Here is a 72,089-nt window from a genome sequence, read left to right as displayed (position 1 = left end):
CTCAGGGATATATATATATATATATATATATATATATATATATATATATATATATATATGGTTAACATTTGTACAATCAGCAAATTATTTACAGATATTCCTTTAAAGCACTGAGCAGGTTGCTTTGTATAGAACAGATGCCCTGGCATTCTTTGGCTGATCCCTACTGAAATGATTTCTTCCAACTCTAAACTATGGCAGGACTTATCTTCTTTTCACCTAGTCCTCTATATTAACTGTACCTATGCAAACATGAGATTGAGTTTTTCATGACCTGTAAATTGAGTCTAAAAGTATCTCCAGCTGAATGGTTTGAAATATTTTTTAAATAGTATTGTCAGAATAAGTATTACATCTTGAAGTGATTCTTTAAAGGAAATCACTCATGGATGTGTGCATTCTATGAACATTCATATAACTAGCTGCTTAATTTTAAAGGAATTCCCTTAAAGCACGGGGCAGTGTGTTGGGCATAGAGCAGATGCCCTTTCTCTTAATATTCGCCTAATGACTAATAAACTGAGTTAGGTTAAGTGCTGAATTGAAAGATAAAAAGCCACTTGTGACTTATCATCATAAAAGGGATTTGGGTTAATAGTGATTAATGTAATAGTAACTAATGTAAATAGTATTATAACAAAGACGTTCTTTGGACCCCTAGAACTTCTGTGACTCTCACACCTCAAAGTAAGGGTTATGTCCAGTACATGTCAAGTTTTCTGGTTGGTTTTCCTTGAAGGAAGTTGAGAAATAACAGAGCTTTCTCTTAGGAATGGCAAGAAGTAGCCAAGGTTGATATCTGGAGACCTTCCAGTCTTTCTTACAGTCAGAAATTTAAAGTGGCCTAAGCGATTCACAGGAGTTATAAAAGTACAAGAAGGAGCCTAATGCCAGATGACTCCATCAGGACACTCAGGAGATTTGAGGGGTGTTTAGGGCTTAGGCTGAATAAGGGTTATTTCTTATTTCTGAGAGCACAGGGCACAGAACGTTCCCTCAGCAAAGTGATGGAGAATGGGGAAAAAATGGATCATGTCCAAAGAAAGATGGGTCATTACCTGCCAGGAGAGAACTAAGAGATTATTCTTGTTGGTAAGATAGCTTTTCTCTTTGTTTGCTTTGTCTTGTCTTACTTCAGCTGTTCCCTGAGTGTACTAGTGGCCGCCGCAGCAGCAACAGCAGTAGGAGTAGTTCCAAAGGACAACACCGAGTGGCTGGCACTCTTGAGTCTCACTCATATGCGATCATTAACTATCACACCATAAGCACAACCCAAGTTTGTTGATATACAGTGACGAAGAGGTGGTTTTATGCAGACATAGACACACACACTCATATATATGGTAATAACTTAGTAACTCAGTGCACGGTCATACTCTTACTCAGATTTATCTTGGATTTTGACAGCGTGGCGTTCAAAAGCATAGACTTAATATAAAGTAATAACTTTGAAAGTTGATTGTAACCATTATTTTACCTCCCCAACACATGTTTCTCTATGCCTGTATATTTTCACTGCTGTTTTTTTCAAATCCTAAAGTCCTTGAATAAAGAAATAATACTACCTGAGCAATATTAAATTTGAACAATTTTAGCTAAAACAAATTTTTTTTGAGCCTCAAATCCCTGCATGGTTTTGCCTCTGCCCACCTCTTCAGCTTTATCTCGTGCCACTATCCCAATTTGTATCTCTACTGAAGTTCCACTAGATATTTTGTAACACTTTGAGCCATGATCTCTTCTAGTTTGAAACCTCTGAACATCATTTTACTTCTGTTTGGAATACTCTTTGAATTTATCCCAAAAAAGTTCTTGAAATGAACTACAATTTTTTATTAGCTTACATCTGTCCATAATATGCTTCCATGTATCACATTCTTCAAAATCTTGCTATCCTGGCTCTAAGATCTAAGAACGTGGGAATTATGTCTAATGCTTTTGCTTAATTTAGTTACCAGGTGAAAAAAGTGATTAAAATGCTCAGTAAATATCTGTTAATTGATAAATCAATTTTGATTCTTCAGTCACTGTACTAACTCAAATTATGTGCATTTTATAAGCTGATTTTACAGGAGGGCATAAGACTTTTTCTTTTGTTAATTGTTCCAGTGGCCATAGGTCAAGACTATTTTCTATGTTAATTTCTTGAGGTAGCAGTTTCCTGGATTACAAATAGTGTAAAAATGCAAATCTAAATTAATTTAACTGACAACAGAATGGCCCAGGGATTGCATATGGTCAGGGGAAACATTTTATTAGAGTCCAGGCCAGAAATAGTGAATTCCCCCTGTCATGCAACCAAACTGTTCAAGAATACCAAGTTTCTGGAAAGATTTTTGTTCCGATTTCCCTCCTCCTCTCTCATCTGTGAGAGCTATTAAAATCCAAGGCAATTGTCATTTATTTGAGCTGTTGGTACCCACTGTTAGAGTTTTAAGGCAATAAATGTGAAAGTTTGACACAAGGACAGAATTCCCAGAAAAATCAAACGTATCAAAATTTATAGAGAAAGAAAATTATGAATTTTTAAATTTCAAATGAATTTCATCCATTACTAAAAACATTATTATTAACATTTCCAGACAGAAAATTCCAGGTAGAAAATAAACCACTTCTCTTTCTGTCACAAATTCCAATTAAAGCAGATTTAATAATATAATGAGATACAGCTTTTCCTTACCAAAAATGTTTGTGAAATCTCAGAACTGTATCTGATATCAGAAATTTTTATTATCACATAAATGCTACTTGTTTTACCTCTTTTAAGAAAATTTATTTCTGTAATTTATGAGAAACAGTGAGGTGAAGGGAATAAATAAGAAGATATTATCAATCTTAAATCCCACATCACGGTTAATTTTAAACCTATCCCTTATGAAGGTGAGGAAATAGTTTTATAATCCTAAATTCCCCAACTAATCATTCCTTTCCAGATTCAAATTTTAAAATCACTATTTTATAAACTGTTACTTCTCATTTTAAAGAAGTTAAGTTCTGCTTCTCTATAATGTATATATCTGAAAATCAAAAGTAAATGAAAAGTTTGCTTGTTATACACACATAAATTGAAATGAATTGACTATTAAAATATTTTTCCTAGACACAAGCTATTTTTGCAGCTACTGAAGGTGTCTATATTAGAGATAAGTGGAAAGAAAAATACCTAATGTATTGAGATTCCCTGCAGCACATATGTTCTTTCTCTTTCTATCGTGTCGTTGCTAACAATCTGGCAACTGATGTGGATCCCTGGTTCAATCACCAAGGGGACAGTCAGCATTTTGCTTACGGTCCCATCCATATACCAACATTTCCCAGGGTCCTGGACAATTCTGTTTAATACTTAGGAGGATAACATTACGCACTTTGCTTAATTTAAAACCTTTCACAATGTAATTTCTGTCGTTTTTCTGTGTAAGATAAAAATTACGAGGTAGGGATGCCTGGGTGGCTCAGTCAGTTGAGCCCCAGACTCATAATTTCGACTTGGGTCATGATTCCAGAATCCTAAGACTGAGCCTGTATGTTGGGCTTGGCGGTGAGCATGGAGTCTGCTTGATACTCTCTTTTCCTCTCCCTTTGCTCTTCCCCCATTCGTGCTCGCGTCCTCGCGCACGCGCGCGCGCGCACACACACACACACACACACACACACACACAGACACACACGCTCTCGCTCTGTCTCTCTCTCAAATAAAATAAAACTAAAAATAATTTAAAAAGACATAAATTACAGTGTAGTAATTACAATGTAGAGAACAATTCTCCACTAAATCAAAGGAATTTCTCTTTGACCATATTAGAATAGACAAATGTGCGTATAGTAAACCTATTGTTTACTTTTATCAACTTTAATCTGTGTTGTTAATCATTTTAGGACGTATTTTCTTGAGGAGCAAAGGACCATCTAAATATATCAATAGAATTATTGACATAGAATAATTAATTTTAATAGGATAATACTCAGAAATTCTAAATAATATATTCCACGTGGTATGTTGAAAATAAGGTTCTGGCCTCGGTACTTCATTTACAATCAGACTTTAGCTAATCATAACTCTTCAGGGCTAATCCTAATTACTCAAAGATCAGTTAGAGTTTTGCTAATCCTGATTTTAGCTACTTTTATTTTCCATCACACAAAGCTGTTGTTTTATTCAAATTGCTGTTTCATCCAGCCCCTAAAATAGTCTCATGTGATAGTTATGCTAGTGATAATAACAATTAACATTTGGATAGCTTTTATTGATGTTTAGGATTTTTACATAGGCCACTTCCTTTGAGCCTAGCATCAATGGCATGAGGCAGAAAAAGCAAGTATGTTGAGTATTCTCATTTTAAGGATAAAGACATTACGAATTAGAACATTTAACAGACTTGTTCAAGGTCATACAGCTAATACATGAGAGACTAACCCCGTGTACTTTTCACTACACTACATTGTCTGTGTTCTCCTAGGCTCATATTTTCTCCTGGACTCCCAGAACTTACACTGATATTAACAGAACTTTTGAAAGGCAATATGTTCAGAAGTAAAAAATGAATGACACCTGCAAACCTATTTGTTTTCACATTTTATGCCAGAGTTTCAAAACTTTAAGGAGCAGTACTTAAGTTTTCTCAGCCTATCAAAGGTCACTAATTGAATGTGGAGCGACTCTTGAAAGTGAACTTTTGGCCGCTGAGAAGAGGCACTATTCCATCCTTTTTGTTTTATCCATACCCAACTCCACACCACACATGCTTTTGGGAAAGAGAAAATCAGACCACAAGCACAAACCAGCAAGGTTAATAGTAAAAAAGTCAGTTTGGACATCTTTGTAAACATATTGTCTTTGACTTACAAGTAATGCTGCATTATCTTCAAATGATAAAGACTCAATTGCTAGCATTTTTTTTTTGAAATAACTGGAAATTTTGGAAAATCTAGCTAGCTGTCACACCATACCCTAATATTGACCTAAAATTGTTTTGTAGAGATCCATTCCGATTAGATGGTTGTGTTATGTAAGCCTAATTATAAACATGGTTATAACTGGGAGGTCACAGAAATGCTGTGTTAATAGGTAGTGTGTGCTGCTTTTTATTTAGATCTCTACTTCAACAAAATGCGTCTTTTCTCACTAATTTCTCCTAAAATCTACAGTTATTAATCCACAAGAGGCTGAATTGGCTACACATCTATTACCTAGCTGTTGGGCCACAGAAATTCAACCAAAGCTAAGTACAAAGGGCAATTGAGCTAACTTACTTCACTGGTGTTACAAGAATGCAAGCTTGGGGAAAAAATTCAGGTTACTTGTGGAAGGCTTTTCAGGGGATGGTTAATTTGAAGAACAGGTTAGGCTATGTAGAAACAGAATAAGGCAGTTTATTGTCCTCTTTCCTTCAGATACTCAACCTGGTTTCATTCTTCTTCCTGTTTTTATTTGGGACCTTTTTAATCTCATTTGGTCATGAGGTTGGAAATAGGAAATTATTGCCATTGGTGCATTAGTACCAACCTGAAATTCTGGAAGAGTCCATAGTCCTTTGAAAAAGAGTGTTTGTATTTGCATAGATAATACAAGCACAAGTGACAAAATTCAGAATGTACAAATAGAAAAATAGAACTTTTCTCTCTTTTCCAACGCTAGGTTACCAAGTTTGCCTTTATGGTAATAATCACGATGAACAGTGTTTGAAGCTTCGTCCTAAATTACCTTTTGCCATTTCAAGCATGTGTATTCAAAATCCATTAGAATATAGAATATTTGTTTCTAATAATTCCGAACTACTTAAAACTTCCTCTTACAAAAATTCTGATGTACTCATACTTGTGCACATATTTTTGGTGCAATTTAAAGGGCAGTCAACTTCAAGTCTGTCCTGTTAGTAATTATCAGGAGCAGAGGCCTGGAAATGGAGTTAGAAAAGATAAGGAAAAAATAGTGGGGAAGAAGTAAGTAGCTTAGAATGGAGATTTAGGAGAAAAAAAATCAAAGGAGGAATTAATACACCTAGAGTCTAAAACTGTCCTGATGCACCTGGAAGGAAAAGAGCTGAAATACATAGGTTTTGGCATAGTCTCTACCTTGAACTTGGCCACTCCCATTAAGAATTATACCCATTTGTCCTAGAGGCAGGTGATAGGTGGGACTGTTGGTCCCAGGAACCATTTGTGGCCACAGGAAGTGCTCTCTCCCCACATTGCTAGTATGGGCCTGAAGAAAGTTCTAGCTCTCTTCTGAATCACTGCGACCTGCTCAGCAATGTAATGACCTGTTGTCCTCTAAGCTATACTCTTGTTCCTTCTTCTCTGGCATTTAGCCATCTACCAACAGCAGCTAGAACCTATGACTCTCTGCCTTGAGCTTCCCTTCATTTCTTCTCTGCGATTTGGTAGGAAAGGAGAAGGTATGAAATCTGTCTTTGTTTCCGTCATACTCTGTGAGCCTAAGCATCCCTATAAAGGTGAACTGAACTAAAGAAATAATTAGCATTTAATACAACCAGTACAGATGGCAAGTACAGGATACCACTATTACATATTTAGAGAATTGTAACTGTGCAGTTTTTGAAAACATAGAAAACACTTCCCAAAGTTTCATATGTTTACTGGAAATCTCTCATCATAATTTGTTAAAGTTTGCCTTATTGCCTTTTCTTGTCAAAGAGTTTTCAGAAACCTCACTGTCCTCATTGGGGTGGGATTTCTGCTGTAAGTTTTTACTGGTAGGATCAGGCCTAGTGTACAAATGCTTTATACGGTACTTACTCTGGCAATCAATACAGTTGTGTATTAAAGGAACTTCGGTTCATAGTTTAATACACTTACATTAGGTCCTTAATGCACACCAAGCATTGTTGTATCATTTAGAAGCAAAACAATAACTATGACACAGCCTTATTTTAAAAGGACTTAGAGTCCATGAGGGATATAAATGCAAGAAAAAAAATAGTGTTGGCATTATGGATGCAGAGCAGGGGTATCTGATAAAGACAGAAGGAAATGGTTGTTGGAGAGCTTTTCATGAAAGTGCTATGTGCATTCAGCCTTCACATCCAAGTGACTGTAGTTAGCAAGAGGAAGGGGGTGCACATGCAGGGCATGATATGCACAGGAAGTAGCATGAATGAGCTATTTATTTGTATGTATTTAGTATTCCGAAAAGAATTTGCTGCTGCTTGATCAAACAAATGAGGTGGGGTCTGCTGTTGGACAAACTTGAAAGATGAACCAGGGTCAGTTCACAGAGAACTTCACATGCCAAACCAAGGTATTTGGCTTTATTATTTATGTAGCCCCCTGAAAGAAATGAAATAATTTTATTCAGACCAGTTTCAGAGACTGTTTTTTTTTTTTAACCAAAGCAATGTTTTTGAAAACTATTTAAACAGCCCTCAAGGCACCGTTTTAGAATATAAAATATTAGTTTGAGTGTCAATATGCAATTTCAATGAAATGCCTGTTAAATGAAAAGAAAAATAAGCCATTGTTGGTTAAGTGGAATACCGATTGCTACCCTAAGCTCAATTTATGGAAAAGTTTGCAAAATAAAATAATGGAGTAGATTACCTAGGGAGACCATACAATTTCTAACACGAGATATGCCTGAATATAAGACAGGCAGACACTTGTTTAAACTGATTCATGTATATATCTGCCTAATATAGTAAACTGGAAAAAAATCGCCATTTCTGCTTTCTTCCCTCCCTAGGGCCCCTCCTTCTTTTTTTTTTTTTTTTTAACAGTAAGCTCATTTACTATACTGAAGACCTTTAAATACGAACTTCAAAGAAGAGCTAATACGCTTGGAAGGCAGGCTTCTGAATAACACTGAAACTTTTCTAGGCATAATTCTCTTTTTTTAATGTCACTATATGTAGGACAAATACCTTAATGATGTGTTTCTGTGGGAAAGAAATATTTATATAAAAATGCATATACAAGAGATTGCAGTATTTCTTCACTATTCAAAATTGCAGCATGCAGTAGTTTCATATAAAAATAAAATACATATTATTTAATTCTAAAATGCTACTTGGGCATTCTGATAATAGGTTTCTGGCTTGGAATAGGAGCTGAGGAAATAAATAGAAATACTGAGTAATTCTAATTTAAATAGTACCAGGCAGTTTGCAGTTATCATCAAAAGCACAGTGGGATTAGTGTTGGTGAACCCAGTGCAGTGGGGGAGGGACTGCACAGAAGCAGAGGCCTGGGTTGTGAGAAGAAGTATATACATGGGTCTGGAGCCTATCCAGGGCACTTCAAATCTATAATAAAATCATAGAAGCAATATCAGATCACGGGGAAGATAATTAGATATTGCAAACCTAAGGATATATTCATTTGCAAACAGAGAAATTCTGCCTAAGTGTTACATCTATTGAGTTGTTGCCTTTTTAAGATAGAACTGGGTATCTTAAAAGTGCTATTTGGTTTCTGGTAATTATTTTCGAAAGTACAAATATTCCATTTCTACATTTAAAAGTCCAGGTTTTGGGTGCACCTGGATGGCTAGGTCAGTTAAGTGTCTGACACTTGATTTTGGCTCAGGTCATGATTTTGCAGTTCATGAGATTGAGCCCCGCTTCAAGCTCTGCACTGGAAGAGGTTGCTTGGGGTTCTCTCTCTTTTCCTCTCTCTTTCTGCCTCTCCAAATAAATAAATACATAAATAAATAAATATATTTAAAATAAAATAAAAGTCCAGGTTTTGGCATGATTTAATTGTCATTCAATTCCATTTCTTACATTATTACAATAGCAATATGTAGAACCATGGAGAACATACTATCAACCAAGTGGTTTCCAGGCACTGCTGAATTTGTTGTCATGATAACACTTGCAGGGAGCTACTATAAGGAAAAAGACGTTATTTCTCCATGGTCACGAACCTCATGAGTGATAGAATCAGGAAGAAAATCAGGTCTAGCAGAATTTGAGCACAATGTAACTACCAAGATTTTGGTATGCTGCTAAATAAACATCATCCTTTATAAAATAATATCCTGAACTGATTTCAAGTTTTTCCACTAGTTGGAGGATTGAGAATACTAAATAGGGAATAGCAAAAAGCCTCAAGGAAACAAGCAACCCAATTTTAATAAGATAAATTCCCTTCTTTTTCGTTCGTAATCATATTGCCTACAAGATAGTAAACATAAATTAATATTCAAAATTTGTTGTTGTAACTGCATGGCAACGGGCAGACTTCTGGTGCACAATGGTAACCTGATGGTTACATTTGCTACCTTTGATTCTTTAAATCACATTGAAATGCAATAGATACAGAAACAAAACTGTAGCAGTGCCACAAAATAGAGAAGAGAGAGATCTATAGAAAATAATATATGTTAAGGTGTGTGTGTGTGTGTGTGTGTGTGTGTGCATGCGTCGTTTATAATAGTTATTATGGGAGTGACCTGAAGACGAAGGCAGAAAACCCTCATGTAGGAGCAGGCTGCCACAGAGGTGAGTATCAGAGGTCAACCCAAATGAATATGAGGAGGAAAAAAAAAAAGTCCAACCTCAGAGTCAGCAAGAGCTGGAAGGAAGAGCAGGCCTTAGGGCAAGTCACTGGATAATTAATTGAAAGATCTCTAGATCTGGGCCAGCACAGGCTCAGTGTACACAGCAAAACTGCTGAGGTATCGGCTTCAGGAAAAGCTTAGTAAACACAGCGATGTAATGAATGACTAGATGCATTCACTTTTTGGGGATCTTCGGATTTGCATTAGATGGGAAATGGGAGAGGAATAGCATGTGAGACACTCAAGATGGACACACAGGGACCTGGAAGAGGAGAGCAGCAGTGAGGACAAAGCACTGTCACCCAAAGTACGTGAAAGCAAAGCACACTCAAGTTCTGTCTTTAGGTGAGAACCGTGCTACGTAAGACAAAGTTTCAATATTTCTTGGGTTATTCCACTCCATTTATCCTGAAAGAAAGCCAGTCTGTTGGTACCACCTGCCTATGTATTCACAGAGCCATATAGTCAGACTCCCCATTTACAAGAGACCTGGAGGAGAAAGAGACCCTATAACTTGTGAGTAATTCTTAGATAAAACTCATTTGAATAGGTTACTACCTACCTACCTACCTCTCTACTAACTCTTTCTAGATAGCAACATTAATGGCCAACATCTATCTTGATAATAGCATGCATGTAAATATGAATCTATACATACAGAAGAACATTGATAATCACCAGACATATAAAGAAAGGCAGTATAGGAAAAGGAAAGTACTTGAGAAATAATATAAATAAGTGAGTAGGGAAATAAAATTCATGTAAAAAAAAAGAAATTTAAAAAATTTGAATTAGTATACTCCCTTGAATTAGATTCAGGGGAATACTGTTCCTATAAATATAAAAGAAACAATACTTGTCTAAAATAGAAGCAGTTATATAATTAAACAATTATCAGAATTAAAATGTTTAGTGAAATTACAAGTAATAAGTGAAGAGCAGAAGAGCAGAATGACTAAGAACTCAGTAATCCAGAAAACAAACTCTAATTTGACCTTGTTAATAAATAGAAATGATAGAAGTTATTATAGAAAAGCAAAAAGTAAAAGAAGATTTATAATATCTAGTTGTTGCTCATAGTTAGAAAATTTTAAAATATGGGTGGGGAGTAATAATCTGATAATAATATGTGAATTGCACAAAATACTAATTTCTCCATTGGAAAGGGCTGAGAACCAAAATACAATATATTTTGAAAAGAAATATACATACTCACTTTTGTAAAGTTTATAAGTGCTAATGAAAAAAATCTAATACACTTCTAGAGAGTAATCACAATATATCTATTAAAGAATAAAAGTTGTATTGACAATGGATTTCTTCTTACGAAATTAATGCTAAGATCAGATTATCTGTCAAATTTTGAATGAAAATAAACTAAACTCCGAAATTCATACCCATATAAGTAATTATCCAACTATGAGAATATAATGAAGACATTTTAAACATAGAAAAAAACTTGCAGTTTTTTTAAATAAGTCTATAGATATATAACAACAAGCCTAAGAACGATCCAGTAATCACTGGAGAACAAAAAATCAGGAAATGCTGGTGAATAAGAAACTAGAAATATATACTAATGTCAAGATAATTATTGATAATGTACTTCTGATGTTAATGCAAGCATAAGGAAGATTTTCCAAATGAAAGAGGTACATGTAAAAAACTACAACAATCTTCCACACAGGAAGTCATGATTGCACACTTTCTTGTAAAATGGACCTCAGTGAAAATTTTATAGGCTTAAAAGGCTTTATCAGGAGAAGGGGCAAGTTGTTCATGACAGAGACAGTGGTGTGGTTCTTTACCCTTGAATCAGTATATAAAAACATAGTAGGTAGCAAATTGAGAAAAACCCAGTGACATGTTCAAGACTATATGAGGTACTCCATGAATAGATATATGTAACAGTGATGACCCCACTCAGAAGTGTGGTCATGTTCACATCAAGAAAATGCAGAGGACAGAATTCCGATGGCCCTGGGAGCCCTGTATCATTGACAAGCACCTAGTCCTCAAAACAGGAAACTTTATTCATGAATTGAAGTTGAGGCCAGAACAGTACCAACCAAATTGTCAGGGGATTTCTCAGGCTCCTCATCATGGATGAGTGCAAAGAGACCACAAGAAGATTGGAAAACAATGAGAGGGTCTTGATCTGAAATCTCTACGAAGTAATCGCCCAAGTTCCTTGTTTACAAAATTTGTAATAAAAAGAAATGAATAGAGTGTAAATTAAGCATGACTTGGAAAATAAGAAAAAGGAAAGCAAAAGTTCACGTACAGTGAAGGGGAAAAGGGGAGCAGGTAGATATCAGTATTGACGTCTTTTTTTTTTTTAACCCTTTTTGGTAATAACAAAAGAGGAAGCCTTCAAACTGTTTCACTAGAAACGCTGTACTTTCTCACACTGACAGTGTGTGTCTTCCAGAAAGTACAAGAAAATTTCATCTTAATTAGCCTGATTACCAGAAAACAGTTGTATTAGAACGTCATGTAAATTAAAAGAGATATTGAAAAAAATAACTTGATGTATTAATGAAGACATGCTAGAAATACATACCAACAAAATAGATTGTGATCATTCAAAAGTTGATTGAAATGCTGAAAACATCAAGATAAATGAGTTTATGCTAAAGTTAAAAGAAAAAAAACACCTCATATGTCACTTTGGAGGATGCCATGAAACCAACTCACTTTCTAAACACTGGTAAATAAAGGGAAAAACTATATTTTTATCCTGCCTACTCTACAGTCCTTCAGAGTTGACAACTAGTCGAGGCAACACCTCTGTGTAGTAAAATCCAAACTAATAAATGCAGAGGGGAAAATACAAAGAAAATCTTCAATTTTAAAAATCCTAAGGATGTAATGAATCTGAGCAACAATCACTAATGATGGCTGCAATCATTAAGTAAAAAGCTGAATTGTCATTTTATAATGGATGAAACAATTATAGCCGAATCTACTAAATAATTTTCTATGAGTTACAACTATGCATCATATGACTCCTCATTTATACAGTTGGAGATACACAACATTCCTTATAAGTTATTCTTGCCAAAAATAATCAAAGTCTCTACATTTAACTCTTTGTTTGTAGAAAATACAGAGGGTAGAGGAACCTTTTAAATCACACTATGGGGATGCAATCAGTAAAATGTGAGATAATTTACATTGAATGGTGATCTAATTCCTTCAGTAAATGGGAGAAAAATTGCAAAGGTAAAACAAGGATGGGGAGCCATCTACACATTAAGAGTCGTGAGAGACATTAGCCCAATGCAATGCGTGGGTCATGCCTTGAACAAACCAACCTTTAAGAACCTTTGAGACACTCAGACAAATTACAATTTTCAATGAAAATCACAATAGTAAGATTATTTCCGTGGTAATTTAATTAATTGAATAATTAATGTTTAGTATTCTTTTATATTGCTTTATAGTGGAAGGACCAATTATTTGGATATTCCACAGACTCATGTCAACTCTGTAGTATGTGACCTTGCATAAACAGAATCTCCTAGATCTCACATTTCTTATGTTTCAAGTGAGAGTTTGAAGCAGCTTATTTATGGTACTGTTTTTTAAACTTTTTCATGGCTACCTACAATAGAAAAAACTGTCAGTCTATACACACAAATCACACATACATATTTACATGAACATGAACAATAATACTGTATAACCAAAATAGACATTTCATATAATAGCATTTATACTTGACATATGATAATGTGCTTTATTTTCCTGTCTTTTTTTATTCTACTTTATTTCTTTATAAAAATGATTTCCTTGATGTTCTAAGTTGTTTTCCCCTTGCCCTAATGAATTATAACTTGAGTTTGAAAAAAATGCTAGCTATAACACTTTTCCCAGTTCTTAAAATTTATAAATATTCAGCCATAGTGTTAATAATTTATGTATTTTTCAGTCAAATGATTTTAGAAATATTTAGAAGTAGCAGAATGGGCATTTGTCAAAAGAATAAAATATAGGTAAATAAAATAAATAAGGTCTACTGCTGGAGATTTTAATATATCACAGAAATGTGGAAAGGAATTATAAATAAAGGCAAAAATCCTTGTGTGGCAAAATGAAGGAAGAAATAGAACTGATAAATTCTAATTGTTTATTTGGAAAGCATTAAGGTAATTAATTCACCCTTGATGCAATAAACCTGTGAAGATTACACCAAATAAAACATTTAGAAATAAAAGGTAAATATAGCAATCGATACAAATCTATTTTGCAATTATTTTGAAAAACAATGTAGCCTTATAACAACTGAAATGGATAATTCTTAAATAAAAGCTATCAAACTGAAACAAGACATCAAGAAGTTAAACCAGTTCAGGGAAAGACAACTAGAAAATGATCAACTACTAAAAATCCCAATGCAAGAAATGATCACCATGTGAATAATTGACTTAAACTACTAGGAATAACTTTATTGCACAAATCTGATCCTCGGTAGAGGGAAGTATGAAATGTCTCCCAGTGTCTGTGCTAACAGACACATGAAAAGATGATCAACATCATCTTTAGCACTGATCCTAAATCCTGAGGTTGGTGGCAAGAAAAGCAAAATGGTCGTCTACTGGCCTTTTAGAAATGAAGAATGCCAACAGTCAAATAAGATCAGAGTAAATACTGTCCGGAATACTTTAATGAATACTTTACATCAGGAACATGCAACTGGCTTAAAATATGGGAATCATTTAAAAATTTACCCTTTTACATTGTGGAAAGGAGGAGATACAGAGCTAACTACAAGAAAAACTAGTATTAAACAAAATAAATTAATCAAGAGATTTTATCATGTAAAAAACCATGGCATCAACATGATTGATTAGCCAAGCTAAGCATATAATTTTTGCAACACGATTTAGCAACTCTTGTTTAATTAAACTTGATTTATTACAAAACAAAGAAACAACAAAAAATAATTACGTGACCATAACCTCACTACTCAGAGGTGAACACTGTAAATAAGTGTGTACTCTGTCATTCCACACCTTTTTATATATAGTACATAATATGTAGTAATATACACAGAGTATCATTATGCCCCGAACCTTCTATTGCCCCACCAGATTTCTTCTCTTCTACATCCTATTCTCTGCCACCAGGATATCAGCTGGAGGGCGGAGTAAAGTGAAGATACTGCTTCTGCTGATTTCCTCCCTGTGTGGGCTTGACTGCATCCCTCAATAGCTGGTCACTGCTCCTCTCAAGGTGATCTGCTCTGCATGACTCTTTCTTTATGGGTTCATGTTATTTCAATGTTATCTATTTTTGTGTGATGAATTACCCCTCTTAGCATAGGAAAACAAAGAGCTTAACTCGAAATTTTTGTTATCTAAGAACGGAGGACTGGTTTACTTGCATGCCTCTGGCTCAGGGTCTCTCAGGAGATTGTCGTCAGTCTCTAGGCCAGGGCTTCAGTCATCAAGACTTAGTGAGGGTGAGACATACAAATTGCTAACAGACACATGAAAAGATGATCAACATCATTCATTATCAGGGAAATACAAATTAAAACTGCAATGAGATACCACCTCACACTTGTCAGAATGGCTACAATTAACAACACAGGAAATAACAGATGTTAGCGAGGATGTGGAAAAATGGGGAACCCTCTCACACTGTTGGTGGGAATGCAGACTATGTAGCCACTCTGAAAAACAGCACAGAGGTTTTTCAGGTTAAAAATAGAACTACCATACAACCCAACAATGACACTACTAGGTATTTATCCCAAGGATACAAAAGTACTGATTTGAAGGAGCGCATGCACCCTGACGTTGATAGCAGCATTATGAACAATAGCCAACTTATGGAAAGAGCTCCAATGTGCAGTGACTGATAAATGGATAAAGATGTGGTATAAAAATACAATGGAATAGGGGCGCCTGGGTGGCGCAGTCGGTTAAGCGTCCGACTTCAGCCAGGTCACGATCTCGCGGTCCGTGAGTTCGAGCCCCGCGTCGGGCTCTGGGCTGATGGCTCGGAGCCTGGAGCCTGTTTCCGATTCTGTGTCTCCCTCTCTCTCTGCCCCTCCCCCGTTCATGCTCTGTCTCTCTCTGTCCCAAAAATAAATAAAAAACGTTGAAAAAAAAAAATTAAAAAAAAAAATACAATGGAATATTATAGGCATAGAAAGGAATGAAATCTTGCCATTTGCAATGGCACGGATGGTGGTAGAGTGTATTATACTAAACAAAATAAGTCAGAGAAAGACAAATACCATATGATTTCATTCGTAGGTGGAATTTAAGAAACAAAAGAAATGAACATAGGGGAAGGAATAAAAACAGAGGGAGGAAACCATAAGAGACTCTTAACTGTGAAGAACAAAACAAGGGTTGCTGCGGGGATGGTGGGTGGGGGAATGGGCTAAATGGGTGATGGGCATTAAGGAGGGCACTTGTTGTGATGAGCACTGGGTATAGTATGTAAGCGATGATTCAGTAAACTCTACTCCTGAAATGAATATTACACTATATGTTAACTAACTAGAATTGAAATAAAAAATTGAAACAAACAGAAAGACTTATTAGGGCTGACAGATATTTTTTCCCACTTCACTCCTGTGATTTCTGGTAGTCTTCAATTCCTTGTAAACTGTTGGGCTGAGGACCTCCGTTCCTCTCCATGCTGTGTGGGTCCCTCCACAGGGCTGCTCATAACATGGCGGCTTGCTTCGCCTGGTTCAAGCGATGAGAGACTTGGGAGAGAGCAAGAGAGAGCCAAAACGAAAGCGACAGTCTCTTTAAGCTTGATCTTTGATGTGTCATCCCATCACTTCTGGTGCGTTCATTCGTTACAAGGGAGTCACAAAGTGCAACCCACACTCAAAGGGAAAGGGAACACACACTGTGTGAATAGAAGCAACACATGGGGATTGTTGGGGCTTGTCTCAGGAGCTGCCTACTGTTGTCTCATTTCATTTCACCAGAGCGGTGGGTGTGACAGCTCAGCTGCTGCTATCCCTAGCTTCTTGTACCATTCTTCCCTCCTCAGCTGCATTTCACATTTTTTTTTTTTTGTCTTTTTATTTATTTATTTATTTATTTTTTTTAATATATGAAATTTACTGTCAAATTGGTTTCCATACAACACCCAGTGCTCATCCCAAAAGGTGCCCTCCTCAATACCCATCACCCACCCTGCCCTCCCTCCCACCCCCCATCAACCCTCAGTTTGTTCTCAGTTTTTAACAGTCTCTTATGCTTTGGCTCTCTCCCACTCTAACCTCTTTTTTTTTTTTTTCCCTTCCCCTCCCCCATGGGTTTCTGTTACGTTTCTCAGGATCCACATAAGAGTGAAACCATATGGTATCTGTCTTTCTCTGTATGGCTTATTTCACTTAGCATCACACTCTCCAGTTCCATCCACGTTGCTACAAAAGGCCATATTTCATTTTTTCTCATTGCCACGTAATATTCCATTGTGTATATAGACCACAATTTCTTTATCCATTCATCAGTTGATGGACATTTAGGCTCTTTCCATAATTTGGCTATTGTTGAGAGTGCTGCTATAAACATTGGGGTACAAGTGCCCCTATGCATCAGTACTCCTGTATCCCTTGGATAAATTCCTAGCAGTGCTATTGCTGGGTCATAGGGTAGGTCTATTTTTAATTTTCTGAGGAACCTCCACACTGCTTTCCAGAGCGGCTGCACCAATTTGCATTCCCACCAACAGTGCAAGAGGGTTCCCATTTCTCCACATCCTCTCCAGCATCTATAGTCTCCTGATTTCTTCATTTTGGCCACTCTGACTGGCGTGAGGTGGTATCTGAGTGTGGTTTTGATTTGTATTTCCCTGATGAGGAGCGACGTTGAACATCTTTTCATGTGCCTGTTGGCCATCCGGATGTCTTCTTTAGAGAAGTGTCTATTCATGTTTTCTGCCCATTTCTTCACTGGGTTATTTGTTTTTCGGGTGTGGAGTTTGATGAGCTCTTTATAGATTTTGGATACTAGCCCTTTGTCCGATGTGTCATTTGCAAATATCTTTTCCCATTCCGTTGGTTGCCTTTTAGTTTTGTTGGTTGTTTCCTTTGCTGTGCAGAAGCTTTTTATCTTCATAAGGTCCCAGTAATTCACTTTTGCTTTTAATTCCCTTGCCTTTGGGGATGTGCCGAGTAAGAGATTGCTACGGCTGAGGTCAGAGAGGTCTTTTCCTGCTTTCTCCTCTAAGGTTTTGATGGTTTCCTGTCTCACATTCAGGTCCTTTATCCATTTTGAGTTTATTTTTGTGAATGGTGTGAGAAAGTGGTCTAGTTTCAACCTTCTGCATGTTGCTGTCCAGTTCTCCCAGCACCATTTGTTAAAGAGACTGTCTTTTTTCCATTGGATGTTCTTTCCTGCTTTGTCAAAAATGAGTTGGCCATACGTTTGTGGGTCTAGTTCTGGGGTTTCTATTCGATTCCATTGGTCTATGTGTCTGTTTTTATGCCAATACCATGCTGTCTTGATGATTACAGCTTTGTAGTAGAGGCTAAAGTCTGGGATTGTGATGCCTCCTGCTTTGGTCTTCTTCTTCAAAATTACTTTGGCTATTCGGGGCCTTTTGTGGTTCCATATGAATTTTAGGATGGCTTGTTCTAGTTTCAAGAAGAATGCTGGTGCAATTTTGATTGGGATTGCATTGAATGTGTAGATAGCTTTGGGTAGTATTGACATTTTGACAATATTTATTCTTCCAATCCATGAGCAGGGAATGTCTTTCCATTTCTTTATATCTTCTTCAATTACCTGCATAAGCTTTCTATAGTTTTCAGCATACAGATCTTTTACATCTTTGGTTAGATTTATTCCTAGGTATTTTATGCTTCTTTGTGCAATTGTGAATGGGATTAGTTTCTTTATTTGTCTTTCTGTGGCTTCATTGTTAGTGTATAAGAATGCAACTGATTTCTGTACATTGATTTTGTATCCTGCAACTTTGCTGAATTCATGTATCAGTTCTAGCAGACTTTTGGTGGAGTCTATCGGATTTTCCATGTATAATATCATGTCATCTGCAAAAAGCGAAAGCTTGACTTCATCTTTGCCAATTTGGATGCCTTTGATTTCCTTTTGTTGTCTGATTGCTGATGCTAGAACTTCCAGCACTATATTAAACAACAGCGGTGAGAGTGGGCATCCCTGTCGTGTTCCTGATCTCAGGGAAAAAGCTCTCAGTTTTTCCCCATTGAGGATGATGTTAGCTGTGGGCTTTTCATAAATGGCTTTTATGATCTTTAAGTATGTTCCTTCTATCCCGACTTTCTCAAGGGTTTTTATTAAGAAAGGGTGCTGGATTTTGTCAAAGGCCTTTTCTGCATCGATTGACAGGATCATATGGTTCTTCTCTTTTTTTTTGTTAATGTGATGTATCACGTTGATCGATTTGCGAATGTTGAACCAGCCCTGCATCCCAGGAATGAATCCCACTTGATCATGGTGAATAATCCTTTTTATATGCTGTTGAATTCGATTTGCTAGTATCTTATTGAGAATTTTTGCATCCATATTCATCAGGGATATTGGCCTGTAGTTCTCTTTTTTTACTGGGTCTCTGTCTGGTTTAGGAATCAAAGTAATACTGGCTTCATAGAATGAGTCTGGAAGTTTTCCTTCCCTTTCTATTTCTTGGAATAGCTTGAGAAGGATAGGTATTATCTCTGCTTTAAATGTCTGGTAGAACTCCCCTGGGAAGCCATCTGGTCCTGGACTCTTATTTGTTGGGAGATTTTTTATAACCGATTCAATTTCTTCGCTGGTTATGGGTCTGTTCAAGCTTTCTATTTCCTCCTGATTGAGTTTTGGAAGAGTGTGGGTGTTTAGGAATTTGTCCATTTCTTCAAGGTTGTCCAATTTGTTGGCATATAATTTTTCATAGTATTCCCTGATAATTGTTTGTATCTCTGAGGGATTGGTTGTAATATTTCCATTTTCATTCATGATTTTATCTATTTGGGTCATCTCCCTTTTCTTTTTGAGAAGCCTGGCTAGAGGTTTGTCAATTTTGTTTATTTTTTCAAAAAACCAACTCTTGGTTTCGTTGATCTGCTCTACAGTTTTTTTAGATTCTATATTATTTATTTCTGCTCTGATCTTTATGATTTCTCTTCTTCTGCTGGGTTTAGGCTGCCTTTGCTGTTCTGCTTCTATTTCCTTTAGGTGTGCTGTTAGATTTTGTATTTGGGATTTTTCTTGTTTCTTGAGATAGGCCTGGATTGCAATGTATTTTCCTCTCAGGACTGCCTTCGCTGCATCCCAAAGCGTTTGGATTGTTGTATTTTCATTTTCGTTTGTTTCCATATATTTTTTAATTTCTTCTCTAATTGCCTGGTTGACCCACTCATTCGTTAGTAGGGTGTTCTTTAACCTCCATGCTTTTGGAGGTTTTCCAGACTTTTTCCTGTGGTTGATTTCAAGCTTCATAGCATTGTGGTCTGAAAGTATGCATGGTATAATTTCAATTCTTGTAAACTTATGAAGGGCTGTTTTGTGACCCAGTATATGATCTATCTTGGAGAATGTTCCATGTGCACTCGAGAAGAAAGTATATTCTGTTGCTTTGGGATGCAGAGTTCTAAATATATCTGTCAAGTCCATCTGATCCAATGTATCATTCAGGGCCCTTGTTTCTTTATTGACTGTGTGTCTAGATGATCTATCCATTTCTGTAAGTGGGGTGTTAAAGTCCCCTGCAATGACCACATTCTTATCAATAAGGTTGCTTATGTTTATGAGTAACTGTTTTATATATTTGGGGGCTCCGGTATTTGGCGCATAGACATTTATAATTGTTAGCTCTTCCTGATGGATAGACCCTGTAATTATTATATAATGCCCTTCTTCATCTCTTGTTACAGCCTTTAATTTAAAGTCTAGTTTGTCTGATATAAGTATGGCTACTCCAGCTTTCTTTTGGCTTCCAGTAGCATGATAAATAGTTCTCCATCCCCTCACTCTCAATCTAAAGGTGTCCTCAAATCTCAAATGAGTCTCTTGTAGACAGCAAATAGATGGGTCTTGTTTTTTTATCCATTCTGATACCCTATGTCTTTTGGTTGGTGCATTTAATCCATTTACATTCAGTGTTATTATAGAAAGATACGGGTTTAGAGTCATTGTGATGTCTGTATGTTTTATGCTTGTAGTGATGTCTCTGGTACTTTGTCTCACAGGATCCCCCTTAGGATCTCTTGTAGGGCTGGTTTCGTGGTGACAAATTCCTTCAGTTTTTGTTTGTTTGGGAAGACCTTTATCTCTCCTTCTATTCTAAATGACAGACTTGCTGGATAAAGGATTCTCGGCTGCATATTTTTTCTGTTTAGCACACTGAAGATATCGTGCCAAGCCTTTCTGGCCTGCCAAGTTTCAAAGGAGAGATCAGTCACGAGTCTTATAGGTCTCCCTTTATATGTGAGGGCATGTTTATCCCTTGCTGCTTTCAGAATTTTCTCTTTATCCTTGTATTTTGCCAGTTTCACTATGATATGTCGTGCAGAAGATCGATTCAAGTTACGTCTGAAGGGAGTTCTCTGTGCCTCTTGGATTTCAATGCCTTTTTCCTTCCCCAGTTCAGGGAAGTTCTCAGCTATAATTTCTTCAAGTACCCCTTCAGCACCTTTCCCTCTCTCTTCCTCCTCTGGGATACCAATTATGCGTATATTATTTCTTTTTAGTGTATCACTTAGTTCTCTAATTTTCCCCTCATACTCCTGGATTTTTTTATCTCTCTTTCTTTCAGCTTCCTCTTTCTCCATAACTTTATCTTCTAGTTCACCTATTCTCTCCTCTGCCTCTTCAATCCGAGCCGTCGTGGTTTCCATTTTGTTTTGCATTTCGTTTAAAGCGTTTTTCAGCTCCTCGTGACTGTGCCTTAGTCCCTTGATCTCTGTAGCAAGAGATTCTCTGCTGTCCTGTATACTGTTTTCAAGCCCAGCGATTAATTTTATGACTATTATTCTAAATTCACTTTCTGTTATATTATTTAAATCCTTTTTGATCAGTTCATTAGCTGTTGTTATTTCCTGGAGATTCTTCTGAGGGGAATTCTTCCGTTTGGTCATTTTGGATAGTCCCTGGAGCGGTGAGGACCTGCAGGGCACTTCCCCCGTGCTGTGGTGTATAACTGGAGTTGGTGGGCGGGGCCGCAGTCCGACCTGATGTCTGCCCCCAGCCCACCGCTGGGGCCACAGTCAGACTGGTGTGTGCCTTCTCTTCCCCTCTCCTAGGGGCGGGATTCACTGTGGGGTGGTGTGGCCCGTCTGGTCTACTTGCACACTGCCAGGCTTGTGGTGCTGGGGAGCTGGCGTATTAGCTGGGGTGGGTAGGCAAGGTGCACGGGGGCGGGAGGGGCAGGCTTAGCTCGCTTCTCCTTAGGTGATCCACTTCAGGAGGGGCCCTGTGGCAGCGGGAGGGAGTCAGATCCACTGCCGGAGGTTTGGCTCCGCAGAAGCACAGAGTTGGGTGTTTGCGCGGAGCGAGCAAGTTCCCTGGCAGGAACTGGTTCTCTTTGGGATTTTGGCTGGGGGATGGGCGGGGGAGATGGCGCTGGCGAGCGCCTTTGTTCCCCGCCAAGCTGAGCTCTGCCGTCCGGGGGCTCAGCAGCTCTCCCTCCCTTTGTCCTCCAGCCTTCCCGCTTTCTGAGCAGAGCTGTTAACTTCTGACCTCCCAGACGCTAAGTCGAGCTTGCTGTCGGAACACAGTCCGTCCGGCCCCTCCGCTTTTGCCAGCCAGACTCAGGGGCTCTGCTTGGCCGGCGAGCCGCCCCTCCGCCCCGGCTCCCTCCCGCCAGTCCGTGGAGCGCGCACCGCCTCGCCGCCCTTCCTACCCTCTTCCGTGGGCCTCTCGTCGGCGCTTGGCTCCGGAGACTCCGTTCTGCTAATCCTCTGGCGGTTTTCTGGGTTATTTAGGCAGGTATAGGTGGAATCTAAGTGATCAGCAGGACGCGCGGTGAGCCCAGCGTCCTCCTACGCCGCCATCTTCCGGAACTCCCCTCTGCATTTCACATTTTTAAAATTAAATTAATTTGAGCTATCCAAATAGAAGGTGCCATCTATACTCTGGTGGACTCTGACTGACAGAGCAAAATATTATACTTATACATGGGGATTTCATGTAGGATCCTATATATTATTAAACGTACACATACAGGTTTTAAAAATAAAATAAAAACTTATAAAGTCTATTAAAATTTATAAATTGATTCTACTTTAACTACATATTGTCAGTTTTTTACGTGTCAGTATTCATTTCATATTGTTCAATAGCAGGATGATAATCCATTTCATAGATATTTGGGTAAATTAAACCAATCCCTTCTAGTAGATATTTAATTTGGTTCCAGATCATTCTTTGAAGTCAAACCTTCTGTGGTAAATTTTGTGGTCAATGGGCATATGCATATTGAAAGATTATGGTATATAGAATCAATGGCTTTGAAGAAAGATTTTGCACATTATTATTTCAATTTACATTTGAAAACTTTTATGATGTTGAACAATTTTTCACAGGCTGTTTGTATGTTTTAGATGTTAGTAAACTAGTTTATTTTTCTTACTGATTTGTAAGTCTTCATTTGCTGAAGATGCTATCTCTTTGCCACATTATTTTTATAATACTTTCCTCTAGGTTTCATTTTATCTTTCTTCTTGATTTTATAAGCATCTCTGTCAAAATATCTTCAAAATTGTTGTTCAAAAATCTGTCATATAGAGTTGATACCTTCATAAGTCTGTTTCAAGCTTAATAACTTTTTTCCTTCACAAAATTATACAAAAATTTACCTATATTTTATTTTGGTATGTTTACCATGTAATTTAGGGTACTTAAACCTTGAAGCTTTTCTTTCTTCACTTAAAATCATCACTAACTACCTTGTAGCTGATGTTAGAGATTTGGGAGTTTTTCTAAATATTGAATTCTCCCTCATTCCTCTTTCCCACATCTGATAAAGTTTAAATGTAACCAGATCTGTAGTAATTTTATTTTCTTTTACTTTTATTTTTAAGTAATCTCTACACCCAACATGGGGCTCAAACTCAGAACCCTGAGAGTCACCTGCTCTATCAACTGAGCCAGCCAGGCATCCCTGTAGTCCTTCTTCCGAAGGGAGATAATGTCAGTATAAGATGATGTGAAATGGCTCTTTGACTTGTGCGGACATTTAGCACGAATGATAAATGTTTATTGCGCTAAGTCACTGAAATGTCTGCGTTGGTCGTTATGGCTACACAATCTCTTGTATTCTAATTGTAGGTACAATTTAATCAAAAGGCTGTTTAAGCAAAGTCTCTTTAAATGTGCACATAAGATGGAGATTGGTTTCCAAATTTTTTAAGGAGGGTAAAACATATGGCTGACTAATCAAAACTCTGCAGGCAACTAATAAATCAAAATGAGTGTCACATCTTCCACTGAAGCAAATTGCCGAGTGACAACCTTAAGGAACATTAAGATTAATTTTAAAAGTTTGTCAATCAACTCTATAAATATTCATATAGCAAAACGGCATGATTGGTTATTTTTGGTACCACACTAGGTCCTGAATTCGTAACTTACAGCTGAAGTCAGTACATATGTAAACTTTGGGTAAGACGCGCTTGGTCTCTTGGCAGGCAGTGTTCTTTCCTGTTAAATGTACTGAAGCACATCCCACCCACCTGACAGACTGGCTTCCTACTGAGGGTAGAGGATTTCATACCCATCACCAACAGAGAAAATTCTCAGCTCTTTCAGAAAACATGAAAATGAAGTTCAAGTTTGCCATGGGGAACAGGAACATATTTAGAAGATTGAGTAGGCTTTGCTCGGGAAGGGCTTTCCAGTTAGTTGCTCGGAGGGCTATAAAGGAGCTTGGGTCTCCTGTGTGGCTAGCTGCTGCTGATTGAAATGGTTATGATAGGTTGTGATGGTGGAGTGTGGGGTGATGCCAAGTGAAATAAGCCAGTCAGAGAAAGACAAATACCATATGATTTCACCCACGTGACATTTAATTAAAAAAAAAAAGGGAAAAAAAGAGAGAAACCAAGAAACCGACTCTTAACTATAGTCACCAAACAGATGGTTACCAGAGGGGAGGCGAGGGGTGGGGGGATAGGTAAAGAGGATTAAGGAGTGTACTTGTGATAGCAATGGATGTTGTATGGAATTGTTGAACATTGTGCACTCAAAACTAATCAAACACTGTACGTGAACTATATTGGGATGAAAATAAAATAAAAGCAGGAAAAAAAGAATACAGATATACCCATAAATATTTGGTCTTAACTCAAGAATCAATAAAATGGTTAAGATTGGAGACAGAATTTAATTTTCCTATCTACTTGCAGTTGTGCAATTAGGGAAGATTTCTTAGGTTTTTTTTTTTTTTTTTTTTTTTTTTTTAGTCTCTGAAAAGTAGCTAATCAAGTTACTTTGTATTATAATGTTAATTTTCACATGGAGTATTCTGAAAACAAGGGAAAATCGGCATCTGATAACTTTCTCAAACTTGGTAGTAACAAAGAAACTACTCACTTTCTTCTCTTGCATTTGAGAAATGATGCTTTAAGGAAAATGCAGAAATGCAAAGTATTATCCCATTACAGTTTCAAGTGACTCTATGAGTAGCTTACATATTGTTAGTTTTGGTGAACTTTACTGTGACAATATTTTACTTGAGTCATTAACTTACCTGTTTATAGATATTAACCCACCCCCCATAGTAGTACTGTTGTATATAGACATAATTCAAGCTATCCATGTAATGTCAACTATTCTAATAGCCACACTAAAAAAAAGTAAAAGTAAAATGAATTTTAATAATATAACTTGGGAGGCGCCTGGGTGGCTCAGTCGGTTAAGCGTCGGACTTCGGCTGGGGTCACAATCTCGCGGTTGGTGGTTTAGAGCCCTGCATCGGGCTCTGTGTTGTGATCTCAGAGCCTGCAACCTGCTTCTGAATCTGTGTCTCCCTCTCTACCCCTCCCCACTCACACTGTGTCTCTCTGTCTCTCAAAAATGAATAAACGTTAAAAAATTAAAAAAAATATATTATACCTTGGGGACCTGGGTGGCTCAGTCACTTAAACATTGGACTCTTGATTTGGGCTTAGGTCATAATCTCCCGGTGTCATGGTTTGAGCCCCACATTGGGCTCTGCATGCTGGCTGGCCACACAGAGCCTGCTTAGGATTTTCCCTCTCTCCCTCTCTCTCTGCCCCTTCCCTGCTCACATTCTCTCTGTCTCTCTAAAAATAAATAAAGTTAAAAATATATATATACCTTTTTAACATTTTTTTTGAATGTTTATTTTTGTAAGATAAAGTGACAGGGCATGAGCAGGAGAGGAGCAGAGAGAAAGAAAGACACAGAATTCAAAGAGGGCTCCAGGCTCTGAGCCGTCAGCATGGAGCCCAACACGGGGCTTGAACTCACAAACCATGAGATCATGACCTGAGCCAAAGTCGGACGCTTAACCAACTGAACCAGCCAGGTGCCCCAATAATATACCTTTTTTAACCCAACATATATAAAATCTTACTTTAATAAGATTTAATGAAGTATATAGTAAAGATGTAATAAGATATAATAAAAACATTAACAATATATTTTATTATTTTTAAGCTGATGGGGGTGGAAATCCAGTGTGTGTTTTATACCTTGACAAATTTGAGTTTGAGCAAGTTATATTTCAAGTGCTCAGTAGCCACACACGGCTAGTGGCTACCTCATTGGACAGTAAAACGCTCTCTTATCCCTTCTTTTATTCCATTTATTAATCCATTTTTTTTGCCACCCTAAACTAACATTCATTTTCTGTGTTCTTTTTCCTGTATGTCTTCAATAGGTTTCTGGTCCATATAGCCCCCGTGGCCCCCAATCTTTATTAGGATGACAATTTATTATTTTTAAAAAGTACTTATAGCATTATTGAAAAATAGTTAACATGTCATGAACTGCACTTATATTTTATAAATTGATAACTTTTGACATATTTATGTAGCAGAGAAACCAACACAGAAATCAGTATGGTAAACATATCTATCTCCCTAGCCGTTTTTCATCTTTTTGTAGTCTTGCTCTATCTGTCCTTCCCTATTTCCCCCTCCCTAGGCTGTGTTTCCTATTGGTACACATTAATTTGCATTTTCTAAAGTGTTATATAAGTGTAAACGCATAATGTACTTGTTTGTTTTGTTTTGAATCTGTTGTATCCTCTGATGCTTTCACTTTATCTTCTTTTTTTTGGCTTACCAGCTATAGTGCTCTTTTGCTATTGTGGTTGATTCTGGTTTACGGTATATATCGTTAACTTAATCTCAGTAATATTGGATCCCTTCATGTACAGTATAAGAACCTTACAAATTAATCTATTTTTTCCTTCTCTGCCTTTATGCTATTGTTGTATATATAAAACATAGCACCCAAGTATTGATATTATTTTTGTTTAAACAGTTAACTATCTTTTTGAAAGCTTTAAATAAGAACAAAATTACATGTGTTAAACCATGTCTTTACCATTTTTTTCAGGTTCTTCATTTCTTTATATAGATCTGTAGTTGCGTTTAGTATCATTTAGTGTCTGCCTGAAGGAATTTAACATTTTTTGCAAGGATGGTCTGCTGATGGTGAATTCTTTCAGCTTTTGTGTTTCTGAACATATTTATATTTTGTCTTTGTTCTTGAAAGATATGGGTATAGAATTCTAAGCTATTACTTATTTCACTGCTTTAATAATGTTACCCTAGTGTCTTCTTGCTTTCACTGTTTCCAAACAAATCTGTAGACATCTTGTCTTTGTTCTAATGTATGTAATGTGTCTTTTTTCTGGTAGCTGTTAAATTTTTTCTCTTTATCCCTGGTTTTGAGCAATTGAATTACAATCTTTCATGAGATTTTCTTGCACTGGGATTCGTTGAGCTTTTTGATCTGTGGACTTAGAAGTTTCACTGAGTTTAGAAATTTTGGCAATTATATCTTCACAGTTTTTTTTTTCTTCTTCACTAATATCCTAGCTGCCCTCCCCCCATATACTTCCCCTCAAGAAAGAGATGCCAACTAGATTCATTGGTTCCAGGATACTCATTTACTGGACTGCCTTTTTCAGGACAGTGGGGTGATTGTATAGAGTCTAGCACTCTTCCTCTCCCTCTCTTTCATTCTTTTCCTCTCTTTTGTGCAGTGTGGTGCTTTCATCCATAGATGGCCAGTTAGTAGTAAACCTGAGACTTCCAGAATAGGAAGAACTCTGCTTGAGTCTTAAGCCAAATTAACACTCCAACCCAGCTTTGTCAGTGTTTATTTGAGGAGTTAATGCCACTCATTTTACAATAATATGGTGATTTGATTTCTTATTTAATATTGTCTCTGGTGTGTACAACTTCACTGGGAGTTTTCACGTAACACAATAAGCCAGATTGGAGAATTCCTGAATTATCCAGAAAAATATCAGTGAAATCCAGTCAGTGTCCCAAGGAGAGGATAAAGAATAAATGGAAGGGAGAATGAAAGAGTATATCAAATTTGCAAATTAATTTCCATTTTATTCTTGAAAAGGAATATTTTGGGGACTTGTTTGAAATGAAATTAATTAGTTATTGAGGAAGTATTTATTTTATCCATAATGTTATGAGAACCACGTAAGGTAGTATTCTGGTAAGGGTATTATAGTATTAAGGTGAAAAATTATGGAAAGAATAAAAGCATTACTAGGAGAAAAAAGGGGAAAAAAGAGTATTAGGAGAATATGAAGAATATGAAAGAAGTAACATTTGCAAGTTTGGTTGGGTCATTAGTGAGAGAGAGAAAAGGATCTAGTTTAATGCTCAGCTTACTCGTTTGGACATCTGGGGGTATATTGATGCTACTGGTGATCATAGCTGGTACACAAATATCAGGCAAAATTTATGTGTGATCAAGAGTCATATGGGTGTAGGCTTATGTATGATTTCTGTTTCATTAGCTTTAATAATATCTATTTGCTCCCACTCGAGAAATCGTATTATAATGTAAGTGAATAAAAGGATTTTTATTATAAGGATTTACTTGAATCTCTTCTAAATAATTTGTAAATTTTAGTAATTTGTTGGTAACAAATGATTTGTGACATTTCTTGAAGCTTATGGAAACAGACCATGTTATTTCACCACCAAGTTAGAAGTTCTAATCTCTTTTAGGTGCGTCTCTACCTCCAGCCTAACTTGACTTGGGACCACCTTCTGTTGTGGCCGGGATCGTCATCTTAAAAATGCTGATGACATTGCGTCTTTCTCTTGGGTTTTTAGGCCAGTAGGTTAAAACTTCTTAGCTCAGCATATACATCTTCACAACCACCTCAGTATACTGTCACAGCCTCATTTGTGGAACATCTCCCTCTTCTTGTGTGACATTTCCAACATATTACAGATCCTTCTGAAACTGCATTCCTTTGTAGATGTTCTTCCCTTTGTCTGGAATGACTCACCCTATTCCTTTAGACACTCTTGTCCTTATAAATCTGTTCAAATATCGTCTCCCTAATAAATCTCTAATTTTCTTAATGAGAATGAGTTCCTCTGCAACAAACTTTGTTCGTATTTCTGCAACAGCACCTAATAAAATCCTCTTAAAGTATTAAAATATTCAACAGCACATTTAATTGCAATTTATCTGTTTTCATCTGTGTCTTATGATTGAAAATTTGAGCTTTTTAAAAAGAGACTGAATCTCATTCATCATTGCAATTCAGTTCTTAACACATTGTCAGGTTCAACATAGGACCAATAAGTTATTGTGGATGAAATTAAACAGTAATTGATGGTGTTGTTACAATCTTCTATACAATTTTTATACTTTTAGCTACAGTATCTATGGATTAATGAGGAATGTTAAAGTCCCCAATAATCATTGTTGGTTTATTCTAGTTCTTTCCTCTTCTGTCAATGTTTGCATTTTGGCACTCTGATTTTAAGCTCTTACATATTTTGGGTAGCTATGTCTCCTAGGTAATTGACCTTGGTCCCTTTTTAGTTCTGAAAAACACCTTTTTGTCATAAAGTATACTTTGTCTCATAGGAGACATACTTGTCTCATACTTGTCTCATATTCTTCTGCTGGCTTTTAGATATACCTCTGTGATATGTAAAGTAAATTTATGTAAAAGATATCTCATCCTTCCTCATGAGAGTGAACATACATATCTTCACTGTGCTTGAAACCCAAAATGTTCTTTGGGTTATTAACAGGCTTCTTTCAAATTGCACATAAACATGTCTCCAAAGAGTTGAAAAACATGTTTTACCCCTAAAGTCTGCAAAACCATAAACATGTAAGGTCATCTACTGATGAACATTAAGTTGTTTGTGAGAGCTGGTTGCTGTGGCTACCTTGTCCAAAAGACATAAACACCTGCTGTACCCTGAAGTTATATATAATTTACCTAACCTATGATTTAATGTATGAGATGACTTTGAATATAGTCAAGTAGACCTAGATGATATAATTTTGAGCCAATACAAGAGAAGAGTTTGTTACTGCCCAAGTACTCCAGTTAACATGTAAACCCAGAAGCCACATGATACTGAACGTCAGTAGAGTATGACTTCCTGAGTATTCCTCAAGTGCACTGAGTTATTTGATAGGCCCATGCATACCAATAATCAGCAACTGCTGACAAAGATCAAGATGACCCACCTGCTAGCAGGAAAGACGTTATTTTCATTCTTGTCCCTTCCTTTTCTTGCTTACAACTGACACATAATTTACTGCAGAATTTAATTAAGCTAAGTAGTATTCTGTGCAATTATTTTCTCAGTACTGCTTTCTCAGAGACATTTTGAGTTTATTTATCTTTGAGAGAGAGAGGGAGAGAGAGAGGGAGAGGGTCAGAGAGAGAAAGGGAAAAAGAATTCCAAGCAGGATGCAGGATGCAAGCTCAGCACTGAACCCAGCGGGGGGCTCCATCTCACAAACTGTGAGATCATGACCTGAGCAGATACGAGTCGAACACTCAACTGACTGAGCCACCCAGGTGCCCCTCTCAGAGACATTCTGCAACAAAGGTTCAGTTTTGATTTTCAGGTGATATTACCTGGATTAAAACAACCATCCATGTGTGTGTGTGTGTGTGTGTGTGTGTGTACACAATGTGTGTGTGTGTGTGTATATATATATATATATATATATATATATATATATATTAATTTATAAGCAGTTGTTCTAGTGACTATAATATGCATCCTGAACCTATAGTATTTATCCTAGAATTGATAGTTACTACTGCAAATGCAATGTAAGGCACTTCCATTTATTTTCTTCTTAATTTTTGTGCTAGTGTGCTAAATATTTTATGTGTTTGTCTTACAAACATCAGGATACATTTCTTTTTGTTGTTTCCATTAACTTTTTCAAAAAGCCAATTTTGTTTACATACTTTAAGAATTACCATCAGGTGTCTTTTAAAAGACATTAAAAACAGGAAAAAAAATGGTCTTTTGTACTTACCCATACCATATTACAGGTGTTTTCATTCCAGCCTCTACACCCAAACTTCCATCTGATATCACTCCCTTCAGCTTGAAGAACTCCTCTAGTATTTTTATGGCACACGTCTCCTAGTGACAAAATCTCTCAGCTTTGAGTTGTCTATAATTTTTTTATGTTGTACTTATTTTGAAGGATAGTTTCACTGAATATCATTTCTAGTTTTTAGTCTTTAAAAAGTGTTAAAAATGTAATCCCATTGTCTTCTGTCTAGCATTGCCTTTGACGAGAGGTTAACAATCATTTTTTTTTTATCATTGTTCATCTCACTGTAACATCTTTTTCCTCTGACTTCTTTTAAATCTTTTGCTTTCTTTGGTTTTCCAGACTTTGACTCTGATGTGCCTATTTGCGGTTTTCTTTCAACTAATCCCACTTGGGCTTCATTGAGCTCCTTGGACCTATACTTAATGCTTTTGATCAACTTTCATTATTTATTCAAATGCAGTTATTTGTATTGTTTATTTATTTCTTTGTTTATTTTTTGTATCAAATCTATATGCTAGACACATTCACATTGTCTCAGGATTCCTGGTGGTCTACCTTCAGGAAATCTGATCTCATTACTCTTAATCTTAACTTGTATCTATATTTTCTTGTAGCAAATATATTGTCTTCTAATGCAGTTATTACATCATTTTTTTCTACCAGCCTGTAAGCTCACTGAAGGTGGAGGATTGTATTTTCTTTAAATCAAAGTTGTTTTGTGGTCGTGTTTTAAACTGTTAGTACTCCATAAAAATTTGAATGAGTAAATACTAGATGGGATTTGAGACTAAAAGCCACAAGAATTCTGACCCCAAATTCTCTATTTTTAGAATAAAATGAAGCAGTTAAAAAAAGAATCATTACATTTATGACAGCATGTAGAAAACACATGTCAAAAACATTTCCTTCTGAGGTTATACATAGATGAAAATGGCAACTATTAACACACTATTTTCTAAACTATATCTTATAAGAGACTCAGGGAAGAGATTTTCTCTCAAAGGAGACTATAAATAATGGGGATTTTTTCTCAGACTAATCACGTTTGCTACAGTGATCTATGGTTTACACTCTCATGTCAGATAGGCTTTCCATAGGATTAAAGGGTTTACTAAAAATACAGTCATTCATTGCCTACCAGTCATGAGCCTCGGAATTCAGCACCTGGAATTTGTTCTAAGTTATACAACTTGCCACTAACCTCAAGATGTATTAAAGTGACTGTCAGAAGTTTGCCACTGTGAGTAAGTGCACTATTAGGGTGTAAAGATAACGGCAGTGATTTATTGTTAGGGAATCAACCTGGGAAATACACTCTCTCTTATTTCCTGTTTGTGACTATTGAGTTTGCTTGGTGGCACCAATAACCTACTGTCTTTAACACAGAATCATTACATGCAATGTAAAAAAATTACGCATCCTAGCCCTAGACCTAAATTATTTTTCTACATTAACAATGCAACAAATTCAACATTCATGGCGTTAGCTTACATTTGTTCTGTAAATTACAGTTTCAGATTCAACTCTTACAGATATTGAAGATTCTTTCCCCTCACAAATTGTACCTCTCTTTGGGGGAATTGTGAATCACAGGTATCTGTGTAGTACAGTCTGCTCATCTGACCACTTGAGAACATAATAGGAAAATTAAAGTTACATGAATAGGTTGAGAATGGGAGCAGAGAAATGATTGGGTATATGTTTTGTTTGTTATGTAAAAGCTACTAGAGGGTTTTAAACTACAAATGCTCTAAGAAAGCTTCTTTTTTTTTATCTCTGCTACAGGAAAAAGACACTCAGCTCCTTCTGATAAATCAAGACTTACTTTACCAAACATTTTGAGATTCTCTACACCCTTTGTACATTTCTTTCTTGTGATTTATCATATCAGTTCAAGAAAATCTGCATGTGAAATACTAAAAAATAGCTGTGTACTTCCCTTATAGTACTTATTCCTCTTAAATTATTTATCTTGTCACTACTAATCAGAATATAAACACAAAGATGAAAATACATTTTAATACTGGTTTATTAATATAATCTCTGTACTTACAGTAGTTTTTGTAAAAAATAGGAATTCAAAATGATATGTTAAATGGATGAATGAATATAATGACTGACCCTAATTTATTTTTAAGGAGGTAACTTTCTAAATCTTCTTTAGGATATTACCCATGAAATATTTGTTCCTCAACATCAGTACTATAATTACTTTCTGTGACAACATCATACTGGAAATTATTTTTGGTGGTGGTGGTGAGGGTAAGGGGAAATAGGATAAAATAATTAAACAATATTTTCAGCAGAAAGTAAAAGTTATTTTTCTCATGAAGCTTATTTCTTATTCTTACTGTGTACTTTACTCATGGCTTTTACTGCCTATATATTTCCTAAACATATATTAATCCATAAATCACTAAGATACTACTTACTAAATTGCTAATTCAGTGTGTTTATCATCATGAATGGTGGTATAGTTGCTTAAAAGTGAAAATTGCATGGGCTCCCGGGTGGCTCAGTTCGTTGAGCGTCTGACTTTGGCTCAGGTCATGATCTCAAGGTCCATGAGTTTGAGTCCCACATCGGGCTCTGTGCTGACAGCTCAGAGCCTGGAGCCTGCTTCAGATTTTGTGTCTCCCTCTCTCTGCCCCTTCCCTGCTCATGCTCTGTCTCTCCCTGTCTCTGAAAAATGAATAAACATTAAAAAAATTTAAAGTAAGTGAAAATTGCCAACAGTTAACACTGTGTGTGTATGTGTATTGTGTCTAATACATATTTAAAATTTTAAGTTGCATATTTTAAATATATACACATATTTAAAATTAAAATTATTAAGTGTTAATAGGTGTCCTAACAATGCTCATCTAGAATCTAGAGCCTGGGAGTAATGTGAAGAAAAAATCTGACTCGAATATACTTTATTAACATATTCAACAAGGAAAAGGCTGCTAAATCCTTTTATGTTTTTTTGTACCTTTTTTGGAGAATGGATGAGAGGAAGTGAATCTAATGCTATAGAGTTTATCCTTGAATCAAGGGTACTTTGCCCAATTTACTTAATATTCAAAGTGGTGTTTAAAGAATGTGAGTTAAACTATTGTATAGTCAAAGCAAAATGGCTTTGAGTTTGAACCCTAGCTTTACTATCTACTATTTGATTTCAAGAACGCTACATTTTCTTTCCTTTTTTTTTTTTTTATATATTTCAAGTTTTTATATAAATTTTAGTTAACATATAGTGTAATATTAGTTTCAGGAGTGGACTTTAGTGAGTCATCACTTACATGTAACACCCAACGCTCATCACAGTAAGTGCCCTCCTTAATTCACCCATCTAGCCCATCCTCTACCCCACATCCCCTCCAGCCACCCTCAATTTGTTCTTTATAGTTAAGAGTCTCTTATGGTTTGTCTCTCTCTTTTTCTTTTTCCCTACTTTGATCTGTTTTGTTTCTTAAATTCCACATATTAGTGAAATCATATGGTATTAGGCTTTCTCTGACTGACTTATTTCACTTACATAATACACTCTAGCTTCATCCACATCATTGCAAATGGCAAGATCTCATTCTCTTTGATGGCTAAGTAATATTCCTGTGTGTGTGTGTGTGTGTGTGTGTGTGTGTGTGTGTACATCTTCTTTATGCATTCATCAGTCGATGTACATTTGAATTATTTCCATAATTTGGCTATTGTTGATAATGCTGCTATAAACATCAGGGTGCATGTGCTCCTTCAAATCAGTATTTTTGTATCCTTGGGATACATACCTAGTAGTGCAATTGTTGGGTCACAGGGTGGTTCTGTTTTTAACGCTTTGAGGAAACTTCATGCTGTTTTCCAGAGTGGCTGCACCAGTTTGCATTCCCACCAACAGTGCAAGAGGGTTCCCCTTTCTCACATCCTCACCGACATCTGTTGTTCCCTGTGTTGTTAATTTTGACCATGACAGGTGTGAGGTAGTACCTCATTGTAGTTTTGATTTGTATTTCTCTGATAATAAGTGATGTTGAGTATCTTTTCATGCTTTTGTTAGCCATCTATCTGTCTTCTTTGAAAAAAAATGTCTATTCATGTTTTCTGCCCATTTCTTCACTGGATTATTTGTTTTTAGGGTATTAAATTTGGTAAGTTCTTTATAGATTTTTGAATACTAACCATTTATAAGATATGTCATTTGCAAATATCGTCTTTCATTATGTTGGTTGCATTTTGTTTTGTTGATTGTTTCCTTCATTGTGCATAAGCGGAGAAGCTTCATTTTCAGTTGACTCAATATACAAAGCGGGGTATGTGTATGTATATTTATATACATGTATATATATTATATACATATAAAGAGGTTTTTATCTGACCAAATGATCTTATGCATATAATGTAAAGCAACTAATGTAGATACTTAATAAACATTACCTAATGTATGTTACTGTAATAATGACTAATGGTTAAGCCATTAACCATTTACCCAACAGCCACTAGACAGCAGTGGCCAATAGACCAACAACAGTTAATAGACTAGTCTCTCCCATGAGGCTTCTGGCTTTCTGCCACCAAAGGGAGCCAGCATCTATGGAATAGGTTAATTATGATGTCCTTGCAAAGCTTAACACAAAGGTTGTTGATTAGTTATGAACATGCATCTTGTAACATAAAGTTTGGTTGCAGGTGATTTGACTCTATTCTCTAGATTCATGTTACTTAGCATATTTCATAAGCAACGGGTGATATGGACTCTCAGGCATAAGTATCATATGCTGGAACTAAAAACTTTGAGATGAAAGGCTGCATATCTCATTACTAATCCCCTGAGCCATTTCATCTTCAGCCAAATCATAAATAATATCCATCTACCCTGGAGAAACTAAAGACAAAAATACTGCAGCAAAATACAACTGGCATCATAAATCTGCTACAAAACCATACCATAGATATTATTATAAAACCTGAGTACTTGGGCCCTACTCACATCATAACTTCCTTGTCACTAAATTCAATATAAGATTACAAAAGAAGTATGTAGGATTATTTCTTAGTGTAAATTCAAGTGTCAATATGTCTACAATATTAAATAATCTTTTCAAATATGAGAGAATAATGCTTTAATACATGCTTGATGGACTATATACTAGAATGTTGCTTGTCTACACTAAAATATATTAGATATAGTTACATTCTAATTATAGAAATATATTCTAGGAATATTATATATATATATATATACACACACACACACACACACACACACACACATTAATGACACTTCATGACAATGAACATTTAGACTTAAAATCAGCTTATTTAAAATGAAAATGGTTAAATTTTTAGGCTTACCTGAAGGGAATTTAAATTGTATGTATGTGTATTCACCTTTCCCAGTATATCATGTTTCAGTTATGTGAGTAAATAGTATGGGAAAAGCAATTTGTAAAACATCTATGCAAGTATGTGCCTTGTATTATTATCTCATTGGTGTCTAGATGAGAAATTAGAAAGGTAAACTTCCTGTATGAAAAAGCTCTCAGATCAGCCCTCAAAGAGTTTGTCATGCAATGTTCAAGAGGACCTAAACATAGAGGGACAAGATAAAAGAAAGCGTTCAAATGAGCAGATTTAAAAAAGTTCTTTTCTTTTCTTTCTTTCTTTATTTACTTATAAGGTTTATTTATTTATTTGTGAAGTTTATTTTCAGAGAGACAGAGAAAGCGTAAGTGGGGGATAAGTAGAGAAGGAGAGAGAGAGAGAGAGAGAGAGAGAGAGAGAGAGAGAGAGAATCCCAAGCAATCTCCATGCTATCAGCACAGAGCCTGATGTGGGGCTTGAAACTGCTTAGCCGTGAGATCGTGACCTGATCCTAAACCAAAAGACCAAGAGTCCCACGCCTTAACAGACTGAGCCACCCAGGTGCCCCTATGTATTTATTTTTTAAACAAAGTTAGTTTTATTATCAAGTTTAGCACCCTAAATGGGAAGGATGCTGTCATTCGTTTCTGTATTACCTGGAATATCTTTAGGGAAAAGAAATTGCTTTCTGTAAAGGATGATTGTAGTGATCTCAATTTACAAGTGTATTAAATAAATTCTTCTAGGAAAAGGTACTCATCCAAGATTCCAAAATCAAGTGAAGTAGGATTTCTAAAACTTGGCATAATTCCATATACCTGTGCAAATAGGGCTCCAATGGAAAAAAAAATCCCACTTTCTAATTTATTTTCTGTTTCAGTATTTCTAGCTGATCACCTAGATACTAAAGTTGATAGGTACCATATAATGCATGAATAGATTTATTATCAGAAGTAGTACACTAATGCAATTTAAAGCAATTCAAAATGTAACTGAAATGCTCTAGCTAGTCTCTAAAGCCATTAAAAGAAACTACTAGTGCCAAGGAAACTTTACCAGGAGGGACAATGTCCATTCATTGGGAAGAATGATCCACGGTTGGTTCTTAAGGAGCAACAAAATTACCATTTCCTTGCAGCCTGGAAACAGTGAGCAGAGATGTTTTTCAGAATGGTAGATTCTGTGTAACCACTGACAATTGCCTGTCCAGAGAAGGGTGAGAGTTGCCCCCTCACTGCTTCCTTTCAGAATCATTACTTTCCTATTGGCATTTATAATGACAGGTTTGCAGGGGTTACTCTTATATGTTTTTCAAGAAAGGGTTATATATATTAGCAATTTAGCTTAACTGAACATTTTTTGGTATTCATTGACTTTTAAGGTATAATAATTTGTAACCAAGAATGACACGTGTGACAATAAAATGGTCCAAGAGCTAGCAATATAGTTACATGTTTTCCACTCATTACCAAATCATCACTGCAATGATGAAATGATGCCAACTTCAGAGAGAAATATATAATATGTAAATGCCAGGAACAATGCTAAAGTTTATCTACTATCTGTTCACGGAAATTTTGAGGGAAGTCTCTTAGATTTGGGTCAGATGAGACAGATTGGAAGGGAAGGAAAAATAAGATACAAACAGAGAAAGAGACAAACCATAAGAGACTCTTAAATACAGAGAACAAACTGAGGGTGGATGGGGGTGGGGGGGCAGGGAGGGTGGGGAAACGAGTGATGAGCATTGTGGAGGGCACTTGTTGGGATGAACACTGGGTGTTGTATATAAGTGATGAATCACGGGAATCTACTCCTGAAGGCTAGACTACACTGTGTGTTAACTAACTTGACAATAAATTTTAAAAAATAAAAAATAAAATTGAAATTAAAAAAAAAAAAAAGAAATGAAAAATGCACCCCCTACTGGGCCAATTTACAACTTTGTTTCCTGATATTTCCCAGTTATTTGGGGAATTAAGTAGGAACTTCAGCAGATGAGAAAAAACTTTAATTTGGAGGCAATGAAGCCTGAAAAAATAATTCTTCCACATTTAAAAAATTGAGGAAATGGGCATTTAAATAATATATCATTTCAGAATAATGATTCTAGATGATAGAATAATTTCAAACAGGCCAATAATGTGAGATATATCTTAAAATGTTCTCAAAGAACTATCCTTAAGGAAAGTATTAGGACAAAATTATCTTATTTTCAAGTTTATTTAAATGTTTGAAGAGTATATACTCATTTTTACATAAATTATCATGGGACATAAAAAATATGTAGAGCTTCTAAGCTTCTTAAAGTGCTACCACTTGTAGATGGTACAAAAATACATTTATAGATCACTCTTACCAAGAGATATATGTGTACATTTCTGAAATTAAATGTTTAAAACAGAGCGAGCCATATAGCCGTGTGTGTGTGTGTGTGTGTGTGTGTGTGTGTGTGTGTGTAAAATAGCCAATAGCGCTGATGACAGTAATAGAGGGATGATATATTCTTAAGGCACCTATTTATATATTCTGTCTCATTAGCATTTACAACGGAGAAAAGCATAGATTTTCTTTACAAAATTGAACAAAAATTTAACCAATTTGGTAATACTTCTTTAATATTGTTTTAAATCTTGTATTATATTTCATTGTGCAAAAATGGGGATAGTTTCATTAAATGCAAGACTAGGACAATGGCATCCATTATATAATAATTTAGGGGAAGGACTAGCCATAGGATGAAGTGACACAGGATGAAATAAATTAGATATATAAGCTATTAGGAAAAAATATGATTACAACAATTTCTATATGATATGATTATCTACTGAGAAAGCCAGGAAAGTAATAAAAACTGTAAAAAATAAATGTAATAGTGACATGGGCTATTACAAAATCTCTATAAAATCAAATAGCTTTTCTATATGCCATCAATAACCACTTGGAAAACATAATAGAAAATGACTTTATCACAGTATCAATATAAAATACAAAATAGTAAAGAATGAAACAAAATTAAATGTACTAAGCTTATATATAAAGAAAACCACAAAATTCTAGTAACCGTAAATTTTAAAACAAGTAGATAAATAATGTGAAGCATGCAAATTTCCCATATAACAACTTATAAACATTTAACATTTTTAAAGAGATATGCAAAATATTGTCTTTTAAATTTAAAAAATAGATTTTTGTTATATAAGAAGGTATGTTTAAATTGATAAATATCACTTTAATTTTTTTTAAAATGTGTTCATAGGCAGTACCACAAGCAAAATTGAATTTCAAATAAAAAACATTTATAACATCTACAATGGAAAGACATTAACATCTTTTATACACAAAGAGCTATTAAAAATCAAACTGATACAGCCACTCTGGAAAACAGAATAAAGTTTCCTCAAAAGTTTAAAAATAGAGCTACCCTATGACCCAGCAATTTAACTACTAGGTATTTATCCAAAAAATACAAAAATGCTGATTCAAAGGGGCACATGCACCCCAATGTTTATAGCAGCATTATCAACAACAGCCAAAGTATGGAAAGAGCCCAAATGTCCATCAACTGATAAATGGAAAAAGAAGTGATATATATATATATATATATATATATATATATATATATACACATATATATGTATATACATACATATACACACACACAATGTATGTGTATATATAAACACACAATGTGTGCATATATATATATATATATATATATATATATATATATAAATACAATGTGTGTGTGTGTGTGTGTATACACACACACACACACATATACATATATACAGTAGAATACTACTCGGCTATCAAAAAGAATGATATATTGTCACTTGCAACAACATAGAACTAGAATGTATTATGCAAAGCGAAATAAGTCAGTCAGAGAAAGACATATATATGATTTCATTCACGTGGAATTTAAGAAACAAAGCAGATGGACAAAAGGGAAGGGAAGAAAAAGTAAGATAAAAACAGAGAAGGAGGCAAACCATAAGAGACCCTTAAATACAGAGAATAAACTGAGGGTTACTGGAGGGGTTGTGGGAGGGGGGATGGGCTAAATGGGTAAGGAGCATTAAGGAATCTACTCCTGAAATCATCGTTTCACTGTCTGCTAACTAATTTGAATGTAAATTCTTAAAAAATAAAAAATAAAATTAAAAACAAAAAAACAAATGTGCCTTTGGATGTCCAAAGTTATAGAGGAGATCCAAATTCCTTTGCAGAGTAAGGTCAGGAATATGGAAATGTCCAGGATTGTGGGGGCTGAGAAAATGGAAGGGAGAGGAGGGTGGTTATATCTTTTTTTTTTTTTTTTTTATGAAAAATGGGTTAAGCCACATGGAAATATAAAACTCCTCATATCACAGATATTTATTCGAAATAGAAACTGGAAAAAATGAAGGAAAAGGAATCAGGTTGAATCTCTAGGGTGATAGAGCACGGAAAAAAGCGACACAGTTGTAGATGATATGAATTATAGATCAGGCTGATAGGGTAGAATCTTGTTATTAAGGCACAGGAGTTACAAACTAGACTGAAGTCCTTTCCCCTCTGAATTGCCAGAGGCACTGGGGGATTCTATGCTCCCAGTGTCCATGGGGTGGTGTTTACGCACAGTTATTTTAAATTGGAGAGGACAGGTCACGTGAGCTGACACCAGGACTCTATCCAGCGGTTCTGCATCTTCCAAGCAGTCCTGTGAAGTAGGTTTGAAATTTCATCCTCCCTCTAAGAGAAGAGGAAAAAGTTAGACAAGTTGGAGTCTATTTGCTCATGAGGACATGGTTTGGGTGCTAGATCTTGATCGTTGATTCCATCTTGCTTTGTTTTTTTATTTTTTGTTTTTTTGTTTTTTTATTTTTTTTATTTTTGGGACAGAGAGAGACAGAGCATGAACAGGGGAGGGGCAGAGAGAGAGGGAGACACAGAATCGGAAACAGGCTCCAGGCTCCGAGCCATCAGCCCAGAGCCTGACGCGGGGCTCGAACTCACGGACCGCGAGATCGTGACCTGGCTGAAGTCGGACGCTTAACCGACTGCGCCACCCAGGCGCCCCTATCTTGCTTTGTTTTTAACTTCTAGTTTTTTCTTTTTCTTCATCGGCTTCCTCTCTTTGATCTCCTCCTTCTCTTTTTTCTGCCTCCGCTTTCTTAGCATGTTGGCATTCTCAACATCATTTGCTCATGTTCTTATATGTTTGGAAAGACAGAAAGGGGGTGGCTGTCATGATTGGCAACAATTCCATTTCCTGACTTGTGGGCACTTGCGGCAACTTCTGGGTACTGTAGATCACATCTAAGTTGGTGATACCTAATTTCTAATGTTGAATCTCTTTCTTCTTTATATACTTCATATACTGTACCTACTTATACTGGGTTCTGTTTTCCCGAATGAAAATGACTGATACAGTTATTTCTGGTCTTTTTTCCCAGACTTTCTAAAGCACTTTTCTGAAACGCATTCTGTTAAAGAGCTATTTACATTAGTGTGAATGCTTAGGGAATATCATCATCCCTTTAAAAAGTTTTCAAAGTCTTACAGCTTCCAAAAGTCTGTAAGAGACTTGAGTGCAAATAAAATCCACGTCCATTAAGCTACTAGAGTAGAGTCTGGGTAATAGCCTGAACTTGAAATGACTTAGGACATGTGTAATCGACAGGGCAATATTGCCTCCAAGAGGGCAAAAACTTGTTCTTGATCAGGAGAAAGCACCTCTTTTTTATATATAAAACATAGGTATATGTACAATGGTGCATAAACAGATATGCGGTTATTAGTGGTATGAAAATTTTATGAGGTGGGGGCATAATTAGGAAAAGAAATGTTGCAAAAGACTTAATGGGAAAAGAAGAAAAGAAATTTTCAAGAAAAGTAAAGGCTAAATTTCATTCCAAGAAGGCACTTGGAGTTTATTTCCATTCCAATTCAGAATTTCAGATGCACTATGGTATGTGCCATGGTGTGTCCCTCCATCATTCAAGAAGATTGTGCAGTCTGTTTTAGATCACTGATTTTCATACATGTCATTTGAAATCATAATTTTGAGATAACAGGGTCCAGAAATCTGTTCCCTTGGAGGACTCCAGGTGGTTCCATAATCACCGGATTTAATATAGTTGCTGTTCTACTGTTAAGTAATATCCCATGGCTTCTAGAAGGACAGTTCTGTATAGCTGTATGGTGCTGGAAAAAATGAAGACCGTGAACCTGATTGTTCTCTCTGGTGGCTGCATCTATGTCTATTTCATGTTCCAGAAGCAATAATTTCTTGAATTTATTGTCTTCTAATTTATTCTCTTAACCCCCCTTTATACGCTCTTAATACATTTTTTTCATAATGAATAACTCTACAAAGAATATGTGATTTCTAGAATATTCTATTTTTATTGACTTTTCTTATCCTTTCTCTCCCCACTATAGCCCAACATCATATTTATTTATTTTTTAAATGTTTTTTAAATGTTTTTATTTATTTTTGAGACAGAGAGAGACAGAGCATGAGCAGGGGAGGGGCAGAAAGAGAGGGAGACACAGAATCTGAAGCAGGCTCCAGGCTCTGAGCTGTCAGCACAGAGCCCGATGCGGGGCTTGAACTCACAGACCGCGAGATCATGACCTGAGCTGAAGTCGGACGCTTAACCGACTGAGCCACCCAGGCGCCCCCCCAACATCATATTTAAAATGATAGTATGTGCTTATGAGGAAATTGGATTCAGACAATTAAGTCCTAAAAAGATCTCTTAAACAAGAACATGTGTCAGTCTTTAAAGAGAATTATAACACTTCAACAGTAAAGCTATTGTTAATGACTGTAAATATCATATATTTAAACGTGAGTAATGTTTCTTGTTAAGAAATTTCACTAAACAGGAATTGCTCTATTGATTTTTTACCCTCTATGGCAATACATCCTAAATACGGAAATACTTCCACTGTGAGGAGATGAATCATTTTTGGTTTATAAGAGCTCTGTCAGAGGGAAAAACAGAAATCAATAGACTCAAAGTTACGGCCTAAATTGTTTAAGTAACAGGAGATACAAATAGGGAGGATTTCAATGGGTAATATGAATTATGTGCTGTGTATGTTTTTTTAAAGTAATTGATGAAGTCATAAATCCTATTTTTAAGGATACACAAAAAAAACTGAAATCAAAGTTAGAGCCTCAACCATCAGAAGAGGGATCTTCTAGCCTTTCCCAGGCACATTTCTGCTCAACATTTTTTACCTAAACATAAAAAAAAAACCCACATTGTATTATCTTTTTAAATATACTTCATTTTGTAGTTAGAATTATTGACCATAAAATCTCGAAGGCATCTCATAGATGATTTGGCTCAATTTTATTTTACTAATGAGGAAACTGAGATCCCCAAATGTTAAAAAGAAAAGTACAATTGGGATGTTCCAAGTCTTCTTTCCATACGTTATTTTACAATCTTGTGATGTTCCTTGTGGTTAAATGAGTTTCCGTAGTTACATTCAATGCTTTCTACCTCAGATTCTCTTACATCTTCCAAAATACTTATAGCAACAAATAGCCAATCAGCGTTTGACTAGTAATAGCTGCTTGGAGTGCTATATTGAAGAGGGAGTCATCGAGACAAATCTTTGCATGGTTAGCACTCTCTCATTAATCAAGTCTCTCCCCAGATGTGACCACTACAGAGAGGACTGTCAGACTACCCTATCTAAAATGTCCTCCATCACCCATTTCCCCAGTCACATTCTATTCCCTTTCCTTGCTTTCTAGCACTTCTCATTATCGAAGTTAGCTGTATTTCCTGTGTATAGTCTGTGTAGGGGCCAAGGGTAGGGGCTACTTTGGCATGAACATTATTTTGAGTTAAAAGTGATCTAAGCCTAACAGATTCAAGAAAAAGTCTTTACCTCTCCATCAGCTGCCTGCTTATGCCAGGAAGAGAGCTATTAACAGGGATTCCTCTTTACCTAAGAAATTTATCTTCAGAACAAGGCAACTTGTTTCCCAGACGTCTCCTCTCATCTTCCTACTACTGATCTTTCTTCTCTTTGTGTCCTCATACCCCTACCCTTAGCTCATATAAATCTCATGTTGCCTCACCATCTTTGAAATTTCCACATCTGTGTGGATTACCCTGTATGTATACTATTGAGTTTGGTTTTCTGTTTATCTATTTCGCATCCATTTGATTCTTAGTACACCTAGAAGGACCTTTAAGGGCAGAGGAAATTTTTCCTCCCTGACAGCTTCTTCCTCTAATAGAACATGAACTCCTAAAAAGCAGAGATTTTATCTTGCTCACTGTTGTGTCTGCCAGGGTTTATTAGTGTACTGGCATATAGGAAACACTCCACAAATATTTGTGGAATAATTTTTAAAAAAATACAAGTACTATGTTTCATATCTCCATATGTTTCTGAACTCATATTCACAACTCTTGTTAATTGAATATTCTTAAAACTTCCCTTAGGAGTACAATATTTAAAAATTCTTGTTGCAAAAAATGTTTTTTTAACACGAGATATTCTGGCACACCTTAATTCATTTGTATGATGTCTAGAGCAGGTTATGTTGTCTGAAAGCATGACATATCTATACACATTTATTGTATACTTGGATAGAACTTACCCATTCATTATTATTGATCCATGTATCATTTGGGGGACAGTCCTCAGTACTTATGGGGTGAAAATAGACAAGGAGGATTTGGAAAGTAGATTTCAGTCCTCTTTTTCTGAATTAGAAGTAGAGTCTGAAGCTCTTGCTGTGATAATAAAAAGTTCTATCATTCACACTGGTGCTTTCTATTGAATTGCATGAGGAAGAAGTGAAAGCCAGTTATCATAAACCAAATATGAGCATTGTATATTCAGGAAAAAACTGTTGTCAATGAAAAACGGTTGCAAAATTCAGTCTTTTTATAGCTGAATTCCATTCCTCTTTACTTAGGAAAAAGAACATTTTTAGAGATTATAGTTCATGATCACTTTATTCCATACTCATTATCTTAGCCACGTTGATTGCACTAACATTTCCAGACACAATGCTTTGATTCATTCTCCAGCTTATTTCTTCACCTCTACCATCATTAGGTTTTTTGGATGCACCCACAGCATCTATCTCAGGCCCATCCATGCCTTTTCTTTTCTACTAGTATCTCCTCATCGTTAGCTTTCTCTTGAATGACCACAATATAACCCAGTTAGATGGAACCCTGCTTCCATCTTTGCCTCTCTGACACTCGTTGTTTACAAGGTAGGGAGTGTCATATTTTAAAATGTAAATCAAATGAAAATTAAACATAAAATTTGTATCTTTCCACTAGAATATGAATACACACCCAGAAGAGCAAGGACCTTCTCCTCTATGTTCACTGCTATATTCTTGCCCCTAGTGTAGTAGGTAAAGACACCACTGGTTCTCAAAACCTGTCTGTTGAATAAATGACTAACGAATACATCTTGAGAAAGAATGTTGGTAGAAAAAGTATTGACCCTGGGGAGATGGAAGGGCGACCAGAATTTTCTCCCTTGTCAGCGTGCCTCTGTCTCCCCTTCTGGCTTCTTTCTTCATCTTGTCTCATTCTCCACATCACTATCCTTTCTGCCTGCACTCTTCATTTTCCTTCTATATCCCTTGGTTAGTGCCCTGTCGATGCTTTAATTAAGTTTTTACTCCATATGCCTCTTGTCTCGGAGGAAACAACTTGTGTGTAATGTTCATCAGCGGGATGAGCCCTGGGGAGATTAGCAGTGCGTCCTCTTAACTGATTTTAAATCATATGGTACTTGGCAGAAAACTGAGCACATACTCCGTCCTACCAGGCATTGTCTGTTTTTACATGACTTGGATTTGAAGACCCATATCACCCTAGCCACCTCTGCGCCCAGTTTGTCACACATCTCAAAAGCAGGATACCAGACTCGAGCCCTGGTTCTCCAGGGATTAGTATTGTCTCTGCTATCAAACAAATATTCTACAATTATAGCTTCATTATGTATTTTGACCGACTCATCACATTTTTGACTAGGGTGCCAAAGTCTCTTTTCCACACACATTGTTATTATGTTGGGTAATACGCATAAATTCTTCAGCATAGTATATAGCATATAACAAACACATAAAAATATGATATTTTAATAGTTATTAATTTAGTTCATTGCTGGTAAAATAACTATTTTCTTCAGACACTTTCTACTCCCTACAGACATAGCGAACTCTGCTACTTATTGTCTATATTTCTCCATTTAATTCACAAAGATAAGTGTCTGTTAAAAGCCTTTCTTAAATCCAGACATACTATATTTATACTGTTGCCCTGACTGGTAAGCTAATGGAAAAAAGTCCTCCAAGTTTCTTAAACATATTATCTCATGGGAATTAGTACCATTTCCTAGTGTAGGAAATCATTTTAACTGTGAAATAGATTCAGGCGGCCTTTAGAGTTGTAGATCATCACAGGTGACTGGAAAATTAGTTTCTTAAGGGGGAAAAAACAACAACCACACCACCACAACAAATCCCACAAAGCCCTCTGCTTCTCTGCCAAGTAAATTGAATTTCCTCAAATTATATAGAATTACATAGTGATGGGTCTTGGGAAGTATTACTGAATGTACCTCTGTTTGAAAAAATACCTTAAAATAAGAGTTTTCCTATTTTGGAATTCTGTTACAATTCAATTTACAAAGTTGTTTTGGCCATAATGGGAAGTTAGTTTATGTTTCCTTTGGAGGCTGCCCGAAAATTGATAATGACAATGATGGTAATTAAAAAAAAAAACATCATCCTCTACTAGGGGATTTTACGTATATGAACTAACATACATAATATGGATTGATAGTGTTCACTTTTACCATTTCTACTTCTATTTAAAATAAATGTAGGAGAACTGGCAAAAACCTTAAACACAGTCTGAGTGAACTGTTAATAAATTCCTCATCAAAGATAAAGTTCTAGCTAAAACAAATATTCAGGAAATAATGGAAATGAGTACTATTGAGAAAGGGTAAATAAAATACCTGAGTAAATATTAGTAAAAATAAATAAGAGTATAAATAATTGAAAAAGTGGGTAAGAAGAGTTCTGGGAAAAGGGCATTTTAGTATAAAATAAATGTCTGAGTAGAGATTAAATATGTATAGTATTTTATTCATTTCTCAAAAGTCTAACTATTGAAGTGGTTTTGTTTGGTTTTTGTTTTTGTTTTGTTTTTAAGACTGAGCTCTGTCCTGAGACTTTTCCTCATCCTTCTCAGTTCTTCTAGGTAATTTCAGTTTCAGTTGCCATTATGAGCTATTGATAGTTAAATTGCTATGTCCCCTACAGCATAAATTCTGAATGGTCTTCATGATTCTTCATCCAAATGTCCAGCAGCCCTTTCCGTATATGTTCCCACAAACACCACAGACACACTCATTCAAAACGAATTCACCAGTTCTCCCATAAACTTGATCCAGTGTGTCCCCAAAATGACATACTCTCTGCCTGGTATGCAGGTCTTTGCATTTCTAGACTTTCTTCCAGAGATAGTCATCTATTCTTTTTGTCTAATTCCTACTTATCCTCAGGTCCCAAATTAGACAAAATTTCTTCTAGGTCGTCTTTTCCTGGCTAAGTCTCTGATATACTCTGCTATTCACTAATTGTTTTGCAGCAGGATATTTAATACGCATTTCATTTAACTCCTTTGATTCTCACAGCACATACATGATATGGTAATTTTTGAATGCTCATTCCAAACCCATTATTACTACTCATCAAAGAAAACGTTTAGGGATTTGGTGGTAAGGTGCTGAGCTTAGAACCTAGATCTGCTGGCTCTAAATGAATGCTATTTAGTGGGTCTCTAAATGACAAAGTGTTCAAAATGGTATTGGAGTGATATAGATAAATAAGTAGCCACTGGGCGGAAACGATCTGAGAAGTAGAGTTTGGTCTTTTAGGCTAGAGTATTATGAAATGACTAACATGTGTCTGAATGCAAGCCCGTCTGCTGTTTGAGATGTGGTATAGTAGAAATTCTGACAGTGATGTAGACACATCCTATTAACAGATAAGACTGCCTTCTTTATTAGCAGAGGCACTGTTGAAAGAGTTTTGCATGTTATACTAAAAATAAACAAAACCATTACATAAGTTAAGTCTGAGTCTGGGCTGAGAAGTCTTCCTGTCTTTGTAGGGCAATCGGTCTGGATAAATAATCCTTTGGATTTATGTATGAGTCTGAATTAGTGTTTCTGATGCCTCATCTTAAGCCAGAGATATTTTAGAATCATTTAGTTATTATGAAAAATCCTCAGAAGCTGGACAAAATCAAAATAAGAAGTAATTTAATGAGTATTCAGAAAAAAGAAAAATATGATTTCCAATGCTAAATACTGACATAATACTCCACCAAGACTTGGCATAAGCCATGAGTAAGCACAGGGAACCACCATTGTCACACCTCAATTTTTTTTAATGCCTATTTATTTACTTTGAGATGGAGGAGATAGAGTGAGTGAGCAGGGGAGGGACAGAGAGAGAGAATTCCAAGCAGGCTCTGTGCTGTCAGTGCAGAGCCCGATGTTAGGCTCAATCCCACAAACCGTGAGATTATGACATGAGCCAAAATCAAGAGTCAGACACTTAACCAACTGAGCCATCCAGCTGCCCTTCTGTTAAAAGTAGGTACAAAAAATGTAATTTTCTCTTTACTTGTCTCTATCTCTTCCACCAAAACAAAACTTCCTTGAGAGTAGTGTCTCCATGGAACAGTCTCCATTTTAATCCAGCATTTGCATGGTTATAGCACATAAAAGCTTCTTGATAAGTATTGAATAAATAATCAGTGTAGTTTCTATGAGCAATTATTTGACTTCAGAGGCATCATGATAGACATGTATAGGGAGATTTCTTTTTCTGCTGCTCATGTCCTTACCAATTATATGAATTTCATATACATTTGTTAAATAAGTTAAAAGCTAGAATAAAATTATAACTGTTGAATTTGGTTTGTACAAAAATATTTTTGAGCACCTACTATTTGTCAGTAAGTTTTTGATTTGGTTGTGATGTATCAATGAACAAAATAGACCGAAACCCCTTGTCTTGCATTGTCGGCAATTGCATTACTTTACATCCTCTTCCTTTTCACACCTGTGAATCCCAAAAGAAAGAAATAGTACAATAGTTAGATTTCATAATCAAAAAGTGAATCCTTATGAAGCATGTATTTACTTATATTTGCACTGTACCTCAACTTTAGTCAAAATAACTTGATTCTTACTCAACAAATATGCCATTGAGAGTATTTTAAGTGGTATTAATGGACCCACAAACCACATTTTGCTTTCCACTATAATCACATTTGTATTTTAAAAATTAAGTACTTAACAATATATAATGCAGAATTTCATTTGAAATCATTGTTTTGAGACTTCCTTCAACACATTCTCAAGCTATGGCATTTTTGAAATCCAGTTTCAGAAACTTGGGCATTTGAGAGAGAGAATTTTATTTTAAGCACAAATGATTGATGAATTAAATGTCATAAAATACTTAAACACGTAACATTTTCCGTTCTTCGATGGCTTGGAACACCAAAACATTAGGAAGAGAAACAGGTCTGTAGTTATTTTGACCCATATGCCATCATGCACTGAAAGGACATTTAAAGCTTTGCAATCTTTTTCAATGTTATTGTTTAATCACATCCATCTTGTAATTCAAGTAAAAAGGTAAGGAAACACGTCCAGTGCTCCTACTGAGGACAAACTAAAGATAATGGTGAAGGTTACCAGTGAGGTAAATATAGACTCTACGCTAAGAACCAACCTTCACATAATTGTAGTGTCTCATAAAGAAATAGTCTCCTTTGCAAAGTTGTCTACTGCAGATGCGAATTAGGGGGAGGAGAAGTTCTTTTAGGAATACTGTAGAAAGGGTTTGTACTTTGGGAAGGAAAGTGAGCTGTAGCATGCTTCTCAAACTTAACTGGCTGTCAGAGTCAGCAGAGAAGTTTGTTAATAAGAGTTTCTAGGGTTCCAACTCCAGGTATTTTTATTTAGTATGTCTAGGATATTGGAATATTCAAACTATGCTTTGGAAAGCCATGAACTTATCTTCTAGCTGTGGCTTCAGTGGTCACAAAGTGGATGATTGGATGGCTTGGAAATGTAGCAGGGCTCTGGGCTACCAATCTGGGCTACAAATAAACAATTTACTTTTTGTTTAATTTGGGGAATTTTCCTTTTATTAGAAAATGGATTTCTTCTTTCACAAGAAGTGAAAACCTACCATCATAGATAGCTTTAAAAACTTCTTTGTAATGGGAACTTACTATACAATACTATATACTATAACACCACTATCGATCAATTTGTAAATTTGACTCTATGCTTCCATTATAACTATGATAAATGAACTTGCCATTAGTAACTGTTAGCTGTTTTTGATTGGGTACTGAGTACAGCAGCTTTGGGACAACAAACAAGAAATCAGGTAATAATTTTTGCCCTGTTACTACTATTGAACTTACGGATAGAAATCACTCACCTTAACCTGGACAGAAAAAGCTATCTTCCTGCCACTGTACCCAGAGGGGGTATAAAAATTTCTCTCGCCAAAACTTCTTTTTTTTTTGTTACAGCTTGTTTAAGTATAGCAATGTTTAAAACAAAACAAACAAGCAATGCTATGTTATTATTTTGAAAAAAATTAATTCATGCAACTGTCAGTATAGAGAAGACTTTAGTAAGAACCATGTCAAATAATCTTTCTCCCTAGCATCTTATATCTTTAAAATTGATCACTACAGATACTCCAGGATGTCTCTAATATTCCTTTCAATCCTCTGCAAAAAATTGTGGCAGAGTAAGAGGTGAAGGATTTAGATGATATAAAATGGAGCCTGGTACCTATTGATGGGACCCCTCCAAAATGCAATAATTAATGTCAACATCATCAAGTAAGCTTCACTGGAAGACTGGCACAGTATTTTAACTTCTAAATATTAGTAAACTAGAACAGAAAATAAATACAGTAGACTATGTTCATACCATTCACATGAACATACAAAAAATATAATAAATGTCCATCCTAAGATATTTAATGATTTCACAGATATCTACACATATGACGTCTATTTATGTTTTTCTTACTTTGTTTTCTCTTTCTCTATATTATCTGGCATAAATAAAAAAAAATAGGACAGCCTGAAGATCGAGAGCAACAGTTTCTGCTTTGGAGGCAAAGTGTAGGTTACCTGGGTCAAATAATTTACTTCCTGAATTGACTCAATCTATCAAAGGCAAATTAATATTGGAGGGGAAAAAAAATAAAAGAAATTTAACAGCTTATAATGCATTTTTAGCTGTTCAAGGGCAAAATGAAATATAACACTTCCCAGGTTCTCAATTAAACCTTTCTGAAGATTGATACCATTAAAAATACCAGGACTAATATTAATGCTTTTAATAATTTACAATTTGTATTTGAAATTCTGAATGCATAAAAGAATTATAGTTTTTTACCTCACATTTAAATTGAACATGTATGATTCTTTTTTTCACAAGATGGTAAATTACGAAATATTTTTGTGTGGTGAAAAATTACTATAGACAGCCATTTTTTGTTAATTCACAAGTAATTTGTGAGGTGTTTTGAAATCTGTTTCAATTTTAACACTTTCAATTTGCCTACATAAGAAAATAACAGATTTAGGACTGTTGTATAACAAAAAGTACAGAACACAGACATCTACATATTTCCAAATAGCATTTTTAAATGAGATGTTATAGTAAGAACACAGCTGTAAGAAATTACACTGTCTCATATATTATGTAATATTAATCATACACAAGCATAACAGCTTCACTTTTTAATTTTTTAATAAAAATTTTTAATGTTTATCTATTTTTGAGAGAGAGAGCATGGGATGGGAGGGGCAGAGAGAGAGAGAGAGGGAGACACAGAATCCAAAGCAGGCTCCAGACTCTGAGCTGTCAGCACAGAGCCAGATGCTGGGCTTGAACCCACGAACCATGAGATCATGACCTGAGCCAAAGTCAGAGGCTTAACCAACTGAGCCACCCAGGTGCTCCCAAACAGCTTCATTTTTAAAGTGAAATGCATGCAGTGGAAATGCCACGTTTTAGTCCATGGTAGAATATTGCATTTTTCCTCTTGAGGCTTTCTTAGCTTCATGAGAAAATCGTAAACAATAAGACACCAAAGATTGAGGTAAAGGCGCTGATTTTTTAGAGATATTTAGTGACTTTCGGAAACCATATAAAATGTAAACACCGATTTTTGGAGCTCTGTATATTTCTTGGAATTTGACTTTTTATAAATGCCACGAGTCTATTTCCCTGATTGCCATATAGAACCAGAGGTGTATAGGGAAAAGGGTTGTAGAGAGACTAGAAGTTTTCCTGCATAATAATGAATTTTAGGAATTGCCTTTTAGGAAAGAGAGGTCGCCTTGACTTTTTCCAACCTCTTCTGTATAAGGAAATTGCTTCCTGATAGCAATCCCTGTGCTGGTAATATAAATTGCGTTTTTCCTATGTCAGTGGATATTGCATGGATTTATCCATATACATACGACTCATTAGCCTGATATCTTAGGTAAAATTTCACAATCCTACAAGGGCCAGCCTAGTCAGGAGAGCTGTCCTGGATATATGTGGGCATTTTAGATTAGTCTGTGCCTCACACCTGTGAGGAGGTCCAACTCCTCTTTTGAAGGCATTCAGAGGTTTTACTAGAAATGGTGTCTTCTTGAGCAGTCTTGCATCTGTCATTGCTGACGGTATACTTGTTGGTACCAAGCCTTGTTATGCCACAGGGGAGAAGTGGAAATATTTGGTAGATGGGCAGACAAGGAGCTAAGAGAACAGGGCTAAGCTAAGAGGAGAGGAACAAAATTGTTCCCTGGCAGCTTTAAAAGAATTTTATTTGGCCACTTATCTACCCAGTGTAGTTTCCTAAAGTCTCAGTTTGAGTCAGCAATATGAGAATTTTTCTCTGAGGTACCCCAAGATTCGGAAGATGACAATAGCAGCTTTTATCCAGAGGCCTCAGAAAATGAGACAAATTGAAGGATCCAGGAAACAAGAGAATCCAAATTTTAACTATAGTCTTATAGTATTTACTATAGTATTACTATAGTATAGTTATATAAACTATATATATATACTATATATATAATATATATGTTATATATATAGTATAGTTATCTATTATTATAGTATATATACTATAACAATATAGTAATATAGTTAACAATATGTAACTATTTTCCTTCAGAAAAGACTTTGGCTGCATAACATATACTTCATACTTTTAATCATCTCTGTATTATGTACTTTCCCCTTTGGCTGTTATACATGGGTTTTTAAAAATAAAATAGTTTCTAGTATCTAATAACTTACCAACAAGTTGAAGGCAATTGATATTGAGATGACCATATTGTAACTAATAGCAGTATGTACTTATTTGATTATAGAATAGGGCAACAGGGGCGCCTGGGTGGCTCAGTCAGTTAAGCGGCCAACTTCGGCTCAGGTCATGATCTTGCGGTCCGTGAGTTCAAGCCCCGTGTCTGGCTCTGTGCTGACAGCTCGGAGCCTGGAGCCTGTTTCGGATTCTGTATCTCCCTCTCTCTGACCCTCCCCCATTCATGCTCTGTCTCTCTCTGTCTCAAAAAAAATAAACAAAGGTTAAAAAAAAAAAGAATAGGGCAACAAAAATAAAGCATGGCATGATAATTTGATAAGCTTTAATCTTATGGGTGGTTGTAATAAGGAAATATATGACAAATGTAGGGTTCAGTCTATGCCTATGGAAATAATCATGGCTTTATAAAACATAAAGCACTTTTATGTTTGATGCTATAAAGCACAACTTTATAATAGAAAGCACATAAGCACTTTTATGTTTATGTATAATTAATTTAGATTGCCTCAAACCTCTCATCAATAAGTAATTTTATGAAAACCGATTGCTGTAACATGAGTGAATGTGTAAATGAATGTTACATATCTACCAGACATTCCCAGGCCTACCTTCCAGTGACTGAGAGAATGGAGGTTACATATTTACCATATCTAAATAGCAACTAAATTCTTAGAATCTAAAAATTTAGCATCTGAATGTTTTGCAAGGAAAGTACGCTCAGAAATATAAAAGTGAAGGGTTGTGTCCAGATAGTGGCTGAGGCATGTGCTCCTGACTTTTACCCTGAAATTTTATTTTGACATTTCAGGAAGTAAATATTTTGTAGAAGAATAGTGCCAGCTGTAGAGATTGAAAGAAAATATCATTTCTACACATTAGAAATATGTACTAGCATGTTTAGAAGTATGGTTTTAAATACTAATAGTAACTACCAAAGAGTTGAAAGGTATTGCCTCTGAAAGAAAACGAATATATAATGGAGAGGATTTATGTTTTCTTGTTCTTGTAATACCCTCTTTTTTAATTAAAAAAATTTTTTGATGTTTATTTATGTTTGAAGGAGAGAGAGACAGAGCATGAGGGGGGAGGGCAGAGAGAGAGGGAGACACAGAATCTGAAGCAGACTCCAGGCTCCAAGCTGTCAGCCCAGAGCCCGACGCGGGGCTCAAACTCATGAACCATGAGATCATGACCTGAGCTGAAGTCAGATGCTCAACCGACTGAGCCACCCAGGTGCCCCTCTTGTAATACCTTCTATCGTAACAAAATTGTTTACTTTTTTTTTTTTTTTAACTTTGTGGCTCTATATTTAACAAAAATAAAACATTTAAAAATAATAATAATAAAACTTCTAAAGCTTGCCCAGAAGAAAAATGGGTAAAATGCCTGATAGGCACTTGAAAATAAAGGATATCTAAATGATCAATATGTGAAAAAATGCTCAAAAGCATTAATCATCTAGAAAACACAATTTGAGTCCATAACACTCTCTAGAATGGCTAACAAGAACAATAACAAGACAGAACCAAATTTCACATACAGCTGATGAAGACTGTAAACTGGACCACCACTTGGAAAACTGTTGGTGGTGTCTCCTAACACTGAACGTATTCATTAGCCCATGACCCAGCCATCCCTCTCCTGTGCATACGCCTCACAGAAATAGATTTCTTTCATGTTCAAGAAAAGCTATGCTCTGAGATGTTCACGGCAGCTATTAATCATAGCTCACAATTTTAAATTACACAAATGGCAACTAAAAGCAGAATGGCTGAATGCATTGTGATATATTTATACATCCACAGGCTCTGCAGCAAGAAGAATGAAAGAGCCACAATTACATGGTTGAATTTCACAAACTTAATGTCAAAAGGAAGAATCAAATCATAAAAGATCTATAAGAGTTGAGTTATGTAAAGTTAAACACCACAACGAATACACGGTGTCATGATTCAAGATAGTGGTTGTTTCCATGTAGGGGGCTGTGACTGGATTGCAGATATGAGTGGGACTTTGGGGGTATCTGGAAGAGTTCAGTTTCTTTGACATGGATGCGTTGTGTGGGTGTGTTCAGTTTGGAAATTCCGTCAAATTATCAGAACTCTCTCTTTTTTTTATATATCTATGTTAGATTTCAAGATAGAGTTCAAAATAAGTAAGTAATAAAAAGCAACATTTCCTAGAACTGGAGAAATGTATAAATCTTCAGACTGAAAAATCTGACTCATTGACAAGTAGGTTGAATGCTCACTTGAGATCGGAATGACAAGGAGTCAGTTTTATGAATTCTGACGAAAGAGCTTTCCAGCCAGAAATAGCAAGTACAAGGATGCCATGTATGTTTTGAGCAACAGAAATTAGGACCTGATGGAACGTGAGGGAAAGTGCTCAGAGGGCAATCAGATGGCGAAAGATGTGTTACTCGTCTTTGGCCATGTTAACAAGTTTGGATTACGTTTAACATGAGGGTTTTATGCAACGTAGCAGCATAAACTGATTTACATTTTTAAAAGACTACTTTGGCTGCTCAGCGGAGAATGCATGGGAGACAGAAGCTGGAGATCATTTAGGAAGCCATTATAGTTTTCTCTGTGAAAAGATGATAAAGGCTTGAACATGGGTGTTAGCAAGGGAAATGAGCAGAAGTAGATTGAATCTGGAAATATAGTGGAGGTAAAAATGCTAAAATTGCTTAGGATACTTTAGGTAAGATCAAGAATCAGCTCAAAAATTACTCTCAGTATTTGTTTTGAGCAGTGTGGGGATGATGGTACTGTTTACTGAGTTGGAGTGTATAGAGATATCAACAATTTAAAGCATCAAGGAGCAAGACTTGGTTTTGTTTACATTAAGTCTGAGACCTCCAGACTCTTGCAGATGCCCACCTTAAATGCTCTGTAGAACCATCAGTTTCTTACAGCCGTGAAAAAAATCAACCGTGCTTATATAAAAACTTCATCGTGAAATCATTCCCTGTACTTTTAAAGAGGGCCAAAGGCCTTTCCCAAACTGTTTGCTTGCTTCAGAGGTGTGTGGATTCCCTATGGCATGCATCCATGTGGTAAAAAAAAAAACTTTTTTTTTACTCCTCTGTGTTCTTACTGTTAATTAATGCAACATGGTGTTGGCATCCTGTTGGCTTCAGTCTATCACCGAGTAGGTATAAATATACTTTGTTTACTTCAACCATCTCTTTCCTTAGGAGAAGTTCTTTTCAGGAGGTTGCTTGAATCCTCCTCTAGGTATCCTTTTTATCAGTTTCCTAATTAATCCTCTGATCTACAGGAACATAATTGAATCCAAAGAACACAACCCTTGGGTCTAAGAAAGCATACCTGGTAACTCTGATTCCATAAACCACTGCTGTGGCTGGAGAATTTTCTACAATAATCCAGGAATCTCAAATTTCTGAAAAAAAAATGAATAATCCTTTAAGTCAAATAATTTGGTGTCTCTAAAGATCTTAGTTCTCATTGAAAGGCAGCAACATTTTCAACAGTGAAAGATGTATATATAACCTTTCTAACTAAAACACCAGGGGCTGGGTAAGAAAAGCCAAATTCCATGTCTCTTTCATGAAAACAAGTGCTTCATCTACAAGGTTTAACTTTCATTTACTAGGATTAAGTCTGGTGTATTCAGGTGTTAGTGAACTTCATTAGTACAATAACAGGTTCAAAACTCACTGCAGATGGGACTTTTTATAGTATCGGGGAGCTAGTCTATTTATGGGTATGGATTGTCCAACCCCCCAGGTTACTACATAAACTGCATCTTCTTTGTACCATGACATTAATTGGCCTCCCTGTTTTCTTTCCCTAAGGACCCCCAAACCGTGCCAAAAGTGTCTTCCCTCTCTTTCTACCTCTCTACTCTGGCATGCACGAATAGACACATAAGGAAGGAACTTCATTTTTCATGATTTAGTACATTAAATCTATGGAAAATAATGATCTGCCATTGATTTTTCTTTTTTTCTGGGATCTAGAGTTTCTCTTTAAGTCAAGCTCTCATAAAATTTGAATAATTTTTCCCGTTATTTTAACTTCCCTAGCTATGCATTTGTGTCTAATCCTTTGTGTCTATTCCTTAATCTTCAATCATTGTTTGACCTCGTGTTAAATTGCTGACCTCACATGAGTACATCCAGAGAAGTGGCTTAGCAAAAACTTCACATGCTAAAATCACTGTAAAATACTGTTTGTCTTTGGAACATTAAATATATGATTAGATTATTCAAATGCTAGATCATTCAGTGTAGCAAAAATCGGCCAAAACCAATTCGCTATTCGTTATTTTATTCTAAGCATTCATTTTTTCAACAATCCTTTTTATGGTCATTATTCTTTAAATATTGAAAGAATTTTAGCACACTGTTAGTCATGGTTTAATGTATAATTTTATTTTCAAAGGGAACACATTTTGTGATAGAGGTAGTGAAGTAAGATAAGAATTAAAAAAGCTTGCTTGACTTCTATATTTGTCTAAGTCTAAAACATCCCATAAAACATGGTAGAAGAGGATAGATAAATACGCAGCAGACAATTTACAAAGAGGCTTATATGTTATGCTAGAGAGCTTACACACACACACACACACACACACACGCATTTTTTTGGGGGTGGGGGAGGTGAAAAGTTCCCTTTCTAGTCCATTCTGTTAATCTAGTCCATTCTGTTAGGCTTCTGTTTCTATAGTTTAAACAAACCAGCAGAACTAAGTAGGAAATGGTAAAGAATGCCAACGTAGACTTTGAAATCTCTGAGTAATGTTTTGAGAAATACAACTCCCTCCTCTTAGAACAGTTGCTATCATGCTTGGAGATATATTCTATTACAATATGACCTGAATTTGAACTTCTAATGCCTATTTTGAACATAAAACATACTAGAATCACTTTGGTGTATTCTTCAAACAATGTAATAAAATAATTGTAACATGTAATTCTTTTCAGTAGGAAATTTTTTTCTTTTTCAATAAACCAACTGTTTAGGAAACTTAAATAGTTGCACCACAAGGCTCTAATGAAGTCACCTCCACCCATCTGTTGACCAGCAAACTGTGTAGAAGGAAATGATCTAAACTCCTCTAAGCCAGTTTTTGAAAATCCTAACTTATAATGTGGTGGAAAATGCCACACTCTGCTTGAGGTTATCAGGGTTCATCAGTTTGCAGACACGGTTTTATTAAAAATTAGGAGGCCAAATGATGTATTTTGTTATCATATCTAAACATCCTGGCTGCTACTCTATATCAGATTCCTATGAAAGTACAGAAACCTAAATGAGAGATAACTATGGGGCTTATTTTATTTTCAACAGAAAAATTCAATTTCTGAGAAATACATTTGAGGAAGTTGGTCTTGACAAACATACAAATTAAAAATAGAAATACGCAATATATGTGGTAATTTAATTTATTACTTTGCAAGGTACCTCTGATACATCTCAAGGAAAGGAAATTATCTTAGTGTGTATAATGTGATGTCAGGCTGGTTCATATCTGATTTTGGAAAGCCTAGAGAAACCAAGGGGAAAAATAGTCTAGATTTATATAGTTTAGGAACAGAATTGCAAAGAGTATTAAGGGGTAAGTTGCATATTTGATTAGTTTTGTTTTCTTAATTATTTATGAGTATTAATGAAAATATAATATGTAACTCTCCAGGATTGAAATCCTAGGACTTTATATTATCTGTGTACTGAACAGTTACTGGGTGCCATACATTATTATTTTGATCTCTATTGACCTCTGGCTCACTGTATAATTTTTGGCTATATTTCTAATTCAAATTACTTAAATTGTATTGTTTCTGAGAAGTCGTGATTTCAGTTTCTCTTGATATATTTTTCTTTTAAATAGCTTTAATAAATCTATCTTTAAGTTCACAAAATGTATTTTAAATCATCAGGATATATACTGACATCAGTTTCCACACTGATTGGGCACAGAAACTTTTCTTCATTGGTTTAAGAAACTTCCCTGGTTTCCAGACTTGGAAGTGTGATCTTGTGAGATGTAAGGCCTGTAAAACTTTGTATCTCAGTGAAATAATCCTGTCTCATCACAGCAAACAGGTATTGTCCTTGTCTGGTTAGGCTCATGGGAGTTCTGTATGGATTCACTTGGCTAATGGACCAAATTTGAGGCTGGGTCTACATACCGAAAATGGAAAGAGAAAGAAGGATCCTGATTGCAAGTACAAAACTATGTCCACCCGAGTTTGTTTTGTTTAGAGCAAAAGTTTCTTGGAGAAGAAAGAGAATTTGTGTAGTTGAGCTTTGAATTTTTTATTCTTCAGATTATGTGTGACACATGGAAAGCAAGTAGTAAATGTTTCAAAAGTGAATTACAACATGATTATTTGAATTAATTCATATTGATTTATAAACTGATCACTGCCACAGAACACAAAGAAGTCAAGTATCTTCTTTGTTCTTTTCTGTTGACATTTTCTTACCCTAATCCTGTGTTTCCCTTCATCCTCCTGCAACTCTATGAATTTAGTTATTGTTATTATTCACTTTTTACAAATGGTAAAACTGAGGCTAAGGGACAAGAAATGATGTGCCCATGGAGAGACAAGAAAACAAGGAGACACATTAAAATGTAATAGTCTTGTCTTCAGAACATAATATTTTCACTACTTCCTACTACTTGAAACTTTGTACCTGTAAAATGAATATATGTAATAGATGAGCATATATAAGTAATATACCTTCTCATTTCATAGGTAAGTAAAAACATATCCATACATATGTATAGGTATACATACTTTTGCTCTCTCCCAGCTGTCAATAAATAATGATATATTTTGACTATTAGGAACCCTATAAAAAAGGAGAGCGATGTTATTTTTTTCCCACCTCTATATTCTGATATCTGAGGACACCAACCTGGATATATATTTTTTTCTCTATCTCGGTCTAATATAATCTCTGGCATCATTTAAGGAAACACCGAATACCATATGATCTCTAGCTTTGATGCCAAGAAACTTCTCTGAACACAAAAGCCAAGTCTAATTACCTCCTCATCTCATTTCCAAAATTGTGTGTACTACTAATTCCTTTTATCAGACTACTACTAGTCCCTTTTAACACATCTGTAGAGTCTCAGAAGACATGAAAAATACTTCTTATAGATCAATGCTCCTCCACCAGCCTAGCCTAGCCTTGCAAATGACACGTACTCAAATAGGTGTTCCTCAAGACAGTTTTGGGGCGCCTGGGTGGCGCAGTCGGTTAAGCGTCCGACTTCAGCCAGGTCACGATCTCGCGGTCCGTGAGTTCGAGCCCCGCGTCAGGCTCTGGGCTGATGGCTCGGAGCCTGGAGCCTGTTTCCGATTCTATGTCTCCCTCTCTCTCTGCCCCTCCCCCGTTCATGCTCTGTCTCTCTCCGTCCCAAAAATAAATAAAAAACGTTGAAAAAAAAAAAGACAGTCTTTAAAGACTCAATAATACAGCTTTTCATATTTTCTATTAAGAAGAAAAATAGTGTCTACTCAGTTATATAGTTTCTTTTTCTTCTTTATTTTGAAGCAGAGAGCAAAGTCGCTGCAACAGCCATGGAGCTCAGTGCTCGTTAAAAAAGATTGTAAATCTGTGCTGGTACTGCGCATTTTTGTGCCCAGTGAAAACCTCCATTCTTTAGAAAGTTCTCAGGTAAACCTAATAGGCACATCACAGAAATATACTGTTGCTTTGGAATGTTTCACATCATCTTCAGAAACTTTTTCTGAGTACCTCATTGTGTACAGTGTTGTATTACATGGTGTCACAGAGAACTGCGCATACCCAGTCCCAGCACAATGGTTGGAACAATTCTGAAACCTAAAACCCAAAGAATATTGATCCTGATAATTTGTTTAAATCTTATAGATACAAGTTCTAGAATCTTATGAATATAGTTCTAGAATATTCTCTTGTCATTCTAATAAATAATTTTTCTTCTTTTTAAGTTATGAAATATCCAAATCTTTATTTGACATAAAAATTCACCCAGACGTATCTCGCAGCATGCGCCGTTTCACTATTAACTCAATTAGTGCTAAAATCCCAGAAGATGCCTTTGTACAGCTAAAGACAATACGGTGTTGCTTGCGGGGAAGAAGTGGCTGGGATGCTATGTTTTGTTTAATACTTCGTTAGCCAGTAAACAATCTACTGGGCCAAAGGGATGAATTCTTCCCTGAGGATAAACAATATCCCACAGATATTCTGTAGTCCTGTTTTGGTTGCTAAGGGAAATGCTTCCATAAAACTGACTCTGCAGGCCTCTCAAATTAGAGATGCCATCAGCCGTTACATTAATGCCAGCACACTTTAACTTAATGAAATGCATTTCCTGCTGTTATCACAAAATGCACTTGAGAGAAGCAATATAGTATTAATACAAACGTATAACAGGCAGGAATGCCTTGTTCATTGATTTAAAAAGTAACCATGTTCTCTACGTGCATAAACATGTATCCGTACCAAATTCAGTTTAGTTTCTCACTAGCCCTCATACCGGTCTCCTCTTTTCCTCTACTTTCATTTATTGTCTCACGGAGCTATTTTGCAGATAATCTGTGTTCTGCATGAGACATGGATTGTGTCTGTAAGGTCTAGGTATCAACATTTGTTGATAGATCCCTGACAGGAATCAGGTGATGGCACAACTGGATCAGGATTATAATTCAAAACCGGCAAGTAATGTGTGGCCTTGAATCCTGCCTGTGTACATTCATATGCATTAAGTGTTATTGTTGACCCTAACAATTTTTTCAGACTCCAAAGTTCTTGCGTCTGAGGAATTTTGCAATCTGCAGAATATTGGAGTATCAGCAAAAGTGCCGTTGTGCATGATGGGTGCTGTCATAGACATACAGAGGAGGTGCTCCATGCATGTTAGATTCAGTGCATCACCTGAAATCCATGCATGACTGCCATCACTGAAGGCACAACAGGAGGTGACTTTGAGCAGATTATGGTGAGCAGAATCTGGGAAAATGCTAGAGCTCGTAGGCTCCCAGTTAAGATGGATGACAGGTAGGGAATCTGCCATAACTTAAAAGAATATTGAGGGCTTGCCTTGGTGTAATATAAGCAATGACTCCACATTTCCACATGATAGAAATGTGAGTATGAGCCTGCCAAGAAGGTGCACTGTGCCCCCAACAACCTGCCCCACATTAACAATATCTTGCAAGACCTTGGTTTACTCAAACTATTTCTTGAAGAGGTGTTTGGAAAGCCAGAATGGATCTGAGATATCTTCCTGGGTCAACCATACATCGTTTAGGTACCGTTTAGATGCTGAAACATTAATTCTATTTTAACTGGGAAAGCATAAGGAATTCAGAATTGCTGTAAAGGTTGTGTCCCAGATGAAGGTGTGTATTGAGGGTACAAATAAAAACTTGACCTATTGGCGCGACTCTGGAAGCATTGGGTTGTCTTTTCAGGTATTTGATAATTCACTCCACCAGATTTCCCATCTATAACGGACGGGTCACTAATCAGTTGGTCCAGATATGAAAGTCTCAAACGGATCTTGATAAAGTAAACTTAAACCACATGTTAGGCTCAGCCTTGTGAGAAATGTCCAAATTAAGCTGCCTATGTAAGGCAGATCTTGTTGGTTAAAATGTGGTGATAGTTGACCCTCATTAATGTGGTAAGTGTCCGTGTTTCCATCATCCACAGTCTACTTCCGAGGGACAAACTTATTCTGCATGTTCTTTAAATACCTTTTGGGTGACCCTGGTGTCACATTTAAGAATGATAATGTACAGTTTTCTATCAAAATGTAACTACACTCTTGATGTTTCACATCCACGTCTTTCTAGGATTTGATAAAAGACATAATAGATTCCTTGACAGTCCTAATTCTCAGTAAATGTATCCTCTTCAGACTGCTGGCAAGACATTGCTATTCAGTGACAGCCTTCAATCGTATTCTGCCAATACAGACTTTTCTTGGTGATTAGAGTTCTTCTGTAGCAGACTAATGGATGACTTTAATCCTTTTTAAGCTGGCTCTAAACTTCCCACACTTTGATGACTCTATAAAACAATATATAATATAGTCTTCCAACATTTCTCGTGTGTGTGTGTGTGTGTGTGTTTCCAGGGCCCATTCATCAGCACGATGCCTGATTTTTTAAAGGATGATTTTGGAGCTTGCAGCCAATTACAATGGAGATATTCAGGATAAGAGAGAAACATTTCACTGTCAAATGCCTTGTTTACCCTCATAAATGACATTCGTGCCTCCTGAAACCATTTTTTATGTGTTCTGCAAGTGTTACATTAGCTTGACTTGGTGGTCATTTCTGGCTTCTCATAGAGTGGCTGGTCCTAAAGAATTCTCAGAAGTAACAGGCATTCGTTGTTGGCACCTTCGCTTCCATTGAATTTGGAATCAAAGTCGTGCTTTGGCAAATTAGAAAATCACCATTAATACCTGAGCTGCAACTCCTCTTCCCTCACAGGTTTTATCTGACCCCATGTTTCTTATATTTCCTTATAATTCTTTTTGCTTTTCAGAGAAAAGAATTCTGACAGTCAAAGAAGAGTAAGATGATAAATAGCTTCAGGCATTGACCTTCTAGTGGTAATTTCATGCTAATGGCAAGCCCCTGGAATAAATGCCTCAAAATAAAGCAATGAATTATTAAAGATAATACTTCATAAAATGTGTCTGTACACTTGGGGAGTGCTTTTGAAGAAGGAGTCCTACTCTGTTTCTCTGAAATATGTTCAGATAATGGCTATCTACTCCTGCTGCTTATAAGGACATATACACACATTCAAGAATAACACTGAAGTTGCTTCTGTTTGTGGTAAAAAAAAAAAAAAAAAGATTTTTTCATATGTTAATGAATGCAAATTAACACTAGCTTTTGATACATTGAGTGAATCATTCCATTTTAAGACTTTAAATATGGTTCTTCCACTACTACTGAAAAATATCTCTCAAAATTATTGGGGCAGACCTAACTACATACTATGCAATCAAGAATGTATTTAAAAAATATGTATAAAGGATATGCCCTAGTTTTAGGAATATAATGCATGTGTTTGTGTGTATATGTGTGTATATATATTTATGCACATATGTATACACATATGTACCAACATGTATATAGGTATAAAAATACACAGATGTGTGCACACATACATATTCAGAGAGAGAATAAAAATATTGCCATATATACACTTTGAATTGTAGAAAACTTTAAGCATTTGCTAAGAAAATATTTGTACATGTATTTCCAAAATAATTATACATATTTTGCCTAAATAGCAATAGAATATAAGTTTATGAAATTACTTTATTTATTGTATTTCCTTCTCATACATATACCCAACTTCATAGTGCATATAAAAAATGTCAATAAAGAGAAACTCTAGCTCAGCCTTAAAAATCCTAACATTGTTAATAGCCTATGAATAGATGATTCCAAAATTCCTCAAAAATGCTTATATGTAACAGCGACCTGTTTTACATGTAGGCAGATTCACAGTAATTTTTTTGGAATTTCACATTGCTTGCCATTTGCCCTCTCCAAAGAGATTGCCACTTTAAAGGGTAATGTGCTGTTATGATATTTCTCGAAAAGTTAAGCTACCCTAAAGAACAATATAAGATTGTGACAAGAACCACAGAAAACAATAAATAAAGTACCTCAGAAACTTGGACTCTGAAAAGTTTCTGCATATTTTATGGCCTTTTAATATGTCTCACTCGAATGATCCCTTTAAATAGAGGCTAATAGATTTGTGGTTAGTGTTTTTTCTCCCGCACTCTTTTGGTCCCAGCAGTTCTTGGTGTTCCCTAGAGGCATGTACCTTTCCTGCTTCACTACTTCAGTGCTTTGAGCACACGGATGTCTGTCAGAAAGCTCCAGGGAGCATCCTCTCATTGTCAGGTGAAATGCACATTGTAACAGTGAGACTGGCAGTCCTCAACAATTCCAAGAGAAATGTAAAACCTGGGAGATTTCCTCGGAGAAGAGAAACAATGTTGCATTGAAAAATTAAGCAGAAAGTAGTTCCCCCACTTCCTCATTTCTTTTTCAGTCCAGGTAGCAAGGGCAAGGTATGAGATTGGGGTAGTGGAAGTTTAGATTGTTAGATCATTTGACCAAACTTTGGGTTGGCATTGCTTCACTTGACTGTTAACATAGTAATTAAACCTGAAGTGATATGGCTGCAGTGTTCTAAAATGAGAGCCATCGGACTGAATATAGTAGCATAATTTTAATTGGGAAGTCTACTACTGAATGGATTTAATAACTTGAGTCACTTACTGTTTTATTTCTATAACCCAGCTAAATTCTGCTTAACTAATATGCACTAAACACCTACTATGTGCAAGACATTCCAAAAGACAAATATTAAAATTTAATTGTTTTTAAGTTAAAATTATGGGAATTTTGATTCAAGGCAAGATAAATACTTCTTAATCTGATTCTTCCACTGAATACTATTATAAAATCTGAATAGATGCATAACACAGCTAATAGATGATTTCAAAAATCAAATAGTAACAGGTGGATTTGGGAGAAGATTGAATAGAAAATATTACTGATACAAAAATTAAAAAAAAAACATTACTGAAATGAGAAGAGTTTACCAGTATCTGTCTGATATTCCCCAACCTGGTTTCAGAGGAATTTGAAACCTGGAAGTGGATATAAAATTACAGAAAGAGAGATCTTCAGGAGAAGTCCTCTATTTCTGGTTTGAAGAGTGGGAAAGAGGACTTTCGACTTATAAACAAAGGCTGTGTTAGTGATGAGTCACAGAAACAACACTAAGTGAGCTGTTGTATAAAGGAAACTTGATTTGCAACAGATGACATCATGGGGAATAACTTCCAAAGCTAAGACTCCTTGAGCATGGGAAAATGGGTTCCTTTTATTTAGGGTTAGTATGAATATTTAGATAGGGAAGCCTTGTTGTTGTATGCAGAGGCAGGCATAAGATCATGCATGCACCTCAAGGAAACATTCTATGTATACATTGTTATGTTAATGAGGCTGGTGCTCCCCCTTTAGACAGAGATTTCAGTGTTATAATGAAACAATGAGGTAAAGGTCTGATGTGTAAATGAGGCTGGTGCTCCTCTTCGGGCAGAGATTTTAGTATTCTAATGAGGTAAAGGCCATTCTAGAGGTCACTGCATGGTCCATCTGTGTAGGCTTGACACGGAGGTTTAGCTCAAACTGGTCTAGGTGGCCTGAGCCAACGGGAGGCCTTGTCAGGGCAATGGACATCACCTGAGAGTTCATTTCAAGTTTCATTTGCCTAAGTTAGGAAATAAGAAGACTGTAAAGGAAAACTGAGTGTAAAGGAATGAAGAGTGTAAGGAAAAATGTACGACTGAGGTTGGTGGGTAGAAGCAGGTGGCCAGTAAAGGTCAAGTCTTGGGGCCTTTGACAGCTACAGCATGGTCCTGTCATCACCTAAGAAGGGGAAACTTCTTCAGTCAGAGAAGCTGTGGTCCCAAAAACATGGGGTGAAAACCTCCATTGCTTTATTTCTGTCTCTGTCATCTTGCCATTGGCCCCAGATGTGGTTGCAGTAATGTTAAGCGTTCAGCAAAGAGGTTAAAGCTCTAGCTTTCTAACTAGAGAAATGAATAGGAGGGCCCTAAGAAAATCTGAACCCAAAGAAAGCATAAAAAGAGAGAAGCTTAGAAAACTGACCCATAACGTTGCTTGTAAATACCTGTGTTCACCTTTGATTTGAGTATGCATGGATCTGATGTTAAACAGCATACTTTGAGAGCTGAACAGAGAGACAGATTATCACTTAATTCTCAAAATTGCCAGTGGATGAGTTACATACAGGAAAGATTTAAATCGCACAGAAAAAGCATTAATAAGTGAATTGGCATTAGAATCTGTATGTAGAAGGTAGGTCAGATTTGGGGCCAGAAGCTTTATCTCTCAGTTACTGCTAAAATAAAAACATCCATAGAATTTGAATAAAGCCAAGGGGCTCATAGCATGATACCCACAACATCCAGGATAATGTTGAAAATTACTAGGCATATGAGAAATTTAGAGAACACTGCCTTGCATGGGAAATGCAAAACCTAAGAGAACCATAACAAAATAAGGCAGGTAAAAGACTGATACAATGCCAAGTTTCTATTTCCACCTGAGGTAGTAAAATATTGATTTGAAATGGATTGTAAAAAGCTAAATATGTACACTGCAAAACCTAGCGATCCCCCCACCTGAAAAAAAGAAAAGACACACAAAAAATATAGAGAGATATAAGACACGGTCAAACTAAAAACGTATACACAAAGAAAAAGAAGGTGCAAAACGAGAAAGAAAACTGAAAAACAGAAGTTATAAAAAATAATAAAAGCTTAGACCTACAAACAAGTATATCCATATAAAATGTAAATGATTTGAAAAGACCAATAAAATCAGAGATTGTCAAAACGGATGAAAAGAAAAATCATGACCAAATGAGGTTCCGTGTATAAAAAAATACTTATTCTAATGTAATTATTACTTGTAAGAAGATGGAAATTATACATAAGAGCTTTAAAATACAGGAAAAAAAACCTAACAAGGAACCTCAAGGAACTAAACAATCCACAGTTACAGCTGAAGATTTCAACTCTTCTCTATTACTAATAGAGATAGATTCAGAAATTCAGAAAGTATGTACAACTAAATTAAAATATCCCACTGGATCTAAATGACATGTATAGAATATCACCCTGAAACATAAGAATACACAATTTTTTCACATGTATATGGAATATTTACTAAGGTAGACTATATTGTGGGTAATGAGACAAATTTTATTTAGATAGTTTAAATCATACACAGAAAAATGGCATTAAGCTAGCAATTAATAACAGAAATATAATAGAAAAAATGCAAAGCATTTGGAAAGTAAATCTAACACTCTTAAATACTCTATAGTACAAAGATAAAATTTGAAGATAAATTAGAAAAAAATTTTAACCAAATAAAAAAGAATATACAGATATATGTGGGATGAAACTAATGAAATATTTGTGGTTTAAGTGCTTTTATTATATTAAATGCTCATACAAAAGCACAAAGGTTTCAAATCAATAGCCTAAACTTTCATCTTAACAATCTATAAACCAAGCAGATGGAAGGAATAATGAAGAAAACAGAAGTAAATGAAATTGTAAACAGAAAAACCGTAGAGAAAATCAATATAATCAAAAGCTAGTTCTTTTAAAAGATCAGTAAAATTGACCAAACGTTAGTGAGACTGACAGGAAAAGAAGAGAAAAGGCATGAATTACCAAAGTCAGAATTAAGAAAGGCTATTCCTACGGACCCCCAAAATATTGAAAGGACTCTACATATATTCAACAACTTTGGAATGAAACTAGCACCACCTGGATAGCAAAATCAGTGGAAGATTCCCCAAGAAAAGATAATGACAGATGAATGTTATTCATGAAACTAAATTAAAAATCCTGAAAAAAATCACTTCTATACTGAATCCAACAAAATATAAAAAGAAAAATATACTACAACCTAATGACATACATATGGAAGTCTTGTTCAGTATTCAAAAATTGATTAATATGTTAACAGTCCACCATATAGTCTAGAGAAGAAATGAACATGATTATATTAATTAACAAATAGAAAGTATTTGCAAAAACTTACCTATCCATTCATTAAAAAAAAAAAACTCTCAGAAAGCAAATAATTAAAGGGAATTTCCTCAAACTGATAAAGTTGAAGAATATGGCAAAGAGAGAATGCCTTCCACCTAAAAGTAGGAACAAGGCAAGAATTGTAACTTTTACCACTCCTTTCCAACAATGTCTTAGAAAGCCTTGCCAGTATATTATAAAAACACCAAAAAAAAGTATCCAGATGAAAAAGGAAGAAATTAAAATGTACCTTTCTTCATATACATGATTCTCCATGTAGAAAACACCAGGGAATCTACTATAAAGATATCTCCTATAATAAATAAGTTTGTTTGCAAAGCCATAAGATACAAGGTTGATACATACAAATAAAAAAAATATATATATATATATATATATATAGTATTTTAACACACTAAGAATAATTAGAAACAACTTTTTACATAACACCCTTAATAACAGCTTCCCTAAACAAATAAAAAAATACTTCGATATAAACTTTCCAAAGCTGGTATAAATTTACTAAGCTGATGAAATATACCAAAGAACTCATGTTGTGTTTAAGGACTGGGAGACCCAATATAGTATAATTAACAATTTTCACCACATCGATCTATATATTTAACACACTTCCACACAAAATCTTAGCAGGAACTTTTGTAGTTATAAACAAGATGGTTTTAATGTTTATACAGAAAGGCAAGTGAACTAGAACAGCCAAAACAATTTTAGAAAAGAATAAAGATACAGGGATTACACTACCTGATCTTAAGACTTAACTGTGAGGCTGCAGTAATCAAGACAGTACAGTATTGGTCGAGAGAGAGACACATAGATCAATGGAACAGAGTAAAGTCTCCCGAAATAGACACAATTGATTTTTGGTGACTGTTCAAAAGCAACTCAATGGGCTGGGAGAAAATATTTGCAAATCACATATCTGATAATGGACTTTTATCTGGTTGTCTGAACAGACAACTTTCAAAAGTTAACACTAAAAAAAGCCAAACAACTCAAGTTTAAAAAGGACCAATGACCTAGAAACTTTACCAAAGGGGATTTATGGTTGACAAATGAGCGCATAAAAAGATGGTCGTTATTAATTATGGAAATGCAAATGAAAACTATGGTGTCGTACCACTCCAAATGATTCAAAGGATACCAAATGCTAGCAAGTGACAGTAACGCTTCATGGGTTCATGCAGGAAGTACGAACTGTGTAGTCTAGAAAACAAAGTTTGACGTTATCTGCAAAGTTAAACTTCTTTCAACTGTGAATGGATAAACACACTGTGATACCTCTGCACGACTTAATGTTACTCAGCAATAAAAAGGAGCAAACTCAGATGAATCTCAAGGGTATTATGTGAATTTAACGAAATCCAAAAATTTACATAGTTCCAGTTACCTGAAAGCCTCAAAAAGACAAACCATTTTAATGAACAGATTAGCCTTTGCCAAGGTGAGGACCTGACTGTGAGGGGCAATAATAGGGAAGTTTTTGTGGTGATGGAATTATTATTTTTATCCAGATTGTAGTGGAAGTTAGACAAATATACGCAGAATTTAACATTCATAGAATTCTACAATAAAAACAAAAAATTAATCTTATATTCATTTAAAAAATGCCATTTAAACATGATGGATAAAAATTACAGTGGTTTCATGATGATGCTAGTATGTCGTTAAGCATAAAAGATTTATCAGAGAACTTGGATCTGTTTGAGGAGACAGGGTGGTCGGGGGAAGACCACTGGACTGTGTCCCTCAGTAGATATGGATTTTAGTCTATCAACAGTCCAGTTAAACCAATTACTAAAAGATGTAATCACAGAATACTTCTCAACTTAATTATACAAATATGTATTATTTATTTATATGAGAAGTTATAGGAGTATAAATTATATTTATATAATACTTATATGATAGTTAAGTATATTATGGTCATGCATTATGTTATTTCATGTGATATGTGCCATGGTATTCTAGATGATATCTAAGGTCCTTTAACATTTTAATTAAAATGAAACTCATATAATATGTATTTTTTCATATATAAATTTGTAAAGGAATGCCAAAAGATAATAATGAAAACAGGGTATGTTAAAATGAAGAGCAAATCTAACAAAAACCTTACGGTTAGTCTAAGAATCTATTAGGATGACGCCCAGAGACAGCTGAGAAACCAACCTTTGCTCTGTTTCTGCAGCCATAAGTTCAGGAAACGACAGGAACTAGCCAGAGATGCTGAAGTATGCTCAGCATGAGAAATGCTCAGGCCTGAGAGTGTACAGTCCTTTACTCTGCTTTTTCGTTCTAATGTGCATGGTGTAAATCTAAGAATGATGATACCTCTGGCTTAGGCGAGACTGTCCCTAGCCTACAGGCCAAACTGCTTCAGTTTAGAAAGTGGCAATAAAGTTTCCTGAGGTCTGATTTGATCTTTATTCCCTGAGACTAATAATCCCCATTTGGGGAAGGTAAGAAGCTTACACCTCCACATGGTTGGAGAATGTTCTGTTTGCTGATCATCCTGACTGCCTTGCCGCCTTTTGGAACTTTTGAGCGAGGAAGATTTCTGTATCTTTTCTTTCCATCATTTCGAATCCCTCCTTGCATGTTGTTATGGTGGTCA

Source organism: Neofelis nebulosa, chromosome 14 (assembly GCF_028018385.1).
Source record: "Neofelis nebulosa isolate mNeoNeb1 chromosome 14, mNeoNeb1.pri, whole genome shotgun sequence".
Classification (NCBI taxonomy): Eukaryota; Metazoa; Chordata; class Mammalia; order Carnivora; family Felidae; genus Neofelis; species Neofelis nebulosa.
The sequence above is the reverse complement of the archived record's forward strand: the minus strand, read 5'-3'. Positions refer to the sequence as shown.